Source organism: Emys orbicularis, chromosome 1 (assembly GCF_028017835.1).
Source record: "Emys orbicularis isolate rEmyOrb1 chromosome 1, rEmyOrb1.hap1, whole genome shotgun sequence".
NCBI lineage: Eukaryota > Metazoa > Chordata > Testudines > Emydidae > Emys > Emys orbicularis.
The window spans coordinates 41,527,830-41,599,918 of record NC_088683.1 but is presented as its reverse complement, the minus strand read 5'-3'; the positions used below and the strand labels follow the sequence as shown (position 1 = coordinate 41,599,918).

Sequence of the window (72,089 nt, the reverse complement as noted above, 5' to 3'; positions counted from 1 at the left end):
CAATACAGTGGAAGCAAAATCTGCATAGGGAGTAAACAGGAGGATTGGAAGACAGTGGAGGCTAAATCATAGGGAGTTATCCAGACTCTGGGGGCAACACAATGAACTTTGGGGATATAAAGAGGCAGCAAAAGGACATATCTTTATACATCACTGAGGGAACAAAAAGGACAGCACTTTTCACATTCATGAGATTGATTTAAGTGAGAAACTACTGTAGACAAAGATTTTAGTCTGTCTAAGTTTAAACTCTAAGAAGCATGTTATCCTTTTTGTTTTATATGTAAACATTTCTGTTTCCATTATCCTTATTCAGTATCTCTTAAATCTTAGTCTTTGATAATAAGCTTATGATTGTTTTCACTATAAATGTACCTCAGTGCTGTGATGTTATAGGATGCGATCCTGAGCTGTACAAGTCAAGCTGTGTGTATACTGTTCCCTTACGTACAGCAAGTGTGGTAATTCCTGTGAGTGTCCAGTGATGGGGGCTGGACACTACAGGGGGACACATTCAGAGGGGCTCAGGGTCTGGGTATACTTATTGCTGACAGAGCCCTGAGGAGATTATTTGGATGGCTAACTGTCAGGGCCTGTAACGTGGTTACTCTGGGCTCTGACCATGGGATCAGATCAGAGCGAGGGTCATGGTCAGGAGTCATGCCAAAGATCACAGCCAGAATTAGAGTTAGAAGCCATGCCAAGGATTAAACCAGAGTCAGAGTCATACCAAGGGTGAAGCTAGAATCAATAACTGGATTTAGGGCAAGGGAGCAGTAACAAGGCCATAGACAGGAACTTGGTCTCAGAAGTCTGATCAGCAAGGCCTAGAAATTAGTTGTTCAGACAAGAGGTATGTCAGGAACAGGAAGCTTTGTACTAAGAGGTGTCCAATCAGCAGTCTGCTCTTAGGCAGCTGATCCTGCTGAGTCAGCAGGTGTAGCCTGTTTGTGGGGTATCAGGAGCAGTTGCCTTATCTGGGCTTGCAGCACAGTGGGTAAGGCTTTTGCTTAGCAACCATGTAACCCTGCATTCAAGTTCTGCTGCACTTAACACTAGCAGACTGGTGGTATCAGGGAGCTGACATCCTGCCAAGCCCAAGCAAGTCTCTCTCTCACTGAGTCAAAGGGATTAACAAGGTGACTTGCAGTCCTTGGCATCCTGAAAAGCTGTCACAGCTGGGTATTACAGTGTGTATCATGCTCCAGCCACTTAGAGGGGGCCAGGTGGGATGGGTATTTAGACAGCTCAGGATTTCTTCACATTGAGGAATCTTGAGTTTCCCTTTAGAGAAACACAGTCACTTTGAACCACTGGTGGAACAAAATGACCTTGATGAGGCTAAGGATTTGGCCCACAAAATTCAAGTGCTTACGTGCCACAACAATAGGGTCCATAGAAATTGTAATATACATATTTTATTTATAAATATATAATATATAATGCAGGACACCAGCTCTATTCTTGGCAAAAATGCTGTAAGATGTGAAACCACTAACAAAAAGAACAAAGTTAATTGATGAGCATAGTACAAAAACCTAAACAAATAACTCACTTGTGCCTGTCTATCGGCAGTCTTAGAAATCAGAGTTTAAAAGACAGATATTCTGCTGCCGAAGTTAATTTGTTGCCGATTCTTTGCTAATATGGTACTTATATAGAATTTCTACAGCAGCTATTCCCATGGCTGCAAAGTGCATTAAATGCAGAGATTAAAATTAAATCACCAGAAAACTGATAATCAGAAGCTGAAGGAAATAAACGTGCCTTGTTCAAAATGTCTTTAATATTAGTTACATTTGTTAAATGTCCTATTACATTTGATGCACTGGAAGGCAGATGTTGAAAATATTACAAGGGGAAAGAGCAAGGGACCCCACCACTTACCAAAGGATGGTTAGAGTTCTGTCATATTTTTCTGCAACAGGTGATGCTAACCCTGTTTAGAGCAGTTCGGCATGACTAAGAAAAAATAAGCTATTTCTAAAGCTTTTTTCTATTGTTAGTTGAGTTGCTGCCAAATTTGTACTGGCTAAAATGCAATTTTACCAACTTGGCTTGATCCTGCACCTACTGAAGGCAATAGGAGTGTTGCCATTGACTTCAAGGGATCCAGGATCACACCCAAAGTACTAGACAACATTAACTTTAGCATCAGTCAGTGATTTTAACACTTCCAATTTCTGTTTGTACATTGATAACTCAGTTCTGCCTGATAATGTTAACCACAAACTAAAACCAATTAAATGTTATTAAAGACCCCTAGCATGCATGACAAAAGGAAAGTTGTTAATCCTGTTATCCTGGCTAAATTTCAGATGGCGTAATTACATCCTGATCTTTCTGTATTCCCCCTACAGATTCAAGTAGACACAATATTGTCTGTTACTGTATCCTGTTAATCAGCTGTTGCATCCCATTCAAGGTGGTTGCACTTCAGAAAGTGTAAAGTGATTCCTATATGGGTAGGGTTGCCAACTTTGTAATTACACAAAACTGAACGCCCTAGCCCCGCCCATTCCCTAAGGCCATGCCCCCTGCCCCACCCCTTCCCCCAAGGCCCTGTCTCCCACTCACTACATTCCCCCTTCCTTGGTGGCTTGCTCTCCCCCACCCTCACTCACTTTCACTGGGCTGGGGCAAGGGGTTGGGGTGCGGGCTCTGAGGTGGGGCCAGAAATGAGGGGTTCTGGGTGCAGGAGGGGGCTCTGGGCTGGAGCAAGGAATTAGGGTGCAGGAGGGGGCGAGTGCTCTGTCTGGAAGTGCAGGCTCTGGGGTGGGGTGGGGGATGAGGGGTTTGGGGTGCAGGAGGAGGCTCCAGGCTGGGGCAGAGGGGTTCAGGGTGTGAGAGGGGGCTCTGGGCTGAGGCAGGGGGTTGGGGTACAGGGGGGTGAGGGATGAGGGGTTTGGGGTGCAGGAGGGGGTTCCAGGTTCGGGGGTGGGGCAGAGGGTTTCAGGATGTGGGAGGGGGCTGTGAGTTGAGGCAGAGTATTGGGATGCAGGGGGGTGAGGGCTCTGTCTGGGGGTGTGGGCTCTGGGGTGGGGCTGGGGGTTTTGAGGTGCAGGAGGGGGCTCTGGGTTGGGGGGAGCTCAGAGCTGGAGGTTGGGGCTCGGGCACAGACTTATATCTGGTGGCACAGCGTGGGGGCTAAGGCAGGCTTCTTGCCTGTCCTGACTCTGCGCTGTGCCCCGGAAGTGGCCAGCAGGTCTGGCTCCTGAGTCCTAGGCAGAGGCACAGCAGGTGGCTCTGCGCACAGCTCTCGCCCACAGGCACTGCCCCCGCAGCTCTCATTGGCCATGGTTCCCAGCCAATGGGAGTGCGGAGCCAATGATCAGGGCGGGGACAGCGCGCGGAGCCCCGTGCCCCCTCGCCTAAGAGCCAGACTGGCTGGCTGCTTCTGGGGTGCAGCGCGGAGCCAGGTCAGGTAGGGACTAGACTGCGTTAGCGCCACAGCACCGACAACCAGACTTTTAACGGCCCAGTCAGTGATGTTGACAGGAGCCGCCAGGGTCCCTTTTTGACTGGGTGTTCGGGTCAAAAACCAGACACCTGGTCACCCTATAATAATATGCGGCTTGCAAAATGCTTTTGGATGAAGGATTTATATAAATCACAGCTGTTACTGTAGTCATCTTGGATACTGTGAAATAAAAGTGTTAATCAACTAAGGAATAAGAGACAGGGATGGAGAATTAAAACTGCGTGTGCGAGAAAGAAAGCCTTCACTGATGAAAGAAAAAGTAAAATATTTCCTATTTTCCCAAGAGCCACCTTCTTTCCCACTCTGTGAATCAAATAACTACTACTATATTGTTTTCATTGCAGCACTATAGAGAGTACTTTAAATCCATATAATAAATTAACCTATGTATGATATGTGGCAATCTGGAAATTGATTCCCAGTCCTTCTCTTGCATCATTAAGGTTTATATAATGAAGCTGTAAATGAAGTATCAGAAAACAGGTGTAGATGTGTTATAAGTGACTTCTGAAAGCAAAGGTGTCAAAACCTCACCACCACCACCTGCTGAAAGAATGTCTTTGTTCAGAAGACTAGAGCTAAGTTTGTTTAGTAAAACCAGAATTTCTGCTCTGTCTTTCACTGAGAGTAATTCAGATCTTATTATAAAGACACAGTGAAAACAGGTTTCCCCACTTCTGTCATTTATAGTTGGAAGGGTTTTAAATTTAGCTTTAAATTCTTAATGTTTTCATTTTATTATATATTATGACAAAACGATTACTGATCTTGAGATATGCAAAATCAGGTTGCCTGGCATACATAGTTTCTATGGAGTATAACTAGATGGGAACATGAGCAATAATTTCATAGACAAGCATGAATTCCAAAATATAAATTAAGTAATCAGTTCTGAAAATTACTTGTAAGTTCAATGTTATGATTCTCCTTCAGCAGTAAATTGCATATAGGTAGCTTCAGATTTCAGCTATTAGTAATATTTTAACTGATAGTTAACTCTCTGCTTTCTTCAACTGAGGTTTATTATTTTAATTGGTGTGATTGTGCCAAAGTAAATGTATAATTAGTCCTTCTTAGAAATTATTTAGGAAGGCTTTTGATATCAGTCTCTGGATACAATAGCCCATAGCTAACAAACATTGCAACACATACAAAGAGACAATCCTTGTTCATGATTGGCTGAAAGTAGCTATCAAATGGGTTAATGTGTGTCAATGTTTTATCTCCTTAAAGGATAACAATAATGAAATTTGAAACAATATTCATCAGTTAGATTGCAAATTGAAATGAATATATCCATACTGGTTTATAGTGTAGCCATTAAAATCACACATGGAAGTATCTGCTTTCTGAATTGTTCAATAGAGGCAAGTTCCTCCCACCCACCTTAACCTTTAACTTTATTACCCCTTCAAAACATTGGTTTACAATCAATTACAATTTTGAAGTTAATTGACATAATGGAGATATTTCTACATATTTCTTATGCAGCTTCTCTCAACAATATTTACTTCCCAGGTTAATAAACCATGTTTTGTTCATCAGAATCTTGTTCTTTTCTTTTCCTCACTACATTTATCAGGCATGATGCTTAGAAAGCCTTCCATATTGCTAGCAGTTTTAGATTAATGCTCAGACTGTTTTCTAGCTTAAATCAGGTTCCAAAGAATTCATGGCCCTGAAAATAAGCAACCGAGCCTACTTTCAAGGCCTTGGTCTCTAACAGAAAAAGATGCCTTACCCTAATGTTACACCAAAACAAACAAGTGCATTTTAAACAGCTGTCACTTAGGAACACAAGACCTATTAAATGCCCAAACAAGTGAGTAAAAATAAATTGCTAGGCTTGGGAACATGACTCTCTCTTTAAATGAGCTATGACTTTTCTACATGGGGGTACAAGTTGTGTGCTTAGACAAGATTTTGGCTTTCCAAATAACAGGGTGTGGAAGAGCACAGTACAAATATTTCTTCAGTGGAGAATAGACATGCAGAATGCTTCCCTCTGAAAAAGCATACAGAGGCACAGTCTGCTACCCCTTGTAGCAGGTTACACTCTAAGGCAGTAGTTCTCAACCAGGGGTAAGCAGAAGTCTTCCAGGGGGTACATCAACTCATCTAGATATTTGCCTGGTTGTACAACAGGCTACATAAAAAGCACCAGCAAAGTCAGTACAAACTAAAATTTCATACAGCCAATGAGTTGTTTATACTGCTCTATATACTATACACTGAAATGTAAGTACAATATTTATATTCCAATTGATTTATAATTTTATAATTACGTGGTAAAAATGAGAAAGTGAGCAATTATTCAATAAGTGTGCTGGAACATTTTTGTGTCTGATTTTGTAAGTAAGTAGCTTTTAAGTGAGGTGAAAGTGGCCTTGCATGAAAGTATGCAAGACAAATCAGACTGCTGAATGAGTACATTAGTCTGGAAAGGTTGAGAGCCACTGCTCTAAGGTGCTTATACAGTGCCCCCATTGCCACAGTATCTCTACTGCAATCACATCTCTGACTGCAGTGTAGACATGCCCTAAGCAACTTGTCTAAGATCACACAAGAAGTTTTTGGCAGAGTAAGGAACTGAAGCCAGGTCACCTGAGTCTCTGGATAGCATCCAAGCCTCTAGTGCAGGGGTAGGCAACCTTTCAGAAGTGGTGTGCCAAGTTCACTGTAATTTAAGGTTTCACATGCCAGTAATACATTTTAACGTTTTTTAGAAGGTCTCTCTCTATAAATCTATATTATATAAATAAACTATTGTTGTATTTAAAGTAAATAAGGTTTTTAAAATATTTAAGAAGTTTCATTTAAAATAAAATTAAAATGCAGATCTTATCAGTTTAGTGTGATCCTTGCCCTTGCTTTTCCTTGCTGAGTTTTCCAATGTGGGCTACAGCAGGGAGTGACTGAAGAGCGCTGGGTCGAGGCCAGGAGCAGAGCCCTGGGCTGGCTGCCGGTACCCCAGGCTGGCAGTGGGCTGAGCGGGGCCGGCGGCCGGAACCCCAGCCCAGCAGCGGGATGAGCCACTCAGCCCACCGCCGGCTCCGCTCAGTCCACTGCTGGTCTGGGGTTCCAGCAGGGGTGAAAGTAACTTAAATTTCTTACAGGTACTGTCATATTGCAACCCCCCTGGGAGGGAGAAGCTCAGGGGCTGGGGATGTGTGGGTGTGGGGGGGAGCACTCAGGGCAGGGGGTTTGGGTGCGGGGGGCTCAGGGCAGGGGGTGGGGATGTGGATGATGCAGGAGTCAGGGCTGGGAGCATGGGAGCTGCAGGAGTCAGGGTTGGGTGGCATGAGGGGCTCAGGGCAGGGGGTTGGGGTGTGTGTGTAGGGGGGAAGTCCTGGGAGGGCGGGGGCTTGGGGCTGGCCTGGGACAGTCCCGGTTGCAGCCGGGTTACCTGGATGGGTCCCTGCCCCATGCTGTTCCTATTCCTGCCAAGGGAGCTGTGGGCCAGCTGTGTGGGGGCACTGCATCTGCAGACAAATGGGGGGCCTTCCCCTTCCCCCCCAGGGGCCGCAGCTGTGCACGGCGCAGGGACAGCACATGCCTGCAGTGCCCTGGTATCCAGGCACAGTGGCGAGAGGGGGCAGCAGGACAGGCTGGGATGCAGACACCTCCACCGCGCCTCCCGCCGGCCCCTTTCACTTGCCTGACTGCCTGCTGCTTAGTCCGGTGCACGGGGCTGCCAGCGCCAGCCTGCAGGAGAGTTCCAGCAGCCAGCAGAACCCCAGCTGGGAGTGCGCCACATGCTGTGCCTCCACCCGCAGCGAAGCACCCCAGCATCGGCCGGCTCAGAGCGTGCATGCTCTGCCTTACTTTCACTTCTAGGTTCCAGCTGCCGGATCCTTGCCAGCCGGGATCCCAGCGGCCAGGACCCCGGCTGGCAAGGGGCTGGCAGCCGGAACCCCAGAGCAGCGGCGGGCTGAGCGGCTCAGCCCGCTGCCGGGCTAGAGTTCCGTCCGTCGGCTCCTGCTAGCCGGGGATCCAGCTGCTGGCCCCGCTCAGCCCACTCCCGGCCGAGGTTCCGTCCATCCAGGCCAGCAGCAGGCTGAGTGGGATCGGCGGCCAGGACCCTAGGCTGGCAGTGGGCTGAGCGGGGCCAGGGCCCCGCTCAGCCCGCTGCCGGTCTGGGGTTCCGGCCACTGGCTCCTGCCAGCCGGGGTCTCAGCCGCCGGCTCTGCTCAGCCTGCTACCGGCCTGGGGTTCCCTTCACCCAGGCCGGCAGCGGGCTGAGCAGGGCTGGCGGCCGGGACCTCGGCGTGCCATTAAAAATTGGCTCACGTGCCACCTTTGGCACACGTTCCGTAGGTTGCCAACCCCTGCTCTACTGCCTAGTAGCCATTTCCTGTCTACCAGCCCAACGCTGAAGGGGATGAGGACATTGGCTAGTTGTGCGGTGAATTCAGCAACTGCTTGGATGAGCAAGGAAGAGAAGGAGGGGCATTAGTAGCTTGGTCTTCTATTCTGCCATTTAGTATGGAAATATCATACACCTCCATGTATCTGTTTTACTTGCTGAGAGAGCAAGTGAGTAAGTTTCTTACAAGGATTGTTAAATAAACAGTATACAAGCTGGCTTGGTGCTGTATTTACAGAATGTTAACTTTGTTATTTGAAATGCACAGAATTTTTTAATGAACGTGGCCTTTCCTCTAGTTTTGCAAATTTCTTTTCCTGTGCAGGTGTCTGGTATTGTCCTTCTACCCCATATCAGCATCTGCACCGGAGATGTAGATGAAACATTATTTGGATTGAAATATTTCAGACATGAATCTTTATTTAGTAATTTTTTGGTTTGGTGCTTTTTTTCCTCCTGCCAAAACCAAATGTATTAACTGAATGCAGGGCCGGCTCCAGCGTTTTTGCTGCCCCAAGAGAGTGAGGGACCCACCGCCAAATTGCTGCCGAAGAGCCGGACGTGCTGCCCCTTTCCGTTGGCTGCCCCAAGCACCTGCTTGCTGCACTGGTGCCTGGAGCCGGCCCTGACTGAATGAGCTCCCATTTATCTCTAGGTAATGTTTAAAATCGTTGTTAGTGATTTACAAAAAACATCCTCGTGGGTCATGACTGAAAAGGTGTTTTACTGGGTTCTGATCTGAATTCCTGTGTTCTGTAATTAAGGGTTCAGTTATGTCATTTCACTACAGAGTTTTGCAAGGGGTGGTGCCTTGGTTGACTGGCTTTGCTGGACAATGCATGGGGGATGGACTAATGGCCAGGAACCCCCAACTTACTAGTGACTGAGTACCCCCTGCCATCTCTCCACTGAACACTCACATATGGGACAGGCAGAATATGGCTCTTAATGTTCAGTAGGATCATTATTTGGCAGTATAGCACCAATATGTCTAGAGTTACACTAGCCCAACCCCATTGATTTCACTAGGACCGGACCAGTGTAAGCGAGAGAACTGAATCTGTCATATTTTAAATTTTCACTTATGAAGTTCCTCTCTGAATTATTTAATTGAAAGAAGAGGGATATATTTAATTGACATATGTGAACAAATAGATGCTAACATTAGCAGGTGCTTAAAATGGGTATTGAGTGGAAAATATTTGAAGAGGATCATTTAGAGGGGATGTATCAGTTCCCACTGACAAACAGCGGAGTAAACAGTATTGTTGTTGTTTATGGAACAGAATGAAAGACTGTTTTTAACAAAAAACCATATTGCTAATATTTGCTAAATATTAGGGACTGTGCCCCTGGAGGCGAAAAGGGGCAATTGGCCCTATATTTACATTTTACTTAGTGGACAGGTGAACTAGCTTAGCTGATTACCAAGTTTCTATCAGCATCAATGTTACATTTTTCATAAATTTGCTGCGTAATTAACATTTTCACTTATGGAAAAAACAGCCATAAAATACCCTATTTGCATTCAGTTATAGCTATTCCTGTCATAAAACCTTTATGTATCAGCCATCCATGCTAAACAAGTCTTATCAACGTGCCTCAAGAGCCAAGCATTTCTGCTTTTGTATTCCTGCTATAAATCCACAGATGTTACATCATTAAAGGGAGCTATTTGTGGAGGCACTTGCTATGCCCAGCCTGACAGGCTGCTTAGCACAATTACATGTTATTTGGACACATCTGGTGTCACTTATCAAACCATCTTTGAATATCCTAAGCATGTCCCTCCTCATGGTCCCTGTTATCCCCCCCTCACTTCCTACACATCCCCCCCCACAATTATTGCAGGCAGTTGAATCTCTCCGACATCCCCTGCTGCTGTCTACATATATCACAGGCTGCAGTTTCATATGCCGCTCTCTCAATGGATGTACAATCAGGCCTATAGAAGCAATGCAGTATGTGACCCTCTCTAGTACTAGGCTACTGTTTGTTCTCATAAGCCAATCAAATTTGGGCTAGGTCAGTTCTTTACCTCCAAGGAAGACCTCCGTACTACAAGAATTGTCAATGGAGATTCAGTAGGTGGTACTCATCCCTTTGAGTTATTCCCCAACCAATGGGCTGGGGAGGTGCCATGTATTTGTCATTCTTTGTGACGGAAGGTGCCATAAAAATGTATAATCATAATGTTCTACACAAGTAATGGCACAATGGGGTTCTGGTCCATGACTAGGGTTCCTACATGCTACTACAATCCAAATGAATATTAATAATAATAAATACTAATAAAGCAGTTTGCCTTATAAGAATGATGAAAGTCTCCTGTTTCTTATCTTTTCATATGCAAGCTGTACTTCTTGTGTCTCAAATTGTCTAATGGGTTGCTAATAATTGCAAAAATTAGATAATATTTCATGGGTTTTCCTTTAAATTTGGTTGCAATGCTTAGGGTAAAAAAGCAGATATGGATTACTGAAAAATGAAATAATTCATTTTTGCCCAGAAAGTCAGTACCACTCAAGCACAACAGGATTTTAATTATGAATATATGTATGGTCTGTGGCCAGGAGCTCCAGCGTGTTAAGAGCTCTCCACTCCCTCTATTGGTGAAAAGGAAAAAGTGCTGCCCTAGAGAGCTGCTTTTCCCTAGGCTACCTACCAACAGTTCCTCTAGTGGCACTTGTGTCATCACCATAATTATAGGTGAACTTGAATGTTTTTGGGGGGAGGGGGAAGTGAGCTCCCAGAGAGGTGCAGGGAGTGGAAAGTGCTAATTTCCAAGCAGTCAGGACTATTCTGAAGGGTCCTAAGTGATCTTGGCCCCGCTCCTGTGAGAAGCAATGCAGACAGATGACTTTGCCATGAGGACTGTCACAGACTAAGGACTTTGCAGCAAGAGATGATCCAGAGGACTCCAAGGTGAGAAATGATGCAGTGGACAGCAGCAGACCTGAGTGGACTCTGGTGAGCCACTGCCTACCCAGCAGCTTAATAAAACTGATTCACTGACTGAGGAGGTGGCATCTCCAGACAGGACAAGGCAAGCAACTCCATTGTGGCTGGAGACCAACCTGCAAAGAGACACATGGGGCCAGTTCTACTCACTGATCCAAATTGTGGGTGGGGTTTGGTGGATGGGTGAGATGGTGCAGCCAACAGGGTATTACCTGTGGAACTTTCTCGCCAGCAGCCTGCAAAGTACTTAAACTCATGCTTAAGTTTTAAACACATGAATAATCCCATTGACTTTGATGGGATGATCTGTGTTCTTAAAGTTAAGCACGTTAGTGCTTTGCTGGGGAGGCCTAAGTGCTATCAAGGACTGTTATAGGAGGGTAGACAAAGAACTGCCAAAGTTAGCAGAAGGGGGTATTTTATTTGCTTGCATATCTATTCTTCTGCTGTTTTCCCGAGGTTATGACTGTGTTCACTCTCCCCTAATAAAGGTTCCTTTGTAGAGTCTCCCAGTGCCTGTCAGTAGGGAAGTTCTGCTTGTTAAGGGTATCTAGGGAGCGTATGTTTAGTTTTTCCAGGTTCCTGGGTGGGGGCTGGAGCCAGTTTAGTTATCTGTCAAGAGAGACCCCTAGATACATTGCACCCAGCCTTTTTTGCTGCTGTTAACCACCTGACAGAAGGGTTACATATGTGTTATGTCAATATGGTCAAATAATTTTAGTGTGAGTTTTGTATGTTAATGATATTTGTTTTATATAGAGGATACGTTGAAAGGACTTTTTGGGACAATATGCATGACATGGATTTCCTAGGAAATACCTGGGGATGAGGGGAATGCAAAGGATCTACTTCAAATCCATCCTTTTGAAGCTCTGCTCTGTGGAGAGAAGTCAATTGATTACCAATTACCTGCTTCTGAGAACTCCAAAGATCCCACTCTGTATATAAGGAGGAACTAAACTTTTCATGAGCATGCCAGTTCTGAGCTAAGGTTGTTATGACCTTGTGACCACAAAAAGAGATCCCTTTGGAGGGGTTTGAAGAACTCAGTTGCTAAACCCTCTATTGGAGACAGTAAGCTTAATAGCATGCGTGTAGATTCTTTCATTTTTTGTTAACATTTTCTCTGTAATGCTTTTAGCTTAAAAATAAAAGAGGCTTGCACAGGAAGTGCTGAGTGGTAACTTATAACTGTTGGCAATTACACCGTATACCCTCTCTGAGCAATGGCAGATTAGCCACTAGGCCAATGGGGGCCGTGCCCAGAGGCCCCAGCCAACTGGGGGGCCTTGGAAAAATGGGTGCCCCCACACCCCAACCTGCTCAGCACTCCTGCTGGGGGGAGCAGGGGAAGTCCCCATGCCCTGATGCCATCAGGAATGCAAGACAAGCAGAGAGGGCAAGCTCCCATGCCCCAACCGCTTTTCCCCAGTGGGAGCACCGGAGGGGGACTGGTAGCAGGGGGGACGGGGACAACACCTGCAAGCAGAAGGGATGGGGAGGGCCCCCCCACTTGTTTTGGCCTAGGGCCCCATAAAACCATAATCCATCTCTGTCTGAGGGGAGACATGAAGCAGGCTGCTTATGCAGGCTGCCTTTTCCTGGGCACAACACAGTGAAGGCAGGGAGTAGTTCAGCCTGGAAATATCCCAGCTGTGGGTGGCAGGGAGAGCTCTCTCTCTCTCTCTCTCTCTCGATATATATAACAGTTAGGGGGCCAGAAGCCTGAAAGTGGGTGCCATTGCTGGACCACTAAGGGGAAATAAGGTGCAGTTGCCATGAACTGTGACACCTAGTAAGACCACATGTATGTTGTGGTCATGAATCTCTCCCTGGTAGGGCACCCCCTTTAAGCTATGTGAGGAGTGCATGCACAAGTCCAGTTACACCAACTCCATCCAGCAGGTGCCACAGGGCATCTTCCTAGTAGGGCAGTGCTCACCTTCCAGCCATGGCCTCTCAACAGTATCAGCCCCTAACTGCAGCCCCAATGATGCCACCAAACAACATAATCAGCAAAAGGGGTTAAACAAAAGAAAGGCAGAAAAAACCCCTGTAGGCAGCTCCTTCCAGGATATGGGCCTCTCTCACTTCAGAGGGGACCTATGAATGTCAGTGTCCACTTCAGAGCTCACTGGTTTTGGTACCAGCCTCAGGTCCTTTCCCTTCAGCTCAGGGGTTCTGCACTCTCCTGCTCCAAGGGCAGAGCTCTGCAGGTTGTCAGGCCTCCCTTCAGACTGGAGAGCTTCAGCAATCTGTTCCCTTCCTAGGGCTGCCTTCAGCTAAGTGGAGTTCCCTCCTTTTAACTCCTCCTCCAGCCCTGGCATGATTTGCAGGTGTGGCAGAGCAGGGCCACTCCAGCCCAAATCAGCTCCTTTACCATCTCCATGCTAGTGTGGGATTTACATACCCCTCACAGTTGTCAGTTGGATAGAACAGAGAGTTCTGTCAGCCCTTAGATTTAAAGAAAAGTGCTTCTCGAGCCAGCAAAGCCATTAGATCTGGGGCAGGCAAACTTTTTGGCCTGAGGGCCACATCGGGTTTCCGAAATTGTATGGAGGGTCGGTTAGGGGAGGCTGTGCCTCCCCAAACAGCCAGGCGTGGCCCAGCCCCCAGCCCCCTATCCGACCCCCCCTGCTTCTCGCCCGACTGCCCCCCCAGGACTCCTGCCCCATCCATCCCTCCCTATCCCCTGACCGCCCCCGGATCCCCCACCGCCCCATACAACCCCTCCTCTCATTCCTGACTGCCCCCCCCCCCAGGACCCCTGCCCCATCCAACCACCTCTTCTCCCTGACTGCCCCCAGAACCCCTGCCCGATTGCCCCCTGCCGCCCCATCTAACCCCCCCTCTCCTTCCTGACTGCCCCCCCCCGGGACCCTTGCACCCATTCAACCCCCCGTTCTCCACCCTCTGACCACCCCGACCTCTAGCCACACCCCCACACCCTGACCACCACCCCGACCTCCCCTGCCCTCTATCCAACCCAACTCTATCCTGCTCCCTGCCCCTTTACTGTGCCACCTGGAGCACCAGTGGCTGGCGGCGCTACAGCCGCGCCGCCCAGAGCACCAGGACAGGCAGCTGTGCCGCCCGGCTGGAGCCAGCCATGGCACCGGGTCAGGCCGCGGATCTGCAGCTGCGCTGCCCAGCAAGAGTTTGCAGCCCTGCTGCCCAGAGCATTGGGCTGGCAGCGCAGTGAGCTGAGGCTGCGGGGGAGGGGCCGGGGGCTAGCCTCCCGGGCCAGGAGCTCAGGGGCTGGGCAGGAGGGTCCTGTGGGCCGGATGTTTGAAAACCTCTCCTTGAAAACCAGCAGGAGTTCCATCTCCATTGAGTCCTTCTTTCAGATTAAGCTGTCTACGGCTCTGGCCATACTAATTCCGTATGAGAATTAATAAATCAGTAGGGTTCTACTTCTTTCTAGATGCTGAACACCTGCTGCAAGGTGCTGAGCATGCTCAGTCACCACTGAAGACACTAGGAGGAGAACAGCATCTCTTAGAATCAGGTCTGCGGAGGGCAGAGATTTCTATTAGACTCATTTATCATCTTTTCTATTTGCATACTTTTGCAAAGTGGCTCGGAAATGCTTCTGAAGCCATTCAGAGGGCAGCAGTCACTGTAAATTTGCTGCCAAATGGCCTGTAAAAAATAGAAATAAAATGGCTTTCATGTCATGTCATTCTGCTTACAGGCAGACTGGAGAGTCCTTCTGAAGATGCCAAGAAAAAAAATTGGACAGCGGATGGCTGCTCACAAAAATAAATGTCCCTTTAAAAATCCCTGAAGTATTTTGCATATTGTATTTTATTTGTATGTTTTGAATGCCAAACCCTTGTTTCTGTCAGTAAATTCAGTCAGTAACCAATTTTCCACAAATATTTCACTGACCTAATGTTTTCTAGAAGAAAAGCAATTTATTGATCAGAGCATCACGCCTACAGATCTAGATAATCTCATAATGTACACACCTTCTTATAATAGAAACCAGGACAGTGCAAGGGATAGTGCATAGGGCTGGAGTGGCCAGGAGACCCCACGGTCTATTTGTAGCTCTCTTACTGACTATGTGACCTTGGACAAGTTGCTTCACTTCACTGTGCCTCAATTTCTCCATCTGTAAAATAGGGGCCATAGTGCTTATGTACCTTTAGACAGATTATTGAGCTCTGTGGGTGAAATGTGCTAGCTGGAGTAAGTGCGCGGCCTTATTAATGATCTCTCCTCAGTTTGTTTCTATTCCAGAGGACAAATCTTATTTTTCCTGCATTAAATGCTAAATGAAGAGCAGTTAGGGCCCAATCCAGCTGCTACTGACGTCAATGGCACAATTCTCAGACGTCAGTGGTGCAGGATCTTCCCCTTTAAGATTAAGAACTCAATTAAGGGGTGCGTTATGACTCCTTTATGCTGGTGTAAAGGTTCTGTAAAGATTTCCTAAAGGCTACAGTAGGAATATAATCAGTGCAGAGGGAGTCTTTAATAGGTGTAGGGCCCTCACACAACTCTGCATGAACCCTGGGTAGAGGCGTGGTGGTTTGGGTATCCCTAAGCTATTGGTCCGAAAGGACTGTTATTATCTGGGCACCAGTTAAGGTAAACTTCAGGCTACTCTAACCTGCATCAAGAGACAACCTGAGCTTTGGCAGCCTTTTGCAATGTTCCCTCTAATTTTTTCCACCCAAGAGCAGAATAAATTTTGTTATGTGCACCAAGGTAATGTGTGGATGTGCACCACCAGTAGAAACAAAAAACCTAGATATAATTATATATTTTTAAAAAGTTACCATAGGGATAATTACTCCAGCTAGGATAGGTTAGGCATTTTAGAACTCACTACTCAAAGAATTAAATTTAAGTGTAAGAGAGAAATAAAAATTATGAAATTCATAAACCAGTCAAAACACTAAAATAACACACTTGGAAAGCATAAAATGAGCGAGAATATATGTACATTGCAGGAAGTACAAAGAAGTAACAACACCACAAGTATGTGTTGGGAGATGTGTGACACAGACAATGTGCGTCACACAGAGACTGAGTGAGAGAGACACACACAGAGACAAGATGAGTGTATGTGTGACACAGAGACTGTGTGCGCGCTGGCTGCTGGGGAAGTTCTTGAGAGATGCCATCTGCTGTCTCTTTAAGGCACTAACTGAAAGCTCTCCTCCTCCTGAACCATGTCCCTCCTTCCCCTCTCTGCAGAGATGGGGTACATGGGCGGGGGAGGGAGAAGAGAGATTATGTGTGCTAGCTGCTGGGGAAACCTCAGAAACCGTGCACGCTCTCATTAAGGCACTCACCAGGCTTGTTCAGACCTTAGAGCTGCTCCAAGTCCTGAGCCCTATCCCCTCTCCCCTGCTCTATGGAGATAGGGTACAGTGGCTTGGGGAAGGGGGACACCCTGACATCAGCCCCCTGCTCTGCACAGCTAGCAGGAGGATCCCAGGAGCAGCTGCAGGAGCAACGTGGCTGCAAAGCAGCAGGGGGAGGGGGCAGCTGAACACACGCTGCGGATGTACGCGGCTCTGCTAATCAAGTGCACGGCCCTTGAATCTCTCCTGGGTGGCTGCCCAACTGCACAACTTAGAGGGAACACAGTATAGGGGCAGCACAAAGGTGATGTAAAGTTACTGGTCCCTGCACCAAACATTACCAGTGTAGGGATGAATTTTTCCCTTAGGTCCTGAGATCTTGCAAATGTTAATTACAAGTGCATTGTGCTCAATAGCGTTTCCAGGATTGGCCCTCAATTCACAATTTGAAAAGCTAACAAGCAATGGATCTGATTCTGCAAGGAGCTGAGTGGCTTCCATGAGGTGCTGAGCACCTGAAAATTCCAATAAAGCTAAAGAGATGTACAGTAAACTGTACGATTGGGCCCAATGTCTCCTACTGTGAAATAAACAGATCTCATCATTCTCAGTTATGAAACTGAATATAGGAGATGCACTTACACTGTGAAAAAAAAAATCACACAGCACAGCCAAATGTTGGCAGCATCAATGTTCAAAACATCAGTGTGCGTACACACACACACACACTCTCTCTCTCTCTCTCTCTCACTCCCATGGAAGCTTCTCTGCAATTGGCTGCCAGATGCAGAGTGCTGGCCTCTAGCTGGGAACAGGGGAGGGACAGGATCTAAAAATAGCACAAGAGATGCTTCTGCTACAGTTGCCTTTTCTGTTCCAAATTCTCATTTCCATTCTGTACAAGTGAGGAAAAAAAAGAAGAAAAAAGAAAAGGTTTCTGTGCTCTTTTAGGGTCTGTCTACATTGCAATAAAACACCCTTGTCTGGCCCGGGTTAGCAGATTTGGGCTCAGGCTGCAGGGCTATAAAATTGCAGACATTCTGGCTGCAGCCCAGGCTCTGGGACCTTCCCCCATCCAGAGTTCCCAGAGCCTGGGCTCCAGTCCGAGGCCGAACATTTACACTGCGATTTTATAGCCTTGCAAGCCTAAATCAGCTGACCGGGGCCAGCCAGGGGTGTTTTACTGCAGTGTAGACATACCATTAGGCCGGGTCTGATCTTGCTCCCAGTGCATTAAATAGCAACCCACCATTGACCTGAATAAGGCAGAATCAGGTCCTTAAAGCATGCCGGTAGACTGGTGTGGCAAATTGAAGACACTCCACCAGTTAGTGGGCAGATACAGAGGCTAATGTGATTCATAATTAGAGGGAAATTTTAAAATGTGGATGTTTTTCGTGTTTCAAATCATGTAGTGTGAGACTGGTGTTACCACAAACCCTCTTATGGGACAGCCCATTGGTTGTTCTCCCTTTGCTACAGAGAGGTAATAATTTATGATTGGTCCGAACTGCTACCTGCCCTGCCTTGAACCTGTCAGCTGTAAGTAACAAGTGAGCTCCATCCACTGTCTGCCCACAGGCTCAGGAGAGTGGGAGGCATGGCACTCAGCCTGGGCCACAATCTGACCCCTAAAAAGGATCCCGCTCTCAGTGGGCTCAATTGTGAGCTAGCCTATACATTCAGCATCTTCCACACCAGAAAGAAGGCTGGTGCAGCTTACTTCCCACACGGTGCAATGGGGAAATATGATCTGAATTGTGACTCTGTGCCAGAGTCTATTCCCTGTTCTGCTCCTGGGGCAGCATAGCTAATCGCTGCTGCTTCTTTCTCAGGCAGATTGCTGGATACCTGTTTAGCCCATTGACATTCATAGGAATTTTTATATTAACGTCAACGGGAGTGGAAGCAGATCCTAGGTTAGTAAAATATGTTTTCAGACCCAGTGACATCGCTGAGAGTTTTGGGTGTGCATGAATGCAGACTGAAGGGATACAGTGGCTGAATAATATGGGGAATTTGCAATATTCTATTGTTACAATGTGGGCACTTCAGTGGTTTGGGGGTTTTTAAATGATCAGGGTCAAAATGGACTATGTACACTTGTCCTGCAACCTAGTTAGATTGTCATATTTTAAGTGTGAGAACTGAGAAGCCAGCAAGCAAGCACACACACACACACACACACACACACAACCTCTATCAACAGTCATCCTTCTTTCCAATGAAGCATTGTAATCCCACTTCTCCTTTTCTGAAAGCTGTATAATAGAAACACATGTGCAAGTTATGTAGGAAAGTTAACACTTTCTCTTATGCAAGAGCACGGATGGAACTTTTTATTTTCAGATTTTCTTAGGCAACAAGAGAATACAAAAACTAAGTTGATGAAAAGGTAACACCTGTCAATTTCTCTGAAAATTGGAACATCTACCAATATGGACTGATCACGGCCATTCCCAAATAACAAGGGGGAAAATTAATTACCGGTATATAAAAAAAACCTCTTTATGAAATATGTAGATACATATCACTAAAGTCCCAACCCCGCATTCCTTGCCTACTGAAAATCCCCTCCCAGTGAACTTGCTGGCCCTTTCAGGTGTGTCTGGAATGTTGGGCCAGGCACTTAATTTTTGTTTAGACATGGTACACGAACACCTTTTGACCAGAGGCTGACAGGTTTGACATTCCATTCAATATTAGGTATCAAACTAATCCAACACTTCACAGAATTTTGTATGTGTGCATAATACTGTCATCTAACCCGTGAACATATGGGAAGACATTCATTTTGCTGGTTAAGTAGTTGCAACTCGGTGACTGCAATGATCTCCTTAAATTGGTTGTGAATTTGGCCCATGATGCATTCTTTGATTGTGTGTTCATTAACGAATTCTGGATCTTTTGAGACAATGTTCCATAATTTCTCAAATTCTTCACTGGCATGCAAGACCCAGTGAAACTAGAAAGATTTTAGTTTGGCTGAAAAATATTCCTTTTAACTGCTACCCACTGTATTGCATACATCCAGCAGAATGTGCCTGCAATGCTGATGAATATAGCAAAGCAGTGCATTTGTACTTACCAGGGAAGTCCTGATGTGCCACTGATTTCAGCTGTATGTGAACAGAATGCAGCAACTCGGCAGATAGAGTGAAGAACCAGCTTTGAAGTAGTCCCCAATTAAGTCCCCATTCCTGCAGTTTCTGTACAGGTAAAACTTCCTATTGCATAAAGTTTTACCTAGATAAGGGGTTCAGAATAAGGTCCTAAATATGCAACTGGACTTTTATTACTTAAAAACTGCAAACCACCTTCTCAGCCATCAAGTCAGTAAAGTCAAATGTGCAAGGTGGAATGGGGACATCCACATAAAAATCATATTTAATAGATTTACTAAAACACAGGGGATGGCTAATTTACATCCTCTATCCAACTGTATCTAGTTTAGTTTTTTTCCTCATTTTGTGGTAGAGGTGGGTCATTTAGCTATAAAATACTACACATTAAAGATATTCAGAATAATGTTTATTTATATTCAGTGCTATAGTTCATTAAATACTGGTATCATATATCCATGTCTGAGGTAATATAAATTAAAAAATATATTCAAGATTTCAGTCCCATACTTGTGCTCTCTCTATTTTTTCTACCATCATACAGAATTTTGAAGCAAACATAGTAGTTCATAATTTTGAATGCAGCTGTGAATATCATTTTAATATAGTCTTTTCTTGTCTGACTATACTTTTGAGGAGAATGGTTATTGCATGATACAGTTTTAGTAGATTTTTTTCCCTTATATTAGAATTTTCTCATAAAATCTCACATGTCCAAGTTATAGGATGAATGGGCCTGAGGATGTACTTTGGGCCAAGGAAGACAGACTTTGAATCAGAATGACAGCACATGCTGCAGGATTATTGTCCGTATACATTATGGCCCAGATCCAGAAAAGCCACTTAAGCATGTGCTTAACTTTAAGCATGTGTATATTCTCAAGTGACTTCAGTGGGACTACTCACGTGCTTAGTTAAGCATGTGCTTCAGTGCTTTGCTGGATCAGAGTCTAGGAGAGACTGCAAACATAAATTAACAATCCTCTTTAACTCTGCATTGTTTGAAAACATTGCTGGTTTTACACTGCATCACCACTGTCGAATTTTTTCATATCAGTGAAGCACCTGTGAAAGTTTCTAACTTGGTTCATAAATAGACTATGCAAAAATAAGCTGCTAGAATGACCCTCTTCTCTCCATTTTGATAAAAGCAAAACCTGATTTGAAAAGCTATTAAAGTAATTTTTCAATGGTAAAATATATTTAAGAAAATAAACTCTTCATTTCATCATCTTCCATTGACATATAAGCTTGTTAAAGGGCAGGGCATACCTCTCACTCACAAATTCAACAGACAGAAGCATTTCAATCCTTTTTGCACTATATGCTGGTGTTAGTAAGCCCTTATCCTAAATCTCCATCAAGCCCAACATTAGTGAGCCAAAGAAACAAAAAAAATAAATGTTTCTTGTATATGTCTTTTTCATAAAGTCCATGGAGAAAAAATATATTTTCCTTATTATTAAACTCTTATTTAACTCCTGCCATTAAAATAGAAGATACACCTCACCAATATCTATTTAACTTTAACTAGCCATTGTAAATACAAAGGATACAAGTGCTCTGTAAAAATCACTGTGACATGCCATCAAACTCTTTTAGTGTTTCAAAAGTTGTATTGATCCATATTTAAATTGATGAAGCTAAAGCTAACTTTTTGTGCTTGGGTGCTCTTGGAGGTAAAGGTGTACTTTCATCCCATTTTTTTTTTATTATTCTATTTTGCAAACTAGTGACAGTGGTGGTGATACTATCCTGAAAAATCAATTTGTAGTATTACCAAAGCCTACGGTCTGTATTAAAACTCTCCATGCTCATGCAGTGAATTGCATTGTTGAGGGTTCCATTACAGTGGTACTGGACCTGACCACCAGGTTATATCCATGCGGCACTATATCTTTAGTACTCCACAGAACTCACTATTGCCCTTGGTTCTTCAAATGTTGCCATCATTATGTGCTTTGGGGTAGGTATGGAGAGTATTTCCCCTGCATCGGTTGGTGAATGAATACTGTTGTCTGTAAGGTTGGAAACCTCTTCCTCGTGATCTTCATACAGTGTATTGACGTTCAGCAGAGGGTGAGTAGGATTACGATTCAGTGCAGCTGTTGGTTCTGGTTTGACATGGCTCAGGGTTATATTTGTTGCAGCAGCAGTTGTTGCTATATGATTGTGATTGCAGGAGAGGTAAGCCCCAGCAGCAGGGACAGTTCTGCATGTCTCAGAGGAGTATAGAATCTCTTTCTCATGATGTGGGATGACTGAAAGAAAACAGAATACAGAGTAAATCACTGGCTAGTCTATTTTTCCCCACTAATCCGCCACATAGCTGTATCCTGATCCCATAGAAGTCAATGGGAGTTTTGCCACTGATTTCAATAGGAGAAGAATTGGGCCCAATACACAAGTTTTAATTGGACTCTGAGAAATCTAAGACTACTTCTTCATGCGAGCTTTGACTTTTGAAAATTCTAGTCCTAGAAGCACATTACAGTGTGACTAATAAGTTTTGTAAATATCACTTAAAGCTACATTTCTAAGTACTGCCTATGTGAAATCATCCTCATTACACACACCATAAGCCGCTATTCTAAATGAAATAGCTCAACAATGTGTAATCAATAAATGTTTCTTTCCAGAACTTGCTCACTCAAAAGCATTCTTCAGTGGGGTTTAAGGTGGGCATAAAAGCAGCTGTTGTAATTATTTTGTACTCACAACTTAAAATATCCAAACACTTGTTTAAATAAAGATAATCGAGACCAGAAACCCCCAGTAGCTTCAGGGAGTTGGAGTCAGAACAGGCTACTGGATTAAGAATGCTGTAGGAAGTCCTGCACACATATACTGGGGAGTTTGAGGACTCCAAAAAGGAGCATAAGGATTTGGAAATGACAGAAATTTTTAGAGCTCAAATCACTTTTCTGCTGGGCAGGGAGGACACAGTAGCTGTCTGCTGAGGTCCAGAAGGGGGGGGGGGGTCTTTGCTTATAAGGAACTGAGAGCCATATCTTTAACACAAAGTTTTCTATAACTCCAACTGCACATTTCATCTTTTATATTGGTCACTTATAGTAATAAATAAGTAGATATCTAGCTATGGCGCCCATCACCATAGCATCTCAGCTCCTCATGATCACTTGAAATATTTGTTTTCACAACACTCCTCTGAGCATAGGCGCTGACTTTTATTTTTCCCCAGGGGTGCTCCACCCTCGCTCTGCCCCAAGGTCCCACCCGCAATCCACCCCTTCCCCCAAGGCCCCGCCCCTGCTCTGCCCCCTCCTGCCCGCTGCTCTCCACCCTCCCCGAAATGCCTCCCCCATCCCCCAAACAGTTGATCAGTAGCACAGCTAACAGCTGTGGCTGGTGAGCAGTCACAGAGTCGGGCTTCTGAGGTAGGGAAGTACTATGCTTCTGAGGTAGGGAAGTACTATTATCCGCATCATACAGGTGGGGAACTGTGACTTGTCCAAGAACACACAGAAGTCTGTGGCCAAGCTGAGAAATGAACCTGAGTCCCAAGGGGTGCCTTTCACACAGACCAGCCTTCCTTAAAGCCAAGTAAGACAAAGGGAAATTTAAATTTATATTAACGATTACAACTCAACAATAATCTGAGTTTTGGAATCCTCAAGATTCAGGGCATAAGCCAGCCTCTAACAAAAGGGGAGTAGGAAGAAACTTTCCTCTGGGCAGACTATTCCGTAACGGCCTTCTGCACAGTTTCATGCACCTTCCTCAGCAGCTGGCACTGGCCCATCATACACGGGATACTGGACTAGATGGAATACTGGTTTGATCTAGCATGGCAGTTCCTGTGTTACTGGAAAATGAGTGACGTAACTTACAATGAAGTAGAACTGAGAGATAGGAAAGGGTGGGGTATCCTGGGAGCCAACTCTTACCTCTTTTCCCGGCAAAAGTGGTGACATTTTGCATAAGGCCAAATTCAAAATTATGTGTAAAAATCTATTAATACTACAAAAAAATATCTGCAAAACAGGACATGCTGCATAGCTCTGCCTTGCCACAGCTCTACCACTCCTTATCACAGACCTATATTGAGAAATTCTATCTAACCCATTTAAGAAGGCTACTTGCCCTTATATTATCAGCTACTTAGAAATTTAACAAGATAGAGCAAACAGATCAGGTCATCTTTGAGTTCAACCTACAGCAGACAGCTACTCCAAATTCTGGCCTGTTCAGTTTATCACTGTTGAGATGGTACTGCAATGACATACTGTACCTTTGAGAGAAGAGGTGACATGAACTACGACATTTTCCTCTTGGTTTAAAAATCCACCCTCTTGGCTTTTGGATGTAGGCATTGAGGCAATGGCTTGAATCTCTGGCTTGGGTTTTTTACTACTAAGTATATATGGGTGAACATCCAGGGAAAAGTGCCGTGTATGTTTTTTCTCATTGCCTGTGCTGGAGATGGTGTTTGACTCAGTTTTATGAGATGATGATTGCTGTGAGGTTTTTGACGTGGACTCTATCAGAGGAGCAATAAGGCTATCAGTTGCTGTTTTCCTGCGCACTGGCTTCAGCTTTTCAGGTTTGTGGTTTTCAACCTTCATAATAGCTAACTGCTCTTTGAATGGCTGAGGAAGTGGATTGCTACTTGGGATCCATTTCATTTTCTTCCTAGGTCTCTTAATGACGAGCTGTTCATTGGCATCAATGTCTGCTGGATCGACACTGGGGTCTATAGTCTGAATCCCTGAATCGCGCATGGTTGGTGTGACATCATGATTAGACTGGGCCAGCGCTGCCAGCAATTGGCGCACCACATTATCATACATCAGATCACTTTCATTTGTTATAAAATCCAAGCGGTTCAGGGATTTTATATGGTCCCGATTTTCATTGCAAAACATAGCTAGAATATTGATGTCACAAAACTGAGACTTTTGCCACTGTTTCTTGGTCTTTATTCCAACCTTGTTCAGTTTATCAAATATGAAGTTAGACTTGCGGAATATGAAAAGGTGAACTAAGTTGATGAGAATGATCAAGTTCATAAAGCAGAGGAGGACAATGTCCACTCCAGCAATTATCCGTTGCAGCTGGACAGCTGGCAGCTTGCAGTTCACCCTGATGTGCAATTTGGAGCTGCTCGTTTTGTCAGGAGGCTCTCCTAGTGCACACGTAAACTCATTTTGCTTCTGCGTAGCATAGTAGGTGGATAAGTATGTAATTGGTATAATGCTTAAAAATATGATAAATAAATGTCTCGCAAGGTAAAGTTTAGCTAAAAAGTTACTTCGCCCTCTTCTTTCCAGGTATTTTTCAAACAAATTCTGCTCAGGGCTTTTTTCCTTTTCTGCATTCTCAATTATTTCTCTTTTCTCCCTCTCTGTGATCCCAGGGCCTTTGGATTGTATTTGTTTCTCTATTTTCGGTGCACGCCCTTCTGCTGCACGGTGGTAGCAGTTATCAATCTCCTGAAGCAAAAAATTAAGCTCAGAAGTCAGTCTGGTGGAGGCCAGAAACTCCCAGCCAAGAGCTGGAATGTACATTATGCCAGCAAAAGCCAGCAGTGCATAAGGAAGGAACTTATGCTCAAACAAGGAGGGCCAATGGCTGGCATCAACTCCTGGCAAGGCATCTATTAGTTCTGTCCAACAATATCCTCTGGCATACAAGGCTTGGTCACGGGTGAAGTTGTGGGGTGTGTAACAGTATATTGGCTCCTCTGTATAACAGAGAGAAAAGTCACTGCTGTGCATTTAACCTACCAAAGGAGCTCTGTAAAATAAATATTTCAAATGATATCAATGTTCTTTTACTGTTTCTTTACATGGCCATCAAGCCCACAAAGATTTAATATTAGTTAGTTATGACCCGCACTGCCCACACCCCAGGCAAAACTATCTGCTTGAAGAGCTTTAATAAACCTCAACTAGAAATGTTAAAAAAAAAGTTTCATAAATTGCGTTGGCTACCACTTCCAATGTAGAACTCCACACTGAACTCTGGACAGCTAATGAACAGGATATCCTTAACCACTGTACAGTAGCTGAGACTGTAATATCAAAATGACATGGCTTCCCTATAGAAATAAGCATAATATATGACTCACCTTAGTGAAATATTTTTTCATTAATAAAGCCAAATTAGTTGTAGTTGAAGTCAATGAATCTAATCCTGTGCAAACTCACAGTAACAAGGACTACTGTACTGAACATGACAGAGAAAATTTAAACTTAATATCATCTAGATACTGGGTCAACTTCATCTCAAGTGTCTCTTTGATTTCAATGGCGATACGCCAACAATCTGTCCAGTTAACAGTCTATTTAGCACTGTAAATATTTAGTTTTACCTTCAGATATTTACTATTAAAGATTTTGCAATAAAATATTCTAGCAATAAAATATTCTATAAGAGTCTAGTGAAAGTTGGAATATTGTTAGTTATTCACAATGACGACCTTGACCTAGACATGCTCTTAGAGGAGAAAGCATGTACTACATCCATGTCAGCTCAATGCTATGTCTCTGGAGACTACTGGATATGGAGTAAATTTTAATAGTGTTCTGACAGGCATTACAAGAAGCAGTTGCTAAATCAGACCCACGTTAAGTAAATATTTTTCTTCTTGAACGCAGAATGTGCCAAGAACACCAAGCTTGTTTCCATTATGAACACACAACCTGGACTCTGGGAGCAACAGGATTAAAGGGTTTTTAAGGATCAGTTAAGGCTGCTGGGTCTTTAAAAATTGTAACATTCCTTGGGAGTTGTTTCATTTGGTAGCAATGACTAACAATTTCATCTACGGTGTTGAAACCCTTCCCCATAAATCACATGTGCAGAGAAGCTCTAATCTTTGCTGCAGCGGTAGGCAAAATAATAATAAAAAAAAAAAAAAAATGACCCCCACCTGCCAAATTTACTGAGCTTTGCAAGGGAAACCGAACAGTTCTCTTGTACTGTGGAAGTATCCAAAGGCACATGCACATACTGGGTCTTCATGTAACCAAATCAGTGTAAGTATCAAGGTTAGTTCTTAAGTGTTTTGTGGGGGGCGGTTTGTGGGGTTTTTTTTGAAGCAATGCACTGCAATAAAGTTTCTAAAGTACAACTAATCTGGGTGGAACAGTTACAATAAATGCTACTAAACAACAATACAAAGTCAATTCATTTGATAAGCCTAATTAATTAGAATTAAGTACCTTTACAACAGAAAGTAAAACAATAGCTCAAAATGATTCAGTTCCAACCTTTCAGAGAGGGCAGTTTAAGTAGAGTATGTTAATGTTACTCAACTTCTCATTTAGACTCATTTTTAAGTGTATTTCCAGAGTCTCTTTTCTTGAGTATCTTTTCTGTTTGCATGAGCCCCAAATTCCAGCAGTTAGAAAAAAATCCCAGCTGCAGTGTCTACCACCTGCTTCTACTAGGAAAATGTTCATTAGCTCCCTGGTTTTCGGCAATCATATCGCATCCCATTACTGATCATGGGAGATATGTGCCAAGAAATTCCAACTCCTGCCATCAGGGGGTTGGTTACTGTTACTACCTTACTGTTAAGGTTTCCCTAGAGATCCAGTAGGTTCCTATGGAAGAAAAGTTTCAGTTAAAAAAGTAGCACAGACACTTAATGCAGTTTCTTATAACCAGAAATATATTAAAAGATCTTTCATGCGCTAAGCCACACCTGTCAGCTCCAAATTAAGTTTCAGAGAAAAACAATTTCTCCTGCGGAAAAGTATCTGACCATTTCTCCTAGATCACAGTACATACTGTACCAGAAACATGCAGTCAAGACTGTATACAATTGCTCGCACAAAGCAATTGCATTTATTCCGTATCCATGCACCAGATGGTGTTACGAAATAAATCAGGAACACTGTTTTTTTGTTTTTGTTTTTCCACTGAGGCCCCACAATTAAGATAACTATTGCAATATTTCAACACAGAATTGCAATCCAATAAAAACAATCTCAATTAAAGGTCATATACTATTTATGTGCCTGCACCATGGATTGGGCACATATTTCAAACTTGGCACAAGGAGTGGTATACTCTGGTATAATCATTTAAATATACTAACTGTATAACTATGTATAGCACATAGGAGAGAACGTAGAGAAAAAGAGGGGGACTGATCATAATGACATTTCTATGTATTTCAAGAGTCATGATGGATCAATATCTAATTGGGCTCAATCCAATTTAATTGGGCTCTCTGGAGTTTGTTAACTTCAATGGGGCACTGGAGCAGGCGTAAAGTACTCTACAGGAGCAAATCTCTATAGATTATGTATAGGAATTCTTACTCTACAACCATTTCATTCACATTGGTCAGAGATAAAAATCTGAAGAGTTGCACTATGATGTTTGAACCAAATAGAGTCTCATTTACTAGAGATGACTTCAAATATGATTTTCTCCTGTCGAGTAAAGAAAGTCAAAGTTCTCCTGTGGAAGTTTGCTAGCTCTTCCACTGTTAAATGTCTGTTTTTCAGCTGCTCTCACTGTATGGTGTGAAGTGGGAGTTTTGTAGTTCATGACAGTTATTGAGCACACTGTACTATTTTTAACTGGTGTTTTGTTTATTGATGTTATTTATTTATTGTTTTGACAGGCTTGCTATGAATAGTGATGTAGCGTTTAAATAATGAGGCACAACACACACTCATGGTGAAATCCAGGCTCAACTGAAGTCAGTGGGAATTTTGCCATTGACTGCAATGGAGCCAGCATTTCATCCTCTCTGCGTACATTTTTAGCAAGGAATAAGCTATGTATACAACCTACTGAATGCAATGTTCTTATAAATGTGTTTCTAAAACATAAGAGCCAAACTCACCCCTAGTGTAATGTCACTGATTTCAATGAAGTTACTTTAGGAGTGAATTTGGCTCAACATACTTTACTGACTTAGAAAATTAGTATTGATCGACCGTGTTTAACCTAAATAGACATATGTAATCAGGCCATGATAGGATATATATCCTATGGGCCTGATTGTTCTCTGACTGAAACAGGAGTAAATCAGAGATAACGGAGAAAAATCAGGACCTTATAATAATCTCAATAACTACAAAGCTAATGGTAACGTGTCTAGATTGCAGTATGATATGATGAGGATGGTTTGAGTCAACCCCAGTCAGTTCTTACATCTATCTGGCTATCATTTCAGCCACGAGGGCTGAGTTTGCACAACGAAGATGGAACAGGCTGCTTTGTAGGCCTGCTGAAATTGCCCAGGCTCAGATATTTTTACATTTTCAGTTTTAAAGTGATTTCTGGGTAGGTAAAAAGCATGAGCCCTACAAAAAAGAACAGCAAGAGTGTTAAGATCCCAGCTCCAACATTGGAGATACTTACAAACCTAGGTTATTGGGTTTTAACTTTGTAATAACAATAATCTTCTTACATTTATATATCAACTTTCATTGTGAAAGTTCCCAAACCACTTTAAAAAAATTCCCATTTCACCAGTAGTACAGTCAAGTATAAACACAAGTAAACAGTTTACTCACTTCTCATTTGGTGAATACGGAGTTTAGTTAGGTTAGTTTATCCAATTCTTTTTTTTACCACTATGCCATTGCTTTTCATGTAGTCATTCCAGCCACCACTGAAATGCAGCCCCTTCTGGGATGAAACACAGTGGCAGCTTAACTGCATTCAACAATACTATACAACCGTTTAGGAAAGACAGCAAAGAAAGATGCTGAACCCAACTGAAATGTGGTCAGGACACCAGAGCCAACACACTCCTACAATGGTGAAGTGTCATGGGATCTTTAATGACCCAGGGTGGTCAGAACCTTGATAGTAAGTCTCATCCAAAAGACAGCACCTACCTATCACCATTGATGGGGCACTAATTCACAGCTGGCACAAATGGAAAAATGCTACTTCCATATATGCTTGATCCCACACATTTTCCTGTAGCACCTGCATTTTGGTGGGAGTGTTTTTTTTTTGGGTGGGATGGGGAAAGAGGCACCTGTTTTTGGGGGGAGTGGTATGGGATGGTTTCCCATCTAGGCACTGACTGAGCCTGCTACGTTTATATAATTGGATAAGACAACTTCATCGACTGAAATGCCAGCAGTTGATGTTGAACATAATTGAAGATCTAGGGCCAAATTCTGCTTTGATTACACTCACAAACCCCCCTTGTTGTCACTGTAGTGTTCCTTTAGGACAATTGTTGATAGAACAAATAACACTGTGCAAGTACCACTGTAAGTGATCTTAATGCAATTCTTTATTTTAATAGCAGACTATACAGTGTATCTGCTAAGATTCAGTGTCCTTTTCTTCTGATATTTCCTAACAAAAATATCCATATAACTTTAAATTCTTCTGTATTTTGACCACATTTACAGCAACTCCGGCTTTGTCCAATCCAACTCTCATATGCAAATAATGGGTCAAATCCTGCTCAACTTACTTATAAGTAACTCTTGAAGTCCATAAGACAACTTGCACAAATAAAATGAGCAAGATTTGGTCAGCTCTTACTGAATTTTTCAGTCAAATTAAAATAATCAATGCAGAATTGTGTGTTGGTATATGTACAGGACTATGTAATACTATTAGTTAAGCTACATCACTTAAGAATTACAAATTCTTGACAGCTTAAGCTAGACTATAGTTGTCAGGCTAGAAGTGGTAAGCAAGAAAAATATTATATGTGATCTTTTGTAAATAATAAATCCTGCCTCTACGATATACACAAATAGCAACTTTAATCTTGGAAGATCCCTCAGTACTTTACAACTCTACATCCTGCAATCATTCCCCATTGCAGAACTCCCACTGATGGCAGGGTATGGCTCCTATTTGTACAGGAATCACTTCCTCCCACCACTGACATGTACTCATTTGCACTAGTAACACTACACAATAGACTTTAGGAGAGGAAGGGAACAATAACAACTTTCTTTAAAACTTTAGGTAACAAGAATATAATCACCCAAGTTGGAGTTTGGCTCAAAGCCCAGGAGTTAACAACCCTACCCTTGGAAAGAGTATTGCTGGGACCTTCATGGCTAGTGCTCAGGGTATCAGTATTACATATGTAATAAAAAGTGACCTGGTCTGCAGTATATTGAGAAGACACTGTCAAGGCTGGTAGGCTCTTATCTTTCTTTCTTTGCTTTTGTAGCTACTTGCAAAGTTCATGCAGTTTTTACAAGGTTTTCTTCAAAAAGAGTGAATTTCACCTAAATTCACATGCCGTTTCTTTTTTTAAAACCTAATATAATGAATACTGGCATCTAAACCCTCATGGACAACTACCCTGTAAACAAATCAGGCCCTGCTCCTGAAAAGACTTAGGGTACGTCCACCAATGGCGGCAGCATGTAGAGTATGTGTAGCTACACACTGTTGTGAAAAAGAGGCTGCGTCCACATTGCGGTGTGTACCTACATGCAGCAATGAAAGGCTCAGCCTGTCCCCACGACAGGGAGCTGCCGGAGTCTTTCCCTGTTGTGGGAGCCTTTCCCTGTGGTGGGGAAAGACTCCAGCAGAGGAACATTATACTGCTAAAAATAACAGTGTAGATGGAGGAGGCACTGCTTGAGCACGTAGAGAGCTGTACAGGGTACATACCCTAGGGCAGGGGTCAGCAACCTTTCAGAAGTGGTGTGCCGAGTCTTCATTTATTCACTCTAATTTAAGGTTTCGCGTGCCAGTCATACATTTTCACATTTTTAGAAGGTCTCTTTCTATAAGTCTATAATATAGAACTAAACGACTGTTGTATGTAAAGTAAATAAGGTTTTTAAAACGTTTAAGAAGCTTTATTTAAAATTAAATTAAAATGCAGAGCCCCCCGGACCGGTGGCCAGGACCCGGGCAGTGTGAGTGCCACTGAAAATCAGCTCGTGTGCCGCCTTCGGCACGCGTGCCATAGGTTGCCTACCCCTTCCCTAGGGATTCAGGCATGTCTTTACTCTGCTCACCTAAGCACTGCCTCACCACCTACGCTGCTATTTATACTTATACTAGGGAGGTGGGAAGTGCATGTACTCTACATGCTGCCTTAATGAGTGTGCAGGAGTAAGCAAGGGGTTAACTATGCACTGGACAATCCCTTTGAAGCCAATGGGATTACTCATAGTGCATGAAGTTAAACATGTGCATCACTCTGAATGAATGTGGCTTTAGGTCCAGATTCAGCAAGGTGCTTAAACATGTGTGCCTAACTTTAAGCCAGGAGTTGTTCCACTGCATTCAAATGGACTTGCTTGATGTTAGGAATGGTTGAGCACCATGCTGAACTGGGGCCTAGCATGTATGGAGCACACAGAAAAAAGGTATTATGTAAGGAAATCCGGTTCCATTTCAAGCATCTAAGAGGTTATAAGAAGCAATAATCAAAAGGTATTTTTAATAAGTATGGAAAATATATGGATTGTGCTTTTAGTAGATATTTAAAAGAAAAAAGGAATTTAGTAATAATTTATCACTGTCTGCATAAAAGAACAAATAGCCTTTTATACCTGACTTACACCCCAGCTAAATGTAGTGTACTCAACAAAAGCAGACTCAGGACCCAATTAAGGAAGGATTTATACCCCATTTATGTTCAGGTTTTTGGAAGTTACGCTGTAACTTGCATAAATTCACATCCTTCAGTAAGGATTCAACAGTGGGGAAGGGATCAAACAATTCAATAATAAGGAGAAATAGAAAAATGCAAAAAGGAATACAGTGACCAAGAACAAACAATTTCAAAATGAGAAAGTCAGCTAAAAGTTGTTATCCGTGCTAGTCTAGACACAGGTAGGCGGCACTTGTACAAATAGCTATTTTAGTGTACAATTTAGCAACATAGTTACACACATTCATGAAAGTCCATGGGACTACTCACATGCTTAGCATTATGCATGAAAGCCTTGATGAATCAGGGCCAGGGGGCTTAAATCTGCAACGTGCTGAAGTCCGAGAGAGCTGAAGGCACTCAGCACCTCCACAGATTGCTTAGCACCTTGCAGAATCAAGCCCTTCTTAGGCAATGCTACAGAAATGTATTCCACAATACAATTCCCTTAGGCTTCAGGGAATACTGTAAAGATCCAGTGCTTTAAACAGACATTAGTCACAATCCAGATTTACACATATGCATTAGGTAACACTGAAACACAGGCTTCTGTTAGATAAGCCAGATGAGAAGCTTCATGAGCTTAGCTAGTACAGAACACTATCATACATTGATAGGTCTATCATAGTGCAGTAGAATACCATGCCACACACACAGTGCATCCACAATACATCACAGTATTGACATACATGCAATCAAACAGCCACAGGCATGCATCATCCACACTAGGTACATAACTCAGGAATAAATGCGCAATAAAGCATGTAACCAAAGTATTTTATTTTAAGAAAACTAACTAATTGTGGTTGTTGTTTTTTTAAGTAATGTTTAAAGGAAAGTGGCTCTGGATCCTCTTCTCTCTGGAAAAAAAAAATCATGTTACTCAGGTTAAAAAGTTCAGTCTAACGAAAAATTATATTACCTAACCAGTAACCAGATCTGCCTTCCCTGTCAATATTTTACAAGGAAGTTATGTATAACTCTATTACTTCTGATATTATTTAAACAATTACTGGGTGAAATCTAGGTTCCATTGAAGTAAACGGCAAAACTTCCATTGACTTCACTGGGGCCATGAGCTGAACAGCAATATTTGAAGAACAGTTATGAAAATGTAAGTTCCACATAAGGACCAATTCCTGCAACAACTTACACACACGTCTTATCACATATGTAGTCTTACTTAACTCAGTGGGTAAGATTATGCACATGCATAAGTGTTTGTAGGATCAGGCCCTAAGCTAGATCTATAAATTCTAAGTATTATTACTATTAATAAAATAAAAAGACAATAACTTTACCTTTATTTAGGAGTATTGTCCTTCACTTCAGAATATAGGCTCCACGCTTGATGATTCAGTTTGTCTTCCTGAGGCACAATTTCCCCCATGATGAGAAAGCCTAAGTACAGACATTTATTCTCCTTTTTTCTAGATCCAGTTGGCCTGTTTAAAAGAAAAATAATTGAAAAAAAAAAATCAAGAAAAGGGACTACCCTATTGCTAATAGTTCGTAATGTCCCAGATTCTACACGCCTTACCCATAACTGTGTATGATGTACATACGCAGTCTTTATGTTTAATAGCCAATGGGCTACCCACACAGATAGGTACAGTTGAAGGTAAATAAGAGTGGCAGAAACAGACCCACAATTATAAATATTGGTCATCTTCTCGTGCAGTGTTGATTCTCTATTTACATACATTTCAAGTCCTACAGCATAGTCCTACATTATCACTACATAATTAACATTCCCAAATAATTTTGTGTGTGAGTATTTGCTACAAAATATTAACTACATATAATAGACATTACCTTTTCTAAAATTAACTACACAGCACATGCTAAAATTCACTTACCAGGGAATGAGGCGTAAAGGCCTCAACAGTGCCTTGTAATGCCTCCCCCAGGGGAAGAAAAATATTTTTATCTGGGTCCTCATTGAAACGCGGAGGCCCAGAGTGAGAGAATTAGTTCAGAAATAGCAACTGTTGCGGTAGGGGGTGTCAGAAATTCCTAGTTGAAAGCCCCTAGACTGCTTCCTATGGGGAGACATTTTTTCAACAATGAGCTATCATCCAATATGCGATGACCATGTTGCAAGATGATAATATCATTGTACAGAGATGTTCCATAGTGATGTACTGCTGCATCCCGCTTCAACCGTTTCCTCCTGTGCTATACAGAACTCTGCGAGGAAAAACAGACATCTGGAGGGAAGTGACATGGCTTACCCTCATAACCACGTGTGTTTCTGTACTGTAATCTTGATTTCCATGATGTAAAGCTTTAAGGGACAATATCAGGTCAGTGAGAAGAGAAGTTTAGGTTTTGGAGAATGACCAAAATGTAATCAGTGAAATTCTCCTATACACAGGGCCCCAAAGAGAGACCCGTGCATTGTTTAGAAATATTCCATGAAATAAAAAAAAAAAAAAACAATTTTTTTTTTTAGCAATTTAAAAGTTCCTCTCCAGTGATCAAAAGCCCAAAGCAACAGCATAAACACTCAGGCCCAGATCCCTAAAAGCTATTTTGGCATTTAGCGCCCATTGAAATCAGTGTTGTGAAGACCAAGACTGTCAGAGAGTTCAAAAAAGAACTAGATAAGTTCATGGAGGATAGGTCCATCAATGGCTATTAGTAAGGATGGGCAGGGATGGTGTCCCTAGCCTCTGTTTGCCAGAAGATGGGAATGGGTGACAAGGAATGGATCGCTTGGTGATTACCTGTTCTGTTAATTCCCTCTGGGGCACCTGACATTGGCCACTGTCGGAAGACAGGATACTGGGCTAGATGGACCTTTGGTCTGACCCAGTATGCCGTTCTTATGTAGATACATTAATAATCATCACCAAAGAAATACCTATAAGTAAACTGTGCTTGTGCATGAAATCCCAAAGTGAAATGAACTCTGACCATAAAGTAAAACTGGTTATATACAACCTGGTCTAGTTTCACAGTCTAAGCAGGTCAAAGTGCAAAAAATAAACAGCATAAATGGTGGAAATTTCATATTTGTTATATTCTTGTTTATAATAATGATCAGAAGTGTAAAAGTTGGCTTGTATCAGATGCTTTTTTGCCCAGGTATAACTCAAAAATAGTTTCAGTATAAAAAAAAGAAACAAACAAACATGTCAAAAAATGAGCCCACAAGGTAGTTAAATTTTTGTAATCTCTTCTAGTAGGTTGTTGGGTTTTTTTAGGAAGGGGAGATGGAAGACCCTGGACTTGCCCTTTAGAAAACAAGCTGCTCTGTATGTAAAAAAACTGTTTTTTGCAAAATGTCACTGCAGAGCCATGAGAATGTCATCACATAGCATCACAATCCCACTGTAGATGCCTCTTGCCCTCCTGAACTGGTCCACCCACTCCACCAGCTATACATGTTGGAAAGAGGCCATGCTATCCCTCCCAACTGGCTTCCTCAAGCCCCTAGAGCCTGCAAATGGTGAGCTCCCCACAACCCCTAAATGGATCCCACTCCTTCATTAAATAAAATAATCACAAGTAATGACTTAAACAAGTCTTTAGATGGCTCTGCACTGACAGTGCCCCAGGAATAGTGGTTGGGCTCCGACCCTCAGGACCATAACACTGACTGGGACTTCTCAGGGGATTGGCTGAAATGCTGCTTTCTCAGCTTCCTAAGGTCTGTGTGATGGCCACCGGGACTGTAAGAAAAGCTGCTACCATAGTGCTATTGGAGCATTGTACTTCCAAATTCAAATACAAGCGCATAAATATGGGCCTGATTCAAAATCCAGTCAGCCAATGGAAAGACTGCCTCCGAGGCCTTTGGATCAGGCCCTGTCTGATGCAAAAGAAATCTCCAAGAGAATCATATCAGTCTACTAAATAATATGCCACCCACAATAACATTTATACATATTTGACTTTTAACTCATGCACCACACAGATCTTAATGCTGACAATTCAATGGTGAGGCTGATTCTTCCTGAAGCCTTTTTCAGCCTCAAATACAATACGGACTGAAATTTCCCCAGGATATCTGGATGCCATTCTCATTAAAGTTAAATGGTAAATAAGGCTTCCAAAGCCCTCAGGTGGCTTTAAAATCCAAGTCTATGAACTTCCTGGAACTTCAGTCATACCCTCAATATTACTTAACCACATGTTTTCCTCTTGAATAAGACTACTGAGTAAGGTAGCATCTAACAAAACAGATAACTTAGGTCACTGTGAATTCCTTCAGCTGTCTGTAAGTGCGTGTTAAACTTCACCTCATTCACATTTCAATCCTCAACTGCATGCATCTGACACCTGACACACAGAGATACCATGAGAAGAACAGGATGCTCATGTTTCCATGCATTTTCTGAGAACTAGAAGCCAGGACAGATAACTACATGTCGCTTCCAGAAATATTGTATGTGATCTTTACATTATTCCTCAGAATTGTTTTTTGATTGTAGTAAAAAACTCTACTGGATAACTATGCATTGCCTCTTGAGTTAAGCTCATGACAGGCAGGGGGGTGCACAAGGGGGGAGAAAGCAGGGGCATGGACACCCTTGCCCCAATAATTGGTGGAGGCCCTGGGGCTGCGGCAGCGAGAGCGAGCTCCTCTGGCCCTGGCACAGAAATGCCGTTCCAAAAGCGATCAAATTTAAGTTCCTGCGCATGCCCCTGAGGACAGGCCAGCTTGCGTCTATCCTTTATTTGTAAGGCCCTGCCAAATTCACGGCCATGAAAAACATGTCACAAACCGTGAAATCAGCTCTCCCCTGTGAAATCTAGCTATTGGAGGGGCAGGGCTGGGGACACCCCAGCTGGAGGCTCCTACTGTTCACTGGGCTCCAGCTGCTAATCCTGGCGGGGCTGGGGAGAGACAGGGCTTCCTCTTCCCCCGCAGGGCCGCTCCTGGGGGGAGCTCAGACCCACCTCCGGGTATCTTCCCTGACTGCAGGAAGCTCCATGGCTGCTGCCAGCTCTGAAGGCTCCCAGCAGCCTGGGGGAGATCAGACCCACCTCCACCTCCCCAAATCTCCCCTGGCTGCGGGAAGTTCTGTGGCTGCTGCCTTCGGAGCCCAGCTCTGAAGGCAGCGCAGAAGTGAGGGTGGCAATCCCACAACACCCCTACATCAGCTTTGTGACCCCCATGATGCACTTTTGGGTGGGACCCCCACAGTTACAACAGTGTGAAATTTCAGATGTAAACCTTTGAAAACGTGAAACTGACCAATTTTAAAACCCTCTGGCCATGAAATTGATCAAAATGGACCATGAATTTGGTAGGGCCCTATTTATTTGGAAACTATCTTTAACCTTCAGGTGAAATTCCCCCCAGTGCAGAGAGCCTACAAAAGACTCTATGTACCATTTATATCCTGTGTAAGGCCCTGATACTACAAAACATGTAAGCATGTGCTTAAGCCCATTGTTACTCCTCTCATCCTATTTGCTGAATCAGGGCCTAAGAGTCTGTTCTAAGTAGAACTTAAGTGGGGCCAAAACACTTGTGCAAGTCCTTTGCACCTTTGTGCCTATGGACAAATTTCTGCCCTTAATTATGCCTTCATGTAACCAAGACACAATCTGGCCCTGTACTCTTAGCAGTAATAATAAAAAAAAATAGTTTTTTGCACTTTACTGCTATAAGCTGCTCTAGGTGCAACCAGGGAGAATTTTGAAAATAAACACTTAAAATTAAAAGCCACTTTATACATATGTCAGATGACTTGAGTATGTGTAACATGCTGCCCACATCTTGAAACAAGAATATTAGTAAGAGAAGTTGATCAGAGATACCAAAAAAGAGAACCTTGTTGTGTATTAAATAAATCCTCAAACACAATTTAAAACATACTGTAGATAATGAAATGCATCAAGAGACATTGAACTCATGTAGAAACTGTACTACACAGTGAAATAAGCATCATTTATGCAGAAATGATTACATATCAGGAATTAAAACATAAAACTTGAACTGACTCATCAGTCATTTAACTTACTGTCTCCTTCCATTACTTCCTCATGAGAATTTTCTAGCAGAAGGGTGGTAGAGGGCTGAGCTAGGTAACTGCTAAGAGATATAGAAATACAGTATTTGTGAGCAATGTTTGGTATTTGAAGGCATCAATTTATAAATTTAATAAGAAGGCCAACAGCAGAGCTTGGTTTTTTGACCAAAACGTAAATCAACTGGCTGCCAATGTTCTGCTTTATTAGAAGTATTTAGCAGCTTTTGAGGGGGGAAATGAACATGTGATAGTTGACTGTGATATGAAAATTATCATTCACTACGACTGGAAAGCACTGGGTAGTGTACATTATAAGAAAATTAATGTGATTTGGCAATTCTTGGACTCCATCATTAACCTAAAGCTTTCTTTGATCATTCAGAAATCAAACATTTCAACACCTTGATATTTAAAATGGAACGTAACATACGCAACAATGCATTCATTCCCTTTGGAGCCTACGCTTCAGCTCCTTACTCAGAAAATCTCCCACAGACATCAATGAGAGCATTCTCTGAGTAAGCAGCCCAGCACTGGACCTGACCTGTACAATGGAGAATTTTTCTTTATAATAATGAAACCACTTAGGAAAATAAAACAATACACACAAACTAAGCAGTTAAGAGCAAGGACCAATTCCTCCTAATCTAAAGTAGGCTGGAGAACTTAGTGTCTGGGAGGATGAGGCAACAACACTATAAGTATCCTCACTCTAACTGCAGAATCACTTCTCCTAACAATCATATCGCAGCTACCCACAGAACAAACAACTTCAGCACCTGCCAATGAAGAAAAGTATTCTGCACAGATTATCCTCTGGGCATGTACATTTCTACCTCGGATGACCTATTTGTGGGTGAGGTTCAGGTCCGTGGGCTTCATGGCTAAAGACAAGAGGAACTGAAGGGAGAGTTAAAACAGCACTGGACACAAAATGATGCACTTCAAAGTCAGATTTAATGTTGTATGTGTAATTCAAGCTTCCAACACTTTGATTCTAGACATTGTAAAAGGGACCTATATATGGAAATGTGCCTGTAGCGCATCCAAACTTTTGGGACTCTTTAGATCTAGATCAAAACTTCACAGCTCTGACCTGTCTCTAGAATGGGAGAAACAGAACATCAAATCCAAAACAACTGCTAACTTTGGGGTAGAGTGGATTTGGGTTTGATTCTGGATTAGAACTGCATGTCTGTCCTGTGGTTACTGTACTAATGTGTAATTAAATGGAATTTTGTGGTGGCTTAACATTTCTTTACATATTCTTCCAAGAAGGATGCAAAGGTAGGAGCAATAAAATTCTAGTTCAGTAAGAAAACATTGAAATTGTCACTTTAAAAAGAAAAATTGAAAAACCCCTAGTAATATGAACATACTAATCCAGTGGGCTCTGACATTTCTAATATTGAAGGCCACCAATAAATAATGTAAAAATTGCACAAGTGACACCATAAAATTATAGGCTCACAGCTTGCTTCTAGGCTGTCTGGCACCTTGTATAGTCATTTTCACCTGTACAAAGTGGGGGTACATTTCCTCCATTCACACACCAGTGGTAGTGTTCTAAACAAGAGTGGTGTACTGAACACTGTATTGAAATTGTAAGCTATCACTTGAAATGCTCAGGGGGTTTCCTGGTCCTGCTTGCAGGCTAGCAGGATCTGTACAGAAGCATGCAATTCTGAACCTAGTACCAACTGGTTTGCAGGCAGCCAGCCCAGTGTAAAGAAGCCTGAATTGTGCCTCTCTGTTTTGGGGGACAGCCTGCTTTCTCTCTGGTTTTGGATTCGTGTGTGTTATTCTGAATTTTAGGAAATAAAAATAGTGTTACATTGCCACCCTGCAGCAAGAGTATTTATGTTTTTATTGAACTCTCTGTGTGTATGCCATGAACATATAACAAGGTGCCAGACAGCAAAGAATCAGGCCTGTGTGTATGAAACATTAAGGAATGAAAAACAGAAGGGTTTCTGACCCTTCAAAGGGTCATGAACAGACATGTACCATGCAAGGAGATGCATATGAAGTTGACTGTGCGCTGGAGACTGGTGTATTAAACTCTCTTATTAACATGACTAGGGACATCTTTGGTATTTTGACAGAAATACAAATATCTTTGACAATAAAGGAAAGTGTCCAAATATGCACAGATGGTAGCTTTCATGTTAAATTTAAAAAAAAAATCATCCTTTTGTTGTCCTTAAGTTTCAGACAATAATTCCTGAAGGAAAACACTGAATAAAAACAAGTAAATTCCTCTGGGCCTACCAGCTTTGTGCATTTGGACTTGTTATCCTCTGTGTACTACCTTCAACACCACTGGAGCCGACTCCTTGAGACCTGGCTATTGTATGAATCCTTGTAAACAAGGCTTTAAGCCCTGAAATTTTAGAAAACAAATCTTGGGTTGCTTAAATTCAAATCCGAAGCCATTCAGTCAAAGAATTATAGGCCAATCCTGCTCCCATTAAAGGCAAAATGCCCGCTGATTTCCAATGGGAGCAGAATTAGTGTGTGAGATGCAATTTTTCTAGGGCTGGGGTATAGGGGTCAGAGATGGGGAGAGGGCTCATGCCAATCCCTTGGACTCTCTGTCAAGCTCCCGGATTTTTTTGCTAGTGTAATAGCCGAGTATCTTTCTTAGAGGCCTTTGTACCCTCGCTGTGGTTATCGTGTGCCAACTATAAACTTGCTATGTATAGCTGTTGACTCACCCTCTGGGGAGCTTGCTTTCTAGGAATCATGCTATTTTATTTCAAAAAACATTAAAAAACTTGCAAGTTCAGTAACAACACTGTAAAATGAACTATATGTGAGTAAGTGTCCACAGGTCTCTCCTGAAAGACGTCCTGAAGAGCATAAGCAAAGGGTGAATTTCACCTCTTTGCAGAGGGTCAGCACAAGGACCAGGGTATGCCCCATGTAAGCTTTAACGTATGCCCTCAGAGTGAAATCCTGGCCCCAATGAAGTCAATAGCAAAACTACCATTGACTTCACTGTGGTCAGAATTTCACTCTCAAAATCGTATTGGGCTTACAGGGTACAGAGGCCTCATGGTGTCTCTGCACAGGGGTGAATTTCACCCAAAATGCATTCCCATCTTGTAGTGAAGTTTGGGGAGGAAATTATTTTATCTCTCAATAGATTTTGTTTACATTACAGTTTCTTACATCTGGCAAATATAAACTGAGATGACAGTCTATCTTTGACACAAAGTCAGGAATAAAAGTTCATAAAGAGTGACTGCAAAGGTACCTCTGATGGAAGGAAGGCTCTTCCATATTTAAAGCAACACATAAAATATGAAGCTCACCTACACTGTGGTCTTATTCATAGAGTTAACAAAAGACTTAGTTCAGTGCCTGGTGAACTACTAAATCCTTCTTTACGTGCTAATATAATTATTAAAACAGTAAATCATAGTCTTAATTTCTCAGTGGTGATGTAAAGATAAAAGCACTTGGGTACCAGGGCAATCAGTGTGGAATAAACTGCCTAGACAAACAAAGAGAAAGTTATGTTAACTTAAACAAGCATTTGGCTTATGAAATAAACACAGTAGTAACATCATAAACTAACTCTCTCTTTACTTTACCCATCAGGGAAGTACAGTACACGTTAAATCATGCTACAGAGATAATGATCTTTAAGACCAGAGATGGATTATTGCCTTTTAAATAATTCTCTCTGTTATGACATTTTTTGTTTGTCTTGTTATCTAAAGCAGTGATCTCCAAAGTGGGATGCGCAAGAGGATCCTCAGGGGTGCGTGGCAGGAGGAGCGGTTTGTTTGTTTTTTGCTTCGGCAGTTTGGGTGGGAGTCCGAGCGGCTTCTTTTTTTTGCTTCGGCAAAAATGGTAGAGCCAGCGCGGCAGGGGGTGCGTGCTCAAATTTTTTTTATTGATAGGGGTGCGCGATCAAAAAAGTTTGGAGACCAGTGATCTAAAGTATAATTGTGCTTGTCTATATTTACTTTCTAGGCCAACGAGGCATGTATAGCACAAGCAAGCTGTCCAGTCAAGTGGATGCTACTCCACATGCTCCACTGGATTGCACAGACACTGTTGACTCCTATTTACTCCCTGCTTGGTCCTGCATGCATAAGTACTGGGGTAGAGAAGGGATAGGAAGGGCTCAGCTGCACACCACATACTAGTCATAGAGACCCTTCCTACACTAAGCAAGATGTGTTGCAAGAAACCATTGCTCTGAGCTCACCCCACCATACTTGTGGGGTGTATACTTGTATAACACCCTTAATTACATACACTGCACTCAAGTGTTTTACAAGTACTGGTTGCATAAGCCTGGATAGATCTGTCCATAGGTTTCTTTTTATTTAGGAAGATTACATTGGCTTTAAGTGGCTTTCCATGGATATTACTATTTACAGGAATTAGGATTCATAAGAAGTATCAGTTCTTATTGTTTATTCTGACACAATAACTTCTGAATTCAAGGGCACAAAGCAGCATTTGGGAAGCTGCCATGGTATTTGTGATAAAGCTACAATAAAAAAAGTCACCCCATTTTTGCCAGCAGAGTTTGCTTTTTCTATATCTACTATCTAATTTGCCAGAAGGTATGGAGAAGCATTCAAAGCGAAGAGCCAAGCTAGACTTTAAGTATCAGAGGGGTAGCCGTGTTAGTCTGAATCTGTAAAAAGCAACAGAGGGTCCAGTGGCACCTTTAGACTTTGGAAACTATAATGACAGTACATGGGTAAAGCATAATACAAGCATCAGGAAGCAGGGTATGTGCTAATAAAAATCACTTGGCAATAAGGCATGTATTCAGCAGGACTAACATCATTAGTAAACACAATGTACAATCTCTCTGAACAAGTGTAATTTCACTAAGAAGTCTGAGTAAACAGAGCCTTGGTAATAAAAGAGCTAGGGTCTAATCCTGCTCCTATTAAAATTAATGGGAGTTTTGCTACTGATTTCAATGGGAGCAGGACTGAGTCCTTAGTAATTAGAAGCTCTGATCCTGAGTTGTTAGCTCCCAAAGAGAAGACAATTTTGTTACACCAAGTCCATGCTGAGCTTACATTATAGTTTTATTATCCACTCAATTATTTTTTTTCATCCAGAGTGTCTTATTTTCCCCCCCCCTTTTCTGTTTTGTTTTTTCTGAGTTTTGGAGCATCTGAGCAACCCAGTGACATCACTGGAGAGCAGAATGTGGCCCATTTTCCCAGTATAATATAATGGTGTCCTTTGTGCTGAGAGGCGAGGTTTGTCCTGTCTATGCTTTTATCTTTGTTTGGACCAACTTCTGCTGGTGGAAGATACAGGCTTTCAAGCTACATAGAGCCCTGCGTAGCTAGAAAGCCGTACCGCCCACCAACAGAAGTTGGTGCAATAAAAGATTACCTCATTCATACCCTGGGATCAACACAGCTACAACAACACTGCAAAAACTGCTTTTAGCATAAGCTACAATTTCGTGATCCCAAGGTGAACTTAGCGTATAGAGCAGGGGTCGGCAACGTTTTGCACGCGGCTCGCCAGGGTAAGCACCCTAGCGGGCCGGGCCAGTTTATTTACCTGCTGACGCGGCAGGTTCGGCCGATCGCGGCCCCCACTGGCCGCGGTTCGCCGTCCCGGGCCAATGGGGGCGGCGGGAAGCAGCGCGGGCGAGGGATGTGCTGGCCGCGGCTTCCCGCCGCCCCCATTGGCCCGGGACGGCGAACCGCGGCCAGTGGGGGCCGCGATCGGCCGAACCTGCCGCATCAGCAGGTAAATAAACTGGCCCGGCCCGCTAGGGTGCTTACCCTGGCGAGCCGCGTGCCGAACGTTGCCAACCCCTGGTATAGAGTCTGTGACTAGACTCAAATGATTTTGGTTTTGGTCTATCTGAAAAAGTTGTTTGACTCTTTTAAGGATACAGACTGCCCCTTCCACATATAAATCGTCCCAAGGGTAAAATATGTTCCTCAAGCTGCAGAGATAAAGGCAGATTTTCCCCTGCAGGGAGTGCAGTTTAAGCCAAAAGGGAAAATGAAGGATCTATGTCAGTAAAATCAGCAGCTCCACTAGATTCACATGCACTTATTTGCTTCTCCTTGCAGAGTGACATCCAGTCTGAGAATCTCTCAGCCTCCCCTCCCTTAATCACATGGTTCCCTTTGGAACTCTTTCTCTGAAAGGATTGTAGACATGGAGGTAAGTTACTGCTCCTTTCATCAGTTAAGTCATGGATAGACTTCGACTGGGAAATCCACATTATCCAGAGGGAAGTTATCAAACTCCTTCCCCTTCCTCAGAAGGTTACCTCTAAGACCCACAAAGCCTGCAGATGTCACACAGAAGGGCACTTGCAGTACAGGAGGAGCATGCTACAGGTAGGGTTTCCCCCTTCTACAGGGCTAGTTGAGGTTCTGCCCTATTTTGCTTCCCTCCACACCAAGCAGAGGAAGAGAGAGAGAGTCTAAAGCCCTTAAATTCTGTGGTGATGATTTTCAAAAATCACTAGTGATTTTGCATTCTCAATATGAATGACCTTACAAGGGGCTAATTTTCACCACATTAGCACTCAGCACTTTCTGAAAATGAGGCCCCTTCAAGGTGTCTCAGGTTGGGCATCCAAAAACGGAGGCACTAAATATCACTATTCATGTATAAAAATCTTGAGCTATAAGTTTTTTTTAAAAAGTAACTGGTTTAAAATTGCTTTAATTTGTAACATTAAAATGTCTTCCATTTAAACAAAATAATTTGTCAAACAGTTAATCCTTCATATGGTTTATGAATATTTAAAAATAGAACCAAATAGGATACAGAGTTGTAAAAGTCAGCCCCAATGCATACACAATAAGGGCTCGATTCTGTCATGCTTGCCTGACAAAACTCCTACTGAAGTCAACACTATCTACTAACGCTACTAGCTGCAGACTGCACAATCAGTTCCCACATTTTTTAAACACAAATTTAACATTGTTTTTTAGTAAGCAGCCTTAGATCACTTGTGCAGTGGTCAGATTAATACAATAAAGGCTTAAGAGCTCCATTCATCAAGTCCACATTTCAAAACCTAAGATATGTTTACTTGAGAAACTAATTACTTCAAAAGACCCATAACAATTTATGGGTCCCTAGTTTTCGAAGTTCAATATGAAGGATTGATTTCATAGACCATAAAGGCTTTGAAGGGGATGCTATGGTCAATCTAGTTGAAAATATAATGTTTACAAGTGTCTGAATACAGATTTTCACAATAGACAGTAACAACCTAGTAGGCAAATAGTTATTTTCATAATTGCAATTGGGCCTACCACAATATGGATGTAGTATATATCTATAAAATTACTACTGTTCACCTAACAGTGCAGTTAAACATGCACACAATCCACTAGTAAATTTGTATAATACAAGATATGTTTAAAAATCATTTTTGGTAGATCAGCATAGCTTCTGTTTAATAAACAAACCTACTCAAGTGGCTGCCTCAGCTCATTTTCACAAGTGCATCCACCTGCAGCATCATAGCAATGGCGGGGTAAACTCCCTTCAGCCCCAGCAAGTTCCCCAGACATCAGAGGAGTAACTGATCAGAAGAAATCACTGCCTTGCAAACACAGGGTCGGCTTGCAGTCCTATTGGTTTAAAGCAAGCTGCAGGAATAGGGAGAGTGGAACTGGGCCCTGCATCTTTCTCCCTTGGGGTTGCCAAGTTTGGTTGGAAGTTTTCCTGGAGGTTTCACCACCTCACAGAATCTTTAATTCTTGGAGAGTTCAGGATAATCCTGGAGCGTTGGCAACCCTACTTGTTCCCCTGTAGAGCTTTATCTGTCCGCAGAGAGCTACCAATCTGTAGGCCCGCTACCCACAGAGAAAGCCGCACAATGATCGCGCCATCTGCTGCCCCTTCCCTCCCGGGTTCGCCCACCTGCGCTCTAGCTACCCCCTTCCCCGGGTGGGGTCAAGTGCCGAGCGGGGGCATGCTGAGGGTGGGCGCCCTGCTGCCCTTACCGGCGAAGTTCTTGGTGAAGACCAGGGTGACGAGCAGAATGGGGATGAGGACGGTGCCGATGGTGACCACGCGGTCGAAGGGCAGCTCTAGCTTGAGCTGCAGCAGCAGCGCCGCCAGCGAACCGGTCTTGTCGTCCTGCTGCCCGGGCAGGATCAGCTCCTTCAGCTTCTCGCCCGCCAGCAGAGCAGTAGCCATGTCCGGGTGGTTATCGATGATGTGTTGCATAAGCAGCTGCAGGCGGGTTCACGCCGCCCCAGGCTCCCCGGGGGGTGGCCGAGCTTCGCCTGTGCCTGACTCTCTGGAGGCGCGGGCGCTCCCAGCCTACAGGGTGACACCGACAATGAGAACAGCCCGTGCAGATGGGAGCCGCAGCCAGGGACCAGGGCAGGTGGGGCGGCGGGCGGGCGTGCAGCAGTGGCACCATCTTTAGCTCGCAGGAGATGCTGTTCCTACTGAGACTGCGGTCTGCCGCCCGGAAGTTATCCCGGGCATGCTCCGCAGCTCTGCGCTGGAGAGCACGCACCGGCACCCAGGGAAAGCCAGGCAAAGAGGGCGATGCAACAGAGCTATATGATCGGGGCAATGATGCAACCAGAGCCGCACGGTGAGAAATCAAAGAGCAACACAGGCAAGGCAGGGAGAGCTGTGCAATAACATTCAGGGAAGAGCCCTGCAAGAAAAGGCCGTGGGAGGTGGGCAATCAAAGGCATTCAGTGCTAAGAACAATGCAACGAGCTCTGCAATAACCAGCCATATAATAAAAGCCGGCCAGAGCCAGCTACCCCAGCTAAAGTGCTGCAGACACAGGGAGGAGAGCTTTTACCTTGTAACTTTGGTCTCTTCAGCTTCAAGCGGATGGTGTGAGCCAAACGGTGACGTTGTAAATAACTGCAGAGGCGAAAACAACTTACCCCCTCTTCCCCTGCCGGGAGGAGGAACCGCACCTCCCACAGTAATACAATCACCCCAAACTGGCGTGGATGGGAGTGGTGGTGATTTATCGGTGCTTGTTATTGCCGCTGCTGAAAGGCTCTTGCACAGAAATTTCCATCTGCCCCGAGCCGCAGCAACGTGCAGAGCAATTCAAGAAGGGGCTTGCAGCGGCGGGAAGGAGGCTGCAGCCCGGGAATGAATCGGCTGAACGCAAGAGGTCCTTTCCGTTGTTAAACCAAACATCTGGAGCCTGCCTAGCTGGAAGCAGCAGCAGGGGGGAGGGGAAGCTGGGAGCGGCGCTGCCTGTTACCAGGCAGGCACAGCACACGAACGGGCTGCAGTGGTAGCGCTGCCACGCGCTGGGGCTGGGGCGCCGCAGCACGGCTCTGGGTTGCAAGCAGCCGGATTTGGTACGGGGCTATTGCCAAGCATGCTCAGTAGCCTCGCCTGAAGGGGGGCTGCCCTACCTGGGCATCCTTGCCCTCAGCACCGCCTTCCTCAGCTGGTGGTGGGAGCAAATCAAGGGGAGGCACAGGCAGCGTTTGTGCAGGGGGACACAACATGTCCAGAGGAGGGAGTGGATGGAGGGAGCCAGATGGGCAGATTCAGGGACGGTGCAGGAGATGAGGCTGAGAAAGGAGGCGATGGACTGACTGCAGGAGGAGTGGCAGAAGCTGGGAGATAAGAAGGGTTCGAGGGGAGAAAAGTTAACAACCATGGGCTGAGCAGTTTACATTGATGGCCAGAATAGGGCAAGGGCAGCACAGAGGTTGAGTTCCTGGTTGGCTGATCTCAGCATCCCCTTCCCAGGCTGTGCTGTTAAAGGCAGAGGGTAGCTCAGTGCCTAGATAAATGACCTGCCAAAAGAGACCTGGCTCAATACAATATTCAGGCTCTCCAGCTCTTGCAATTTTTTACAACCCCAGCTACAGGAATCATAATATTACAGGAGAGCACGTCTTTCATTTAAAATATTAAGTTTCTAGTCCTCCTGCTTTTAGAGAAAAGCTTGAAAGGTGAAGCCAGTGCACCCTGAAAGCCAACAGCCAGAAGTTGGATTTAACAGAGCCCAATGTTTTAAAAAAAAAATCATTTACAAACAAATCTCATGATTTTTGGGAGCCAGACTCTTTTTTTTTAAAGATTTGTGGAGTTGGCAATACTGAACATTTTACACACACACACACACACACACACATATAATCATACATATTTTTGGCATTTAAAAGAATTGTTAGTTTACATAGGTGTAGTATGTCTGCAGGTAGCCTCATATCTGTTCACAAGTGTCATGGTTGCTGATCTGATTGCCTGACTGTTCCTTGTCACTCTGCTCAAAACATAGTTTCACTCCTAAAATGCATTTATTTAAAAAGCAGTATTTTTTATTTCTTGTCCTTAGCACACTATCATATTTCTTGGTTAACATTGTACAGATGGATGGTCTGTTACTTAATTTATGGGTTTAATAGCAAATAACCACAGAAAATAATTCTAGTAGTTAAGTAGTCACATCTCAAAGTGTTTTGTTGTAAAATTTCCCATGTTCTTATTGTGATTTTAATTTATAATTTTATATTTATTTTCTTTTGTATAGCACAAGTTTATTCTTTGCCATTATACAGCAGAACCTCAGAGTTACAATCACCTCGAGAATGGAGGTTGTTCAGAACTCTGAAATGTTCGTAACTCTCAACAAAACATTATGGCTGTTCCTTCAAAAGTTTACAACTGAACATTGACTTAATATAGCTTTGAAACTTTACTATGCAGAAGAAAAATGCTGCATTCCATTAATTTTTTTAGTAGTTTATGTTTAACACAGTACTGTACCTACTTTCTTTTTGTCTCTGCTGCTGCCTGATTGTATACTTCCAGTTCCAAATGAGGTGTGTGGTTGACTGGTCAATTCGTAATTCTGGTGTTCATAACTCTGAGGTTCTACTGTATAACTTCAATGCTATCTGATTTTCTGGGTTGTCATAAGACTTTTTTCCCCTCATTCTCTTTGATCCACGTACGAGAACTACCTTTCTCCCACTGTTACTTCACCTTTCTCCAGCACCAGGTCACCACTTGTGTGTTGAATTTACTCCTGAAATTCATGAAGGGCCCAATACTACCTTATTTGAAATATCTCCGCAAACCAAAATTTCTACTGACGTTTTTACTAAACATAGATATGTTTTTTAGCTACCTAGACTCACATGACATTGATATCAATGGGAATATCTGTATCACAAAGTTAAGCACTGGTTTAATTTTTTTTCTGGATAGAGGCTTTAGTTTGCATAGTGGTACTGCAATCACCAAGTCACAGTTACCTCTACATATCTGAAATATTAGGTCATACCTATTACATGCAGTAGTGGTTTGGTCTTCCAGTAATATGTAATATTTTTCTTTTATTAAAAAAACAAATCTTATCTTTAACTAATTCCCCAATTCTGCATAAACTTATGTGTAGGCTTCTTCAACTATAAGCTTGAAAAGCATATATATGTTTTAATAAAGGAACTCACAGTATAATTTGATAATAGAGAATTGTTGCAAGGGCCCTGCTCCACCCCATCTTCTTACCAGCAGAAACTACTCAGAATCCTCCAAGTATGCTCTCAGGAAAACTTTATTTCCAGTTCCCTTTACCAATATAACCACAGTCCCCCATGCTCCCACCTATTTACAGTGTTTGCTAAGGTTTAAGCATTCTCAGCAAGACCAACAGTCTCCCACCACAGAAAGATTTCTTTTTTCCTTTTGTGCTTCCTTCCTGTGCCTTTTTCAGCCCTGGACTGATGGGCCAATTGAGTTCATTACCCTCAATCAGCTTCTCCTAATGCACTAATTAGCCACCAGGTGATCAGAATGCTGACTCATCTCTTGCAGCTACTCCATCTTGGGAGCTGCTACTGCTGTCACTCTTCTGGAGAAAAAAGAGTTGCTGCAGCAGCAGGACTTTATGGAGCAGGTACTGCTACTAGAGTGAGTAACTATACCATTTTTGTTATCTTCTGGGCCTGTGGTGGTGGTTTTTGCTGTGGGAGTAGGGATGAGCAGTGCAGAATCCTCCCCCAAGTCTATCCACCACCAGCACTGCCCCCTTCACTGTTCTCATATATTATCTGGGACTGCCTCCACTCCCCAGCCTCGGTGCTTGCTTTAACTCTGTTTCCAACTAGGACTTCATCTGTAGCAGCAAGTAGAGGTTTGTTGTCCATAAGAACACATAGGTGGCCGTGCCCCCTTCCCTGGACTTGTCCTTTCCCCAGCTGTGCTTAACTGGTGCCCCCCCACCCACACATTTGGCCAATGTACCCTGAAGCAGCCTGCCCCCTTCCCCTCCTTACTGCCCACCCCATCTTCCCCACTGATGCTGGTTTATTTGTCTCTCCTGCCCCACCCTAGCCCTTTGGTTGTGTGGTTTTTTTTTTTTTTTTTGCTTGTATGCCTTTCCTGCCTCTCCCCCCTGCCCCACCTAGGCCCTTTCTAAGTTGGCTCCCCTCCCCTCCCACCTTGTCTGCCCATGCCTCCCAGCACTTGTGAACCCCCCTTTTCTGTTGATCCCCATTCACTGCACCCCCTAATGTTGCTCTAGTCCCCTCCCTTGCTCAGTGTAGCTGGAGAAGCTGGTATGCCCACCCTGTGCTGGTTATTGTGTCCCGCCCCTTTTCTTTCCTTGTTCGGTACTCCCATGACCCCTTCTTGCTGGCACCCTCCTCCTCCGGGGTTTGCTCCTGCTCCCATTCCCTTTCCTGGATGGCAGTAGAAACTGGGAAAGAGGGCCCCCTGGCTGACCTGGTTACCCCCCCCCCTTGGTTTACTCCCCCACGGCCACCACTACAACCACTGACACCAGATTCATTGCCACTGGCGGCAGCAGGCACAGGTAGAGACTCTACCACTGCTTCCACCTCCACTACCTTTGAGGGAGCTCCCTCAGCTGGCAGAAAGAGCCAGGGGAAAAAGAAGAGCAAGAGCTTTGTGTGGAAGGTGAAGCCTCCTGTGTCAGGACCACTTCTCCTGCCATGGCCCTGCCATTGGCTGTGAATCCTCCTCCCCTTGTCGTTCCCTCCACCAGCTTTGGGGGTGCCCATCTCTCGACCCCTAGAGCGTACGTGACGTCCAGGTGGCTGCAGCCTCTCGCTCACCACTTTCCCTTCTGCCCCTGCCACCTCTCCTAGTTCCATCTCTGGTGGCCAGGGCCCTTTCCCCCCACCCCGACCAGGAATCACAGGATCCATTGCCTCCTGGTGTCTGCCTTGCCCCATGTCAAGACCTACATGCAGGCGTTGGCGCAGATGGTGAGGCCTGTGGACACTGTGGCAGCCTCCAAGATGTACGGGAAGGCTGTCTTCTTCCTGGCATCGGAGGCCGCCAGCCAGGAGGTGGTGGAGAAGGCCCTCGTGATGGGGGGGCCTTTATGTCCCCCTTAAACTGCTGGAGGACGTGGGTGAATGGGTGGTCCTCACCTGCGTCCTGTTCTTCCTCCCCAATACTGCCCTTCTGCCTTTCCTCTCCACCTTGGAAAGCTCATTTTTGTTATAAGCCTTCTCCCGTTGGGCTGTAAGGACTCCACCCTCCATCACTCCCTCTTGTTCTGCTGGCAGTTGCAACTCCAGCTGCTGCCACCGGCAGCACATGATGGGAAGGCATTCAAGAGGTCCTTCCTGGTGTCCTTTCAGGGGGTCTAGTACCAGGTGCACTATTCCTTGGGGGAGGTTAGGTGTTTCTTTGCTGGGTGTGGGGCACATCCAGAGGGACTACCCTAGCCTGACACGGAGGGGTGCCAGAGACCCCTGAGACCTGGTCCCTCCCATTGCTGTCCCTCCCCTCCCCCGCTCCCTTCTGCCTATCACTGCTTCTGCTTGGGCCCTGGGGGCAGCCCCTGCCCCTGACAAGCAGGTGAACCCCTCTGCCTCTATATGCAGTCAGGCAGGGCCCATGGAGGAGGGAGCGGTTGGGCTGTCGCTGGGTTTGGGAGAGACCCCACCCCTGGAGGCTTCCCCCTATTGCCCTGTCCCTGCCCCCCTGAAGCCCTCGCCCTTGTCCCCCGACCTGCCCCCGCTGGCCAGCCCTCCACCACTACTACCTTGGAGGGCTGCTCGTTCAGGGGAAGCGCGGTAAGCAGAAGGTATGGGCTCAGCACCTCCCCCTTGGCATGGAGGGGGAGGAGGCCCCCTATAAGCCTATGAGGGGAGCCACTGCTGTGGAGCTTGCCACATTGCCTCCTGCTGCAGTCCAGCGGGTGGAGCCAGCCGTGGTAGCTGTGTAGGGGCAGGAGGTGGGTGTGTGGGGGGTGAGGAGGCAAGTGGCAGGTGAGGGGGTCTTGCGGTGGGTGGGGGAGTGAGAAGAATGCAGTGAAAAGGATGCAGTGAACAGCGAGCAGGGGGGACTCACGGCAGGGGGTGAGGAGGGACATGGCCAGCAGCGGAGGGGTGGCCAAGTGGGGAAGGGGCAGGGGTGGAGCCTGGGGCGGAGTGGGGATGGAGTGTGGGCGGGGCTGAGGGCAGAAGAGGCAGGACAGGGAGCTAGCCTCCCGCAGGGGAAGATTCTCCTGCCACCCTTGAGCACATGGTATGACAATGAAGGTAAAACACTAATAAGGGCATAACAAATCATATAATATAGTATATAGCTGTGGCATGTAGTACAGGTGTGCCATGATATGAAATAGATAGTGTGTCTGACAATTCATATATACCATGCATTCAAAAAAGAAAAAAAGCAATTGTCACTGAGAGAAACTGATTACAAAAATTTAAATCCACTTATGAAGTGAAATATTTAGTTAATTATAAATTTCTTTCCTCTCCCAACAAACAGGGAAACCCACAATGGGAGTCTGGAAAACTAAATATCTAATACACAAGAGAAAACAATGGGCACAACTGTGGGTCACTTATCCTAAAAGTATTCAATATATAATTATGATGAATTTTCAAATAAGTTTAAATTATTATAATTAGTCTGCAGAAATATAGTTGGAATATAATCACATCTGCCATGTGCAAACCATACAGAAGAGACTAAATTTGTAAAAAAGAAAAACCATGATTCCATTAATGAAAGAATCAGGGTAGATGGGAACTTAGACATTCTTGATGAAGCAAGGGTACATGGGAAGGTAAACAGGACAATTGACATGATGTCTTATCAGTGTAGTATAAATACAGTGTAATGTGGCTGGTAATTTGTCTAAATTGACTGATTTTTATCCACTACACATTCATTCTCTCCTACTTAAGTTCTGCCATCTCCCTGGCCATCTCTCTATTTCTCCAACTTGGTTGAATCCGATGTCCTCAATCTCAGCTTCTTTTTTGCCACCGTTGACTGATTTCTCAAGCCCTCCCCTCCTGCATCTTCACCGAATCTCACCAATTCCTTCCAAGGGAAAGTTGACAAAATACAATGTGACCTTTCCTCTCCCCTCAGCTCACCACTTCCCTTCTCATACACCCCCCCCCCCACCCACCCTTCCTGGTCACAGATGCAGAAGTTTCTCATCTGTTCTCTTCCTGTAACCCCTCCACTTGGCCCATTGTCCCCCATCCCATCTCCTGACCTCCCTTGCACCCACTCTCCTCCCTTCCCTTACTCTTCTCCTTAACCCCTTACTATACTCTAGCTCTTTCCTCTCACAATACAAACATACTTAAGTCTCTCCCATCTTAGAAAAAAACCACTCTTGACCCCACTTGCCTCTCAACTACCACCTCATTTTCCTTCTCCCTTTCATTTCCAAGCTCACCGAACATGCTGTTTACAATCAGTGTCTAAAGTTCCTCTTCTCCAATTCCATTGCTGACCCTCTCCAGTCCAGCTTCTTCCCCTTGCACTCCATTAAAATCACTCTCCCCAAAGTCTGTAATCACCTCTTCCTAGCCAAAACTCAGAACCAGTACTCCATCCTCATCCTGAATTTGTCAGCTGCCTCCAGCACTGTCACTCTGTCTGGAGTGGCTCATGACTGTGAGTGCCAGCCTCAGGGCAGACTCAAAAAGCAAGGCAGACACCTCAAACTGGTATTATATTAATAGATTTCAACAACCCAGTAACAAGTGTGAACTCTTGGATTACTGTAACATTCTTACCATGGAGTCAGACAGTCCCCTTGGGCACTCCAGTCTATCTTGCCACCCAGACAAGCTGGACTTAGTGATGAATGGTCAGTTACACCACAAATCACAAAATATTCAAGTTGCTCCCAGTCTTAAGAGACCAGTTACTTACCCCAGATCAATTGGTACCTTAGATGTCATTTCAAAGACTATGCTGGTAGCGAATCCTATAGTAAACTAATTAAGGATTTATTAACTAGGAAAAGAAAAGGGGAGAGTTATGTACAGATTAAAGCAGGCAACATATACACACAAATGAATTCAGTCTATGGTTCCAAAAGGTGACAGAGTTGTAGTAATCTGTCAGCTCTGAATGTCTTTTTAGGGCTAACCCAGGTTGACCCTAAAAAGAACAGGAGTACGTGTGGCACCTTTTAGGCTACGTCCTCACTACGGGGGGGGCGGGGTCGATTTAAGATGTGCAAATTCGCGTAGCTGAATTCAACGTATCCAAGCCGACTTACCCCGCTGTGAGGACAGCGGCAAATCGACCTCCGCGGCTCTCCCGTCGACGGCGCTTACTCCTACCTGCGCTGGTGGAGTACAAACGTCGATTCGGGGATTGATTGTCGCGTCCCGACGAGATGCGATAATTCGATCCCCGAGAGATCGATTTCTACCCGCCGATTCAGGCGGGTAGTGAAGATTTGAGCATAAGCTTTCGTGGGCTACAGCCCACTTCGGATGCATAGAATGGAACATATATATACACACACACACACATACAGAGAGCATGAAAAGGTGGGAGTTGTCTTACCAACTCTGAGAGGCCAATTAAGTAAGAGGAAAAAAAACTTTTGAAGTGATAATCAAGATAGCCCAGTACAGACAGTTTGATAAGAAGTGTGAGAATACTTACATGGGGAGATAGATTCAATGTTTGTAATGGCTCAGCCATTCCCAGTCTCTAGTCAAGCCTAAATTGATTGTATCTAGTTTGCATATCAATTCCAGCTCAGCAGTTTCTCGTTGGAGTCTGTTTTTGAAGCTTTTCTGTTGCAAAATTGCCACCCGCAGGTCTGTCATTGAATGACCAGACAGGTTAAAGTGTTCTCCTACTGGTTTTTAATGTTATGATTCCTGATGTCAGATTTGTGTCCATCAATTCTTTTGCGTAGAGACTGTCCTGGGAATCTCTGCTTTTTATTTCTTAGCTCCAGCCCTTGTAAGAGTCCAAACAACGAGACAAAACATCATGTCATTTATCTTTCTTTCCCTCTTCTAGAATTCAAGCTTATGGGATGTGTTTTCTCAGCAGTAGCACCTTCCTGGGTGTAAGACAGGGGTGGGCAAACTTTTTGGCCCAAGAGCCACATCTGTGTATGGAAATTGTATGGCGGGCCATGAATACTCACGAAATTCGGGTTGGGGTGTAGGAGGGGGTGAGGGTTCTGGCTGGGGATGCGGGCTCTGGGGTGGGGCCAGAAATGAGGAGTTCAGGGTGTGGGAGGGGGCTCTGGGCTGGGGCAGGCGGTTGGGGTGTGTGTGGGGGGGTGAGGGCTTTGGCTGGAGGCGTGGGCTCTGGAGTGTAGGAGGGCGCTCCAGGCTGGGACTGAGGGGTTTGGAGGGTGGGAGGGGAATCAGGGCTGGGGCGTGGGAGGGGCTCAGAGGTGCAGGCTCTGGGCAGCACTTACCTCAAGCAGCTCCCAAAATCAGCAGAATATCCTCCCTCCGGTTTCTACACGGAGGCACGGCCAGGGGACTCTGGGCGCTGCCCTGTCCGCAGGCACCACCCCTGTAGCTCCCATTGGCTGCAGTTCCCAGCCAATGGGAGCTGCAGGGGAGGCACTTGGGGCGGGGGCAGCGTGCAAAGCCCCCTGGATGCCCCTACACATAGGAGCCAGAGGGGGGACATGCCACTGCTTCTGGGAGCCCCACGGAGCTGCGGCACGCGTGTGCGGAGCGGCCCCCAACTCCGCTTCCTGTCTGGAGAGCTGGAGCCGGGCAAGCCCGAGACCCCTCTCCCCGGCGGGAGCTTGAGGGTCAGATTAAATCAGCTGGTGGGCCGTAGTTTGCCCACCCCTGGTGTAAGAGGTGTATAATTGTAAAAATATCTGCTCTGAATTTTTAAACTTGACTTTGTGTTGTGTTCCACAATGGCCCATTTAGTCTCGATAGTTCTTCTGGATGGGCAAGAGAAATACTTTTCCTATGGAGGTTCACAAGTTCAGAGCAGACATTTTTACAATTATAAAGCAAATCTTACATATTACCTTATAGCATGGGATACAGATGTTACAAGTAAGATTAATGAATGCAGCAACTTATAAGTATTTTATAGTGCTTAGATGCTAAACACATCCTTACAACTTCCGCTCCCATCTTGAACAATATTAACATATAGGTGAGCTGGTCTGGTTTTCAGCTATGAATTTGTCAGTGCTCGGCTGATGCCTACAGCCTTGGCAAGAGTTGGCATCTGGTTTATCAGTGTCAAATTGACCTTGCTCTTCTTTTTGAAATCTTGTTCTCCCTTGGTTTCCGTGACTCTGTCCTCTCCTGTTTCTCCTCCAACCTCTCTAATTGCTCCTCCAGCATGCCTTTCTGAGGATCCTCCTCGTCCCCCCTCCAACTTTCTATGGGAATTCCAAAGGGCTCTGTCCTTGGTCCTCTTCTCTTCTCCCTCTACACCTTATCTTTTTGGTAATTTCATCCACAAACACAAATTCAGCTATGGTGATGACTTACAGATCTACCTCTGTATTCCAGACGTGTCTCCTTCTGTCCAAACTATTGTCCTGTCTCTCTGACATATCTTTGTTGATGTCTGTCAGCTCAAGCTCAACATGGCTGAAACAGAGCTCTTAATCTCTCTTCTCAAGCCCTCCCCCAACTTCCTTACAGTGTGGACAACACCAGCATACTGCATCTTACTCAGACCCATAACCTCTGTGTCTACTTTGACTCAGACATCTCTCTAGAACAGGGGTTCTCAAACTGGGGGTCAGGACCCCTCAGGGGGTCCCGAGGTTATTACATGGGGGGTCGTGAGCTGTCAACCTCCACCCCAAACCCCGCTTTGCCTCCAGCATTTACAATGGTGTTAAATATATAAAAAAGTGTTCTTAATTTATAAGCGGGGTTGCACTCAGAGGCTTGCTATGTGAAAGGGGTCACTAGTACAAAAGTTTGAGAACCACTGCTCTAGGACCTCAAAGCCAGGCTATGTCTAAATCATGCCAATTCTTTCTGCCTAACCTCTCTAAGATAATCGTCTCCTCTCCATCGACACAGCTAAATCTCTTGTCCAGACTCTCAATCTCATAGACTCGTGCTCCTGGACTTTAAGGCCAGAAGGGACTATCATGATCATCTAGTCTGACCTCTTGCACATTGCAGGCCACAGAACCTCACCCACCCACTCCTTCAATAGACCTATAACCTCTGGCCCTTGACTTAAAGACATAAGTAACAGAGAATCCACCATTTACTCTAGTTTAAACCAGCAAGTAACCCATGCCCAATGCTGCAGAGGGCTAACCCTCTGCCCCAGGGTCTCTGCCAATCTGACCTGGGGGAAAATTCCTTCCCAACCCCAAATAAGGCAGTCAGTTAGACCCTGAGCATGTGGGTGAGACCCACCAGCCAGACACCTGGGAAAGAATTCTCTGTAGTAACTCAGAACATTTAGTGTCCCATCTCTGGCCAATGGAGATATTTGCTAATAGCAGACATGGATAAGCTATATGCCACTGTAGGCAACCTCATAATACCATGCCTTCCTTAAACTTATCAAGCTTAGCCTTAAAACAAGTTCAGTTTTTTGCCCTCACTACTCCCCTTGGAAGGCTGTTCCAGAACTTCACTCATTTGATGGTTAGAAACCTTCATCTAATTTTAAGCCTAAACTTGTTGATGGTCAGTTTGTATCCATTTGTTCTTGTGCCAACGCTGGCCCTTGACTTAAATAACACCTCTCCTTTCCTGGTGTTTATCCCTCTGATGTATTTAAAGAGAGCAACCTTATCTCCCCTCAGCCTTCATTAAATTAGGCCAAACAAGCCAAGGACCTGAAGTCTCCTCTCTTAAGGCAGGTACTCAATTCCTCTGATCATCCGAATCCAATTTCTCTGCACCTGTTCCAGTTTGAATTAATCTTTCTTAAACATGGGAGGCATCATCATCATCTCATATTTGAATTAGTGCAACATCCTTTTCTCTGGCCTTGACAAATGCAATCTTATCCTGCTCCTGCTCATATCCATTCAGAATGTTGCTGCAAAGATCATTTCCAAAGAGCATTGCTTTGACCACCTCACCCCTTTCTTTGCATCCCCCTACTGGCTCCCCATCTCTATTGCATAAAACATAAGATACTTGACTCACTATTGGAGCCCTTCATTTATAGTTTCCAATATGCGCCCCAAAATAAAAACATTGGAAATTAGTAATTTTATTTTTGAAATAAATATGGCATTCATGAATAAGTAAAGATTACTCACCCTGTGCAGTAACTGTAGCTCTTTGAGATGTGTCCTTCTGGATGTTCCACTTCTGGTGCTCATGCATCCCATGCACCTTTCATTGGAGATTTTCATTAGCAGTGCATACGGCCTGCACATGTGTCCTACATACCCTTGTGCCCAGTGGTGAGGCTGTATAGGGTTGCATGGGCGAACTGTCCTCATTTTTTTTTCTATCACAGAGTCCCACCAAGAAACTCCAAAACAGAGGAAAGAAGGATGGGCAGTAGAGCACCTATAGGGACACGTATCTCGAAGAACTGCAGTTACTACACAGGGTGAGTAACTTTTCCTTGAGTAGTGTCCCTATGGGTGTTCCACTCAGGGCCGGCTCTGGCTTTTTGGCCGCCCCAAGCAAAAACAAAACAAAAAACGGGGCAGCCAGAACGGCAAAGCAAAAAAAAAAAAAAAACAACCTGCAGGGCGGCCGGAGCGCGGGTGCAGGGGGACCGGCGGGGGAGGGGAGGGGAGGGATGGGAGCGGGCGGGAGAGAGAGAGAGAAGGGGGCGGCCAGGGCTACAGCGGGGGCGCTGCCACGCGGCCCCTCCCGCCGCCTGCCGCGAGGGCTCCGCTCCGGTCTGCGGAGAGGGAAGGAAGAGGACTGCCCTGCAGGGTGCTCCGGCCCCCTACAGGGCGGCCGGAGCGGAACCAAAAAAAAAAAAAAAAGTGGCCGTGCTGCCCTAGGATTGGGCAGAATGCCGCCTCGAACAATCTGCCGCCCCAAGCACCAGCTTGCTCAGCTGGTGCCTGGAGCCGGCCCTGGTTCCACTTAAGGTGACTTCCAAGCAGTATCCCCAGGAAGAGGGATCTTCAGAACACCCTATACAGAAAACAGAATTGCACTGCCCACTGCTGCATCAGGTCCAGAGGCATGGATCTAGGCACAGTATTTGGAGAAGGTATGTATAGAAGTCCACGTAGCAGTCCTGCAAATTTCAGCTACTGGAACGTCCTAAAAAGAAAGGCCATAGATGTAGACTGCAATCTAGTAGAGTGGGCCTGAACCCTAGCTGGAGGTTGAATGTTGGCAACCTTATAGCTAGTGAAAACACATCCTGAAATCCATCTTGATAGACTCTGGGACCCTTAGATCTCTCTGAAATGGAGGTAAATAGTTTAGGAGACTTCCAAAACAGTTTAGTCTTATTGAGATAGAAAGCCAAAGTTTGCTGACATCTGACATATGGAAAGAAGTTTCCTGACTCGAAGTATGTGGTTCTAGGAGTGAGGGGTGGTAAATGTATGGTCTGGTTTAAATGAAACTCAGACAATACCTTAAGAAGGAATTTGGGATGTGGATGTAGGGAAACTATCTTTGAAAAAACTGTTAAGGGAGGATCCACCATCACGGTCCCTATTTCCCCAACTATTCAAGCTGATGTAACAGCTGCTATAAAGTCCATCTTCATGGATAGGTACAATACAGAGCAGGGTGTCAGAGGTTCAAAAGAAGGCCCTGTGAGAGTTCTGAGAACAATACCGAGATCCTATACTGGAGAGGGGGCTTCTACTCGAGGGAAAAGGTTCCCTAGTCCTTTAATGAACCTTACAGTGTGGGATGAGAGAATACTGAGAACCCCTCCACAGTGGAGAATGGAAGGCTCATATTGCAGCCAGATGAACCTGGCAATCGACAATAAGAGGAAGTGAGGCAGATTTAGGTGCAATTTGCTGGTATTCACACCAACAGCCATATCTTTTCTGCTTCTTAAGTTAGATTCCTTCCTGCTGTTTAATAACACCTGCTGTTCCTCTCCTGAAGTGGTGGACTCTATGCCTGCAAACCACTAAGGAGCCATGCCTTGAGGCAGAGAATGCTTATGTTGGGGTGAAGCACTCATCTCACATCTTGACCGAGAAGATGAGGGAAGCATGGAAGATTGATTGCTGGAAGAGACAGCTGAAACAGTTACCACACTTGTCACAGCCACCTTGGTACTATCAGGGTAACCTTGTGCTTGTCCTGCCTGATCTTGTTCATCACTTTTAGAATTAGAGGCACTGGGCTAATGCATAATACAGGCCCTTTATCCGGGGAAGGAGAAAGGCATCTCCCAAAGATTGAAGTCCTAGGCTTCCCCTGGAACAGAACAGCAAACAGAGCTGTAAACAGGGGAATTTGAGTGGGAGTTCTGTTGGAGAAGGGAGGAGGAAGTCCCTGGTCCTTAGGGGCAGTGATTTGTAGAGGCTGGTAGGACGCAGTGTGTAAGTTGGTGATACTATAGAGGGATCCAAGATTGCCTCATTAATCAGAATAGCGACTCTAGACAGTGTTACTGATTGGAGGATACTCGACAACTTAGGTTGTGATTCCTTGACCGGTATCGGAAGGGAGTCTGCCACACACTTGATGAGGTTTTGGAATTGCTTAAAGTCATCAGTCATAGGTGGTGGAGGGGGCACCACTGCTTCATCAGGTGCTGAGGAGGAGATGGTGGTTTGAGGAGTGGCCTTCTCATCCACCCTAGCCTCCCATTTTTCAGATGTCTCCCCCTGCTGGGGAATGGTCTGAGGTGGCAGAGATTGAGTCTCCCACTCATCCCAGCATGCTAGGCTTGCAGCCCTAGCAAATTGCTGATAGTAAGTATCCCAGTGGTCCCAGTATGACCACTGGGGTGGAGGGGGGGGTCCATATTGGAGAGGTGGTGGCACCAGGGTTGATCCCAACACTTGTGATGTCTTGCCCTGGACTCTTCCCTGTCTCGGTGACCACATAGAAAGCATTCCTGTAGGGGTGGGTGGGGAACCCTGTACCATGACTGAGGCTGAATAGATTGAGTGAAAGTCCCCTTCATCCTCCTCCTCATAGAGCAGTGGAGGAGTCCCAACTGAAAATAGTGGTGAATCAGGTGGTGCCAATGATAAATGTGAGTCTGAAGACCCACTAGGCTCAGTATCAAGGGATCTTCAGTGTCCATGATCATCAGAGACTGGTTCCTCCACTATTGATACACTTCGAGTATCAAAATCCTTGCTGCACCAAATGGGGCATCAGTACCTGTGTGATTGTCCTCCTCTCCATTGCTGGGAAGATCCTTGCTCACATCCTTTTGAACCGTCTCCTTCCTCTTGTCAAAGACGTCCTTCCAGAATCCCAATGTGGTTTCAGACCATCTCAGGGAACCACCAACATGATTTTTGTTGCACGACAGATCCAAAAGAAGTGTAGAGAGCAACACCTGCCACTGTTTATGGCACTTATTGATCTAACTAAGGCAATTGATTCCATCAATTGTGAAGCATTATGGAAGGTGCTGTCTAGATTCAGTTGTCCAATGAAGTTCATTTGTGTTCTCAGGCTACTTCATGATGGGATGACTGCCACCATCCTCTGTAATGGGTTGGAGATGGACCTGTTCACCATCCATACTGGTGTTAAGCAGGGCTGTATTTATTGCCCCAACCCTTTTTTCCATCTATCTTGCCATAATCTTGATTCTTATTTGTGACCGCCTTTCTTCTGGAATTGGGATTGAGTATTGCATGGACAGCCAGCTCTTCAATCTGTGATGTCTTCATTCTAAAACTAAAATCACCAGGACTGTTATTAACAGCCTTCAGTATGTTGATGACTGTGCTATCCTTGCACACACCGAGGCTGATCTCTTCTCAAAATCAAAAACTGGGATTTTCCCTCAACATTGGGAAGTCTAAGGTGCTCCACTAGCCTGGCCCCATTCTCCCACAAATTGCCATCAGTGGTGAACCCCTGGAAAACGTTGAGCATTTCCCTTAGCTTGGTAGACACCTCTCCCAGCCAGCCAATCTTCTATCTGGAGATTGAACATAAGATCCATTGTGCCAGTGTATCCTTCAGAAAGTTGCTCCATCATGTCTTCATTGACAGAGATCTGCAGATGGAAACTAAGGTCCTGGTCTACAATGCAGTACTCATCCCCACTCTTCTTTATGGATGTGAGACATGGGTGATGTACCAAAGCCATCTTAAGCATCTGGAGTGGTACCAATAGCACTGCCTTAGGAAGATTATCCATATCAGATGGGAAGACCATCACACCAATGCCAGCATTCTCTCTGCCACTAACAACACCAGTGTTGAGGCAAAGATTATGAAATATCAACCTTGCTGGGCTGGTCATTGTGTGTGGCTGATACTTGTCTTCTGAAGCAAGTCCTCTTTTTCTGAACTTAATCATGGTAAGAGACCTGTGGGGGACAGAAGCAATGCTACAAGGACACCCTGAAAGTATATCTTTAGAGGGGAGGCATTGACCCCATGAACTGGGAAGAGCTGGCTGGCAAGAGACTGTAATGGCATCACATCGTGCATCAAGTCTCAGCCTGTTTTGAAGAGACTCGCCTTGCTCAAGAGGCTGAGAAATGGCAGAGGAGGAAGGAAAGGGTACAGCATCCCAGCCAGCAGCTGTGCTCTTTCCAAGCAACCAAGGAAATACCTGTAAAGCACAAATTGGAGTCCTCAGTCATCTTAAGTCTCATCAATGACTTTCTCCTGCAAGATATCATCTTCCTATCAAGGGATAGCCGCTGCCACTGCCGATGGTGGGAGGCCGGAGGGGAAGGTGAAATGTGGCTGTGATGCTGTTGGGCACTGAGATGAGACTTTGTAGCTATCGGCAATGAGAAGTGCCCACTGGCCATGAGCTGTTACTATGACTGTTGCTGAGACAAGGCGTTTGGCAGTAAGCTAAGGCTCTGAGCCTACCAGTAGCGAGAAATGGCTATTGAAAATGAGATGTGACTGCTGATGAGATGTGGCTACGTGGCATCTACAAACTGAATGTAGGTGACTAGTTTGCAGGAGCACACTCTTCTCTTTGAAGTTTTACAGCTCAGACCTCTGGAATCTAGTCGTTACCTGAGCATTTCCTTTCCCCCCACCCTCATCAGAACCCTCATTCACTTATTCTTTCTTTGTGACTCTTCACTGAGCTATGTTAGTTACTTGCCAAGTGGAGATGAAAGATGCAGAGTTTGTTTTTAAATGATATACTCTTTTGATGGAGTAGATTTAAAATAGATACCAACAGCTGCATTGAGCATTTAGAGAAAGTGCACCTTATTAATGTTTTTCTTCACTTTCGTTGTTGTTTGATTTCCTGGTTTTACAGGTTTTTTTGCAAACCACAAAAACAAAAGACGACCATGTATGCATGTGGCTGGGGCCAGTCTCCTCCCTCTGGCTCCTGGTACTTTTCTGCTTCATCCTACGGAGTCCCCAGCTGGAAGCAGCTGATCCCAGCCTCTAATTCTCTGCTTCTCCATGTGAAGAAATTATGTGGCCTTGGTTCCTTCCCCCTGCACCCAGTCTCGCCCCCCACCCCCAGTCTATGTTGGTCTTCCAGCATTGAAGAGGGGTTAAAGGATCAACTTCAAGTTCCTTCTACTCCATCTACCAGCAGTCTTTCCATTTGCCTTCCTCTTTGTTCTGTGAAAGGCATTGGGGGAAAAGGGAGACCGTCCTTGACCACAATCTTGGCTCCCTACAGAGGTCGTGGGGTGGAGCGACACCCTTCCAGCCATTTCTGTACACTCTGTTCTGCCTTCTGCATGGTGGGGACACAACCTGCAACTGCTGGTATGTGACATTTTTAATGCTGTGTCACTACAGGGTTAGTCAATATATCACATCCTGTCACTACTGCTCGGGGCTAGCTAAAATAAAGCTCAAGTATGGATGGATTGTTAGGTCCCAATTCCGTAAATTGGAGTCAGTGGGACTGAGCACCCATATGCTTCAATGATGGGAGTCATATAACTACCTAGACAGATATGTCAACCTCTTCATGGGCCACCTTGAAGAAAAAATTCTGGACAAATGCACCATGAAACCAATGACATTTTCATCTTCTCTACAGATGCCTTAAATTCCCAGATAGATTTCCACCACAACTTCAACAATAACCACCCATTCATTATACTCTCTCTAACCACTCTCTAGCATCAACTTCCTGTACACCACGATCAGCTTCAACAATGGAACTCCACAGACCACTATATACAAGAAACCCACAGATCACCACATCTATCTTCATAGATCCAGAAACCTCCCGACACACACCAAGAAATGTGTAATCTACAGCCTGGCACTCAAATACCACAGAATATGCTCCATATGAGGAGAGATTTTAAAAGACTGGGACTTTTCAGCTTGGAAAATAGATGACTTAGGTGATATGATAGAGGTCTATACAATGTTGACTGGTGTGGAGAAAGTGAATAAGGAAATGTTATTTACTCCTTCTCATAACACAAGAACTAGGGGTCACCCAATGAAATTAATAGGCAGCAGGTTTAAATCAAACAAAAGGAAGTACTTCTTCCCACAACACACAGTCAACCTGTGGAACTCTTTGCCAAGGGATGTTGTGAAGACCAAGACTGTAAGAGAGTGCCATTACCTTCTGCTGCCACCTGCTGCTGTGACCTCTGCGAGTTGGTCTCTTGAGGTTCCACCCAGCTCTCAGTGATTTCAACTCTCAGTGGGGGAACCTCACTGCTAGTGCAGGCTGGGCAATCTCTTCCACAGAAACACTGTCCCACAGCAGCTCTAAGCACTTAGACCTGATTATCAGTGATTTCAGCTCTAGTGGTCACTTAAAAAAAAACAAGAGACTCTCTATGGAGCCTAATGAGCTCTGTCTTTACACAGTGGAGTGGGGCAGGTCAAATAATGCCTCTGAAGCAGAGCCCACACCACCAAGCAAAACACCTGTCCCCCACACACTCTCTCTCTCTCTCCACTGGGATCTGGCATCCAAACCTCTTGCTTAGTGAATGCAGTTCAGTTGAGGGTGACCAGTGCTTAATTTGTAATGAAAGAAGTTCCAGGGCTCAAGTAATTAAGTACCGGGGCCCAAGCAAGTTTTTACTTTCATAACTGATGTGGCAAGCCTAGAGGTCCCGGAGCTATGAACTGCCAAGTCTAGAGGTGCCGGGGCTCAGTCCTGGCAAGACCTGGCACAAATTTAAGCACTGAGGATGACCCCCTCAATCAGGACAGGTTAAGTACAGTTCTGCTTCCCTTTACTTATAAGGATAACATTTTATTACCCCCATATTCAATACTAACGTGATTTGTAACCTAACACCAGCCAAAATTGATCACTTGGGCAACACAGCTCTATCTGCTGGATACCTAGGCAGAGTAGATGTGTTCATGTAAATACAATCTGGTCCTGAAGCTTTTCCCCTCTACCCTCTCTCTCATCACTCTCTGTCAGGGGAGAGCTCATTCAGACCTTGCTTACAAATCATAATTCGAAATTATTAGGTTGGCCAACATCGCCGAAACGAATGCGCCGACATTGTCATAAAAGCAACAGCTGTGTGAGGAAGCTTGTCTTTGTTCATCCTTTTCAAGTCTATTATGCTTGGTACAAGTATTTTATTGTATACTATATATGCTTTTAAAGTGTGTGTCAAGGCTGATTCCCTACTCTGGCACTTTGAGTGCAGAAGGTGGGGGCCCGCAAGGATTCTAAAAATTAATACTAGCTACTCCAGGCTGATATTAAACTCCCAAGGTCAGAGAAAAGCTGTAGATGCTGCCAGCACCCAAGTGCAAAACCCCTTTTAGAACCCAGGAAGGCACACTTGGGAATTCCTTCCTGTAGGGTACCCTCAAGCCCTTTCACCCCTCCTCCGGGGAAGAGCAGAGAAAGAAAACAAAGGAAATCAGCTGTTGCCACCAGCTAATTAAACAACATTTGCACAAACCTCTTAGGACACAAAAATCCAATCCTGTTCTTAAAAAAGGTAAATTTTATTAAAAACAAAAAGAAAGAAAATACATATGTAAACTCAGGCTATTGCTAGATTTAAAAAAACCCAACCACTTACAAGGATTAAGCATCAAGAATAACATTCTTGAGGTCCAGCTTAAAGGTTACAAGCAAACCAAAAGCATTAGGAGTTAGCACAGAGGAATCCACAAGCCATAAAGAAATAAAAAGAGATAAACCTAATCACATCTTCCTAGACATGTCCTGATCTACGTACATATATGGGTGTTTCAAATGAGTAGTTTCTAGGTATGATTCAGATGATTTTTCATACCTGGCCCAACGCTTCTTACAGCATAGTTGCTCTGACCCTTCTCTCCAGGAGAGCAACACAGACAGACAAGAGGGGAGTCTTGTTTCAATTTTAAAAAGTTCTAGCCTTCCCATTGGCTCTTTTGGCCAGGTGCCCACTCACTTCCTTTTACCTATGCCTGCAGTGAGACTTTTTAATTCTTTACAGGTAAAGCAAGTAGAGAACAGTTACTCAGAGGGATTTTATAGCTAACTGGCTGGCTGGGTCCATAAAAGGGAGATATCCCCTCTTCATTTATCACAGTGTGTATTAATGTTTCAATTTCAATTCAGATTTCCAACCAATGACTTAATTGGCAACACTGCCTAGTGGACCACTGACGGGGAAATTCCTGATTGCAATTAAACAGCCCATCAGCCTGAGTCCCCTGGTACGGGCCATCTGCAGATTTTAAATTGCAGTGTAGACATACCCTGAGTAGCTCGAAAGCGTGTCTCTCTCACCAGCAGAAGTTGGTCCAATAAAAGATATTACTTCACCGACCTTGTCTACTTAGGCAGATAGACAGATTACTCATGGTAGTAAATGTTTACAGAATTAGAGTGTGTAGGAAGGATTGTGCATGCGAACACAAGATTTGGAAGTGAAACTCTCAACACAGAATTGAATCAAACTTTATACAGAGCACTGTCAAGTGCAGAAAGTAACACTGAACAAATAAAGAAAAGAACTTTTTTGTATTTCTTTCAATTTTGGCAATATATAATGTTACTTGAAACAAGAGTAAATAAATTTGAAAAAGTTATTTCATGTTTGAGTTGACAGTGCCTCTAATTGTTGCCAGAGAGATAATGTCTACTTATTCCATTCTCCTGTTAGAAGTTTCCAAATTGTGACTAAGGGAATTAAAGTATGTGCTGAACTGCTTTGCTGAATAGGGCTTCAGCCAGTGATATCCTTCCAATCTCCAGACTGCAGTTTACAAAATAAAGGCCCCATCCTGCCAGGTTCTGAACACCTGTAGTATCAAGTATCAGAGGGGTAGCCGTGTTAGTCTGGATCTGTAAAAGCAGAAAAGAGTCCTGTGGCACCTTATAGACTAACAGACGTATTGGAGCATGAGCTTTCATGGGTGAATACCCACGAAAGCTCATGCTCCAATACATCTGTTTGTCTATAAGGTGCCACAGGACTCTTTGCTGCTGTAGTATCAAGGCATTCAGCATCTCCCAGACAGCATTCATAATTTCACAGGGTGATGTAAAAAGGGGTGTTTTAAAGTGTAAGTAACAAGTAATTTTATCCAAAAATTTATAGCTGAAAGAAACAAGAAAGGGTAGAGGCCAGATCTTAATAATTGTCTCTCTTTGTGCCAATACAACGATGCAATAGCTTCTCCTCCCTCACCACACTGTTTCAGTCACATGATGTTTTTAAGTGCCTTGTGGGACACCAGGGTTAAAGACAAGTAAAATAGTCACAATTATTAATTATGACTATTTTAATAATAAAGAAAATAAAAGAGGAAAACCCACAAGCACGTAGTAACCAATGGCTATTTCAGTTGCAATCACTTCTGTATAATTCTTTGCGGAGTGCTTTCATCCTTCATTCTTTACGTAAATGAAAACCAAAATAAGCAACTCAGTAGTGAGTCCTTTTTTAATATAGCATGGATAACAAAAAGTTTGTAGATGGGCAAGGGAATTTCATTTAAGGATTGATGATTCCTGTTTGGTTCATCATGTCTAACATAAACAGTTTATAAATAGGCAGAGATAAATGATCAAATAGCAACGTTTCTTATAAACCCATCAACTGACTTTACGAAGTGATCTTTAGACTGGGAAATTAGTGAGTACTAAGAATCTTAAATTCAAATTAAATCCCACTTTGTCTCTGTTCACCAAACTTAGCTTATGTCTCCCCTCTGGAGTATACTGTCCAAACATTCCAGTGCTGAACAGGAGAAGTTGTTAATATCTTAAATTACAACAGCATTTCTTTATCCCATTAAAATTAATACAGTTTAAGTCAAATCGCTTGGCAATACGTTTGCAAAAATCATCTCACCTCTTTCTCTTTCATCTTTTAAAATAGTCATGTTAAAATTAAATGGTTCTCAGAGAGAGTCTTTAAACTCTGTCAAGTCATCAAAAAAGTTATTGCCTTTCCTTCTTAAAAATCCTGAGAGAAGATCTGCTTGTCTTCCTGAGTTTGGTGAGGAAGCTGCTTTCTGGCATTGCAAGATAACTAATTTGCCAATTAGTATTTTATACTCATGGTTTCTTTATATTAGGCACTGGTTATAGCAAGGCAACTTGATTCCATATTCATAAATAAAACATCTTACTATTCACCAAGCAATGGTATCGGTAAGTTTGTTACCTTAGATTCTCCATTTAGATACAAGACATTTACAAATGAACATCACAAAAGATGGTTATAGCAAAGCATTTAAGGAACCAACTACACATATTTTCCTTAGAGTTAAATTAAGACTTGAACATTTATAAAATAAATCAGTTTCAGAATGACTTTCTGAGAATGTTTCTAGAGTTCGTTGTGAGGGTTTAAAACTGAGGTTTTTCTTCATGAAGAGAGGAAGGGGAGAAGGAGTGACAAGATTCTCCGGGCTTAGCTTTTGTGGCCTTGACAAGTGCTACACATCACTCCTCTTTGAGATCCTAGAAGAATATTTTCATAACCCTTAACCAGGAGGAGATGTCCTGCTCTTTGAGAAGACAATCCTGTCAACCAAGCAGTTCCCAGGATTACAGTGTGTAGTAGCTTCACCCACAATTCACAATTAAAGATTCCTACCAAATACTCTATGCAGAGAGAAAAACAACACAATAACTAACATTTAGCTATATCTTTCTACCATAATATAAAACAAAACAATATAGAATATTAAAACAAAACAGAAGTAATAAAGCTGCATTCCAAAGTTTGCACAGTCAGATTGGGAGGGGACAAAGACAGATCTACGACCAAGGAGAAGTATTCTTGAAGCCTTTTGTGCCAGTCACTTATTGGGACAAAGCAGAGGTTTCCTAGCAGTTTCTTTAATTAACCTGAATATAATATTTAATAAAATAAGCAACTAAAGCATAAGCAAGTGAACTATTCTTCTCTAAGCATCACATGCATGAAAACAATTGTAAATGTCTCCTAAAATTCAGTAAAGGCAAAGGCAAGTTGTAATAAGTTAAAATTTTAATTTATTAATAACCATTTTTGCCTCAAGGTTGAGGTTTATTCCCCCTACTACAGGATCAGAGGGCAGGTCTACACTTACTTCCTGGTCCGGCCGTAAGCAATCGATCTTCTGGGATCGATTTATCGCGTCTTGTCTAGACGCGATAAATCGATCCCGGAAGTGCTCGCCGTCGACGCCAGTACTCCAGCTCGGCGAGAGGAGTACGCGGCATCGACAGGGGAGCCTGCCTGCCGCGTCTGGACCCACGGTAAGTTCGAACTAGGGTTCTTCGAATTCAGCTACGTTATTAACGTAGCTGAATTTGCGTACCTTAGTTCGAAGTGGGGGGTTAGTGTGGACCAGGCCATACTCTCTTCTTCTTGTTTCCATCTAAGTTAATGGCAAAACTCAGGCCTTAGCACCAGCTGATATTCTTCAGTTGCCAATAGGCTTCATACGTTTTAGTAACTTTAATTCTAAGTTTGGAATATAACACAAGAACAGCCATACGGGGTCAGATCAATGGTCCATCTAGCCCAATATCCTGTCTTCTGACAGTGGTTGGTGCAAGATGCTTCAGAGGGAATGGGCAGAACAGGGCAATTTTGAGTGATCCATCCCGTCATCTAGTCCAGTGGTTCTCAAACTAGGGCTGCCGCTTGTTCAAGGAAAGCCCCTGGCGGGCCGGGCCGGCTTGTTTACCTGCCGCGTCTGCAGGTTCGGCCGATCGCAGCTCCCACTGGCCACGGTTTGCTACTCCAGGCCAATGGGGGCTGCAGGAAGTGGCGTGGGCCGAGGGACGTGCTGGCCGCCCTTCCTGCGGCCCTCATTGGCCTGGAGTGGTGAACCGTGGCCAGTGGGATCCGCAATCGGCCGAACCTGCAGACGCAGCAGGTAAACAAACCGGCCCGGCCTGCCAGAGGCTTTCCCTGAACAAGCGGTGGCCCTAGTTTGAGAACCGCTGATCTAGTCCCAGCTTCTGGCAGTCAGAAGTTGAGGGACACCCAGAGCATGGGATTGCATCCCTCACTATCTTGGCTAATAGCGATTGATGGACCTATCCTCCATGAACTTATCTAATTCTTTTTTGAACCTAGTTATACTTATGGTCTTCACAACATCCCCTGATAATGAGTTCCACAGGTTGACTGTGCCTTGTGTGAAGAAGTACTTCTTTATGTTTGTTTTAAATCTGCTGCCTATTAAATTTCATTGGGTGACCCCTGATTCCTATGTTAACTAAAAGGGTAAATAATACTTCCCTATTCACTTTCTCCATACCAGTCATGATTTTATAGATCTCTATCGTATTCCCCCGAGTTGTCTCTTTTCTAAGCTGAGCAGTCCCAGTCTTTTTAATCTCTTTTCATATGGAAGTTGTTCCATACCCCTAATCATTTTTGTTGCCCTTCTCTGTACTTTTTCCAATCCTAATACATCTTTTTTGAGATGAGGTCACGAGAACTACACAGCATACAAGTTGTGGGAATACCATGGATTTGTATATAGTTCAGTATCTCAGCCTGATAAAAATCAAGCAAAGCAGACCACCTTTAAAACTATGCAAGTGCACTATTTTTTAAATTGAATTTCTTTCAGCACCAACACGTTATTTTAGCTAACTGAAATCTTCCCTGTATTTAGTACATATGAAACATCATTTAAAGCAATCATACATTCAAATTCTGCGGTGAGTCTTGTTTCTGAGTGATTTCATATCAGTCCTTTAACCAGAAGACTGCTGCTTTCATATGAAATTTATATGAACTGGGACTAGTTAGTATTCAATGCATTTCCTTAATATTTATATTTTCAGAGTTCCCAAAATTTGGAATCCAGGACATTGCACCTAAGCCTAGTGATACAGCAGCTGAGGTATAGGAAATTGTTGAATTATTGGTGGTATAGTCAAGAACAATCCAAATAAGTTGGAAATAGTATCTGTGGAGGTATTTTTCTCTTCAGAAAGAGTTTAGATGCAGAATGACTAACCGCTATGTAAACTGTAATAGCAACATTGCTCCTGTATAAGAGGTGCTAAGACAATTTCCAAAAGGCAAAACCATTTTTAAAAACGGAATTAATTGAATTACCACTAGAATTTCTGCATACATGACTCTTGTGTGAGCTAATGACTAACTGGTATCAGTATCAGACTGTTGTTCTATATATGGACCAGCCACTGGGAGTGGAGAGGGGGATGAGTCACACACTTTGCCAGTTAGTTTCAGTTATTTGCTGGCAGCCAAGGAATGTAGAGACTTAGGTCCTGGATTTAATTCCAGGTTCATGAGGAGAGTGGTCTAGTGCTTACAAACCACTGTACCCTGTACCCCCAGCCTATTCCTGTCCTCCTCTCCTATGTGCCATGCCATCCCAGCTCTGGCTCCCTCCCCATCTTTTCCTATCTGTTCAACCTCCCATCTCTTGACTCCTGCCCCTCTATTCTCCCCAGCCCTCTCCTCCTACCCCCTTTTTCCTCTCCACCACCCCACTGACTCATTTCTCACTGTCCTTCTGCTCTCTGACCCCACCCCACCCCAGTGCTTTGCC

The 72,089-nt window shown here is 44.2% G+C and overlaps 1 protein-coding gene across 1 annotated transcript; it reads right to left on the bottom strand.

Moving 5' to 3' along the window:
* Positions 1-21,147: 21,147 nt before the first annotated feature.
* On the bottom strand, positions 21,148-46,026 carry PANX2 (pannexin 2). Its single transcript, XM_065423627.1, has 3 exons — positions 45,801-46,026; positions 23,501-24,952; positions 21,148-21,509 (listed from the first exon to the last, which is right to left on the bottom strand). Exons 1-3 carry the CDS (start codon positions 46,024-46,026, stop codon positions 21,148-21,150), a joined length of 2,040 nt encoding a protein of 679 aa, XP_065279699.1.
* Positions 46,027-72,089: the final 26,063 nt, after the last annotated feature.

Bases quoted from the DNA above. Each gene is read 5' to 3' on its own strand.
- PANX2 (XM_065423627.1), bottom strand. From the start codon at position 46,026: ATGCAACACATCATCGATAACCACCCGGACATGGCTACTGCTCTGCTG. The intron at 24,953-45,800 runs GTAAGGGCAGCA...TCTGTTATACAG, and splicing joins CTTCACCAAGAACTTCGCCG to AGGAGCCAATATACTGTTAC. The intron at 21,510-23,500 runs GTACAGTATGTC...GTTTTCTTTCAG, and splicing joins TGTCACCTCTTCTCTCAAAG to TCATCCCACATCATGAGAAA.